The following is a 71,694-nucleotide window of genomic DNA, read 5'->3' on the forward strand; positions in this document are numbered from 1 at the left end:
TAGGAGCATAAGCTTTCGTGGGCAAAGACCCACTTCGTCAGATGCATGCATCTGACGAAGTGGGTCTTTGCCCACGAAAGCTTATGCTCCTACACTTCAGTTAGTCTATAAGGTGCCACAGGACTCCTCGTCGCAAAGTGCTACAGTCTTTTCCTGGCCCTAAAATTTCGGTAATTCTCTGTCCTGCTGTTTCCTCATCTGGGAACCAAGACTAATAATTGTAACTTGCCTTTATGAAGTGTGTTGAGATCTACAGATGAAAGGAACTATACACGAGCTAATTAGTGTCTCTCTAAGTCAAATTGGAAGGCAGCAAAGAGCTAGCAAGCAAATGAAGAGAATAGTTTGACATTGTATGGAAAATGGAAATACCTGAATGCCTTGCTGGACAAAACTGAAGTCCATCAGTACCCAGTAGGCCTCTCTTGAGTACTGTATTAACATGCAACCAGGGCAGACTTTAACACTTATGCAATTAGTAATATGGAGAGAAGGATCATCCCTAGTTATGTATATCCAGCTCCAGGGAGCACAGGTATGGATGCGGGGTGGAATTTGTATTTAATTAAAACATGTTGGAGGAAAGATGTTAGACAGAGCTAGCTAGAGCTCTTTCTGCACTCTATATCCAATGCATGTAGAGGAAGATACTTAACACACCGATCAACAGTGGTTTGAATGGCCGTGTGGCTTTCTATTAAACATTCACATCCTCGCTCTCCCCGGTGTGTGCGTGTGTGTTTTCTACCACAGCTATAAAAGTTGTGATTTGATAGGAGAACAAAAGACAAACAGCAATCATTGATGCAGAACCTACCCATCTAAACATGATCTCTGTGGTACAGGTAAGCTGCTGATTTGTATGATATTGCATTGCGGGTCCAATCATATCTGCTACAGTTATTATTAGCTCTAGTACAATCATTTACCCCCTCCCTCGCTCTGAGTGTACACGTGCCAGCTAGTTTCTCTGTTGGGGGGGGGGGGTGGAGGAAAAGAATAAAAGTTTAATAAACGTGTGCTGGGTTGTGGATGACTTTGTGGCGACCTTTGTTGCAAATGGCCTATGCATGCGGAATAATGGTCTCCTTGCAGAGAGGGAAATGGCTTAGTGCTATCATCGTTGCCTCGGTAACCATCAGAGTCTCCATCTAGCAGAGAGAAATGAGTTATGAAAAGGCTTGAGTGAAGAAGGGATTAACACATGATCCCAGGGACAGCATGTCAATCAAAAGCAGCGGAGAAATTACACTGCTCTATTTGAGAATTTCTACGGAAACACAACCTTAGTGGAGGCACACACAAATATATCTATGTAATATATATGTAGCTTTAGATGGATACACAGAAATGTGAACACACCACCTAGATGTGCGCGCACACACACATCAGTTAAATTCACACACACGTGCGCAATACACACATACCTCACAATTTTGCTCCTTGTACACTCATACCCAACACACATACCTCAGACCTTATTCTTACCCCCGACATATAAATGCAGACACTTTTGCATGCCTATATATATGCATAGGTGTAGATATAAGCACTCAAATATGCATACATACGCTGCTAGAGAGTACATTGTACAAGGTATGTTTCTTGTTAGAATAACATAGTGCAAAAGGAAAAGGATCAGAAATTATTATTAATTCCTCAAATATTTCTCTCTCCACTCTCTCTCTCTCTCTTCCTTGCTATTCTCTTTCCCACTTTCTGCTGCACCCAATGTGCAAGCTCCCCTTTATTGGGGAATTGTCAAGTGCTCATGGCATCACAAACACATTAATTCCCTTTTGTAAGTACAGTAGGAAACATGAATGGAAGTCATTTATGTGCAGGACCCACAGAAGCCCAATATAAGGAATGTAGCCTCTATAGCAACTTGCACTTGCAGAACCAGGAGCAAATTCTTACGAACGGCCATCGTGGGTCAGACCAAAGGTCCATCTAGCCCAGTATCCTGTCTGCCAGTGCAGTGATATTTATTTACTTATTTATTTTATTTAAAATATGTTTAACCCCGCCCCTCTATTTGAAATATTCGAAGCGGCTTACGAAAATTTTTTAAAACAATACAAATATGTATAAAAATCTCTTGGGCCTGGTCTACACTGAAGGAGAAGGTCGACTTAAGATACTCAACTCCAGCTATGTTAATTATATAGCTGGAGTCGACGTATCTTAAAGGGAGTTTTTCCCCTGTCCACGTGACGGGAGGTTGATGCAAACACGCCTGTTGACTCCCTTGACTTGCCACATGGGAAACCAGAAAGTTCCCATCTCCGAAGTACCAACTCAAAACAGAAATGCGAAGAGAGAGTTCACAGCCTGCACTCAACCCCTACGCACACATCACAAAACTCACACTGTGCTCACCCCCTGTGCACACCCAGCTTACAGACTGCATGCAGCCTAGCTACTCGCAGCCCAGCCTACACTCATCCCTGCGCATGGCCCAAATACAGACACATCCCCCTCCCACACCTCAGCAGTTGCCACATGTTCACACACACAGACACTCACTCCATCAGCAGACCCCCCGCACACCCAGGTTCACCTCTCTCCCACACACCCATACAGACAATAGACACTCCTCTCATATGCCTGTCCCCTACACACACACTCACAACCGTACACCCTTGTAAACTGTACCTAAGCATCTCTTCCCATCCCTCTCCTCCACCTGAAAGCCCCCCTCACACAGCACAACCTCCCTACACGCTCACATGTTATAAAGCTGTACATAATTCTCTGCCCCATACACATGTCCTACTGACACATGTTATACCTGTACAAACACCCCTGCCCCACAAAACCACTCCCTACACACACTTATCGCTTCAGTCGGCACATAGACCTCTTTCACACCCATTGTACACACTCCTATATAACACACACATGCCTTTATATCACCTGCACGCCCCATACAACACACACACACTCCTGTAGAGCACACCCACCTCTATAAAGTGCACAGCCCGTATAGCAACCACACCGCCCATAACACACACCATACACACCTCACATACGTAAACACACCTATATAATATATGCACCTTAGAACACACACTACACATATATACACACACCTACCACACTCCTATTACACACATGCCTCTATATCCCCCTCTCTCCCCGAACACACACCCACGGGGCCTATGCACTTCTATAGAACACAGCTGTGTCTTCATTACTCACACCTATAAAACACACCACAGCAGGCCTCTGCACACCTATCTCACCCCCACCATGTGTGTGCACATCTGTGTAACACATGGCCCACATCCTACACAGTCACCCAACGCTAGGGAACCGTGTGCACACAAATGACACCCCCCTGCAGCTCCACCCCACCCCAAGTCCAGCATTTGGCCAGCTGGGAGCAGGGTGCAGGGCCGGGGAGGGGGGTCACCCATGGGGAGGGGGGTTACCCATGCGCTCTCACAGCTCGCAGCCAAGAAGGGGGGCTTGTCTGAGCCAGGCCTGAGTTAAGCTCCCCCCCCTTGTCTGCCCCTTTTCCTGGGGTCTCTCCTTTCTCTTCCTCCCCCCCCCCCACCCGCCTGGCTGGGTCCCACCCAAGTTTAAAGCCACCAGCCCAGCGCCCGGCGAACCCAATCGCCTTGACCCCTCTGCTATCTGATCCCTGCCTCCTTGACACTCATTTAGGAGCGCGCAGCGGTAGAGCGGCCCCGGGACAAGGCCAGCCTGAAACCGAAGCCCGCGGCCAGGGGGAGCGAGATGAGGAGAACCTGATAGCTGGAAACTCGGCCTCTCCAAAGGCTCCCCGGACCTCTCCGCCCGGCTCAGGCGGCCGCGGAGCGCCAGCGCGTCGCCAGGCGGGGTGTAAACGCTAAATGTTCGCTATTTGTTCCCCCCGATTGGCAGGAAAAGCGAGTCTCGCTGCCTCCTCTCCCCAGCCGGGCTCCCGGCCCCTGCCAGCGGCCCACAGTCACTCATTCATTAGGCGCTTTAATAGCCCTGCCGGCTAATCGCAGCCCCAACCCCCGGCCCCCTCCCCGGCAGGCAGCTTTCCAAGCGTGCGCTCTCCCTGGCCCTCGTCTGGGCAGGTCACCCAGGGGGAGGAGGCTGCATTGTTGGGGGGCTGTCAGGTGTCACCCTGCAGCGTGAGCCCCTCCCCCCGTGTGGGGGCGATTCGGGGCGATTTGGCCCCCCACCTGCTCCCAAACTTTGCGCCGAGCTGCCTTGGGGAGCTTGGCCCCAGCCACCAAATCCGGAGGAGGGGCACAAATAAAGGGCGATTGGAGGTGTTTATTTGTGTCTCTCCCCCCCCTACACTGATGGTTCGGGGTGCTGCTTGCAGGCTCTCCCTGGGCTGCATCTGCAGGGGGAAAGGATCCTGTAGATCCAGGGGAGATTGTATCCCTCTCCAACGGCCCCGATTCCCTCCTCCTGCCAGCGGATGCACAAAGGCAGCTGGTTTCTAACCGGATCCAGTCCAATCGGCTCTGAAGCGGATCGGATTCCACAGTGGCTCCGGAACTAGAGTCATGCTGCCAAAGCCGCCTTTGGAAACGACGAGGAGTTAAAAGCTGCCTTCTATCCCCTCACCCCTCTCCCCCCCCCCCCCCGCCCGCCAGCATCCTCCCTCTCCCCCCTCGCCCCCCCTTTGTGAGACTTTCCTGCGCCGCCGATAAGATATAAAACCTTCTGTCGGGATGCTGTACTAGTAAAGATCAAATGTGGCACCAGTGGAAGACCAAATGCAAAGGAAAACAAAAGGGGGGAGGGGAGCTGGGAGATGTTCATCAGCTAATTACAGCTGCAAATATTATGCAAATTATTCTTGGCACAGCGACGGGGAAAGCGAGTTTAAGTGCGGAGATAACGCTGGGAAATTGAATGTGCATCTAGGGGTGGGACGGGGTCCAATAAACTCCACTAGTTATCTAGGGCAGAACCGGTTGATATTTCATCTCCAATCATCAGCAATTATTGATACGATTGATCCTGGAGAATAAATCGTTGCATGAAATGCACCAGGCAGAAATTCCCGTTGGGACGGAGCCGGGAAAAGCACCGGATAGAAAACAATGCGGGTGTGTTTAACAGCTGCATTTTCGCTGTGTCGAGAGAGCACCCTGTCCATATAAATCCAGCAAAGCAAGACGATCATTTCCCTTACGGGGTGGCATGGGAAGAGGGGGGCGAGTTATCATTCAACCTGGTTTAGAAGCGTTTCCCTGGATAAAGGACAATATTCTACCTGGTGAATGTTTAGACAAGGCTTCCAATGAGACACATGAATGGGTCGGAGCAACGCAGGTAAACTTAAGTTAAACTTAAGGTAAACTTCCCTTAAGTCAGTCTGTACCTTTGCAGATAGATAACACTTAAGAGTTTTAGTCTGAAGCTGCAAAAACAACGAGGACTCCTGAGGCACCTTATAGACTAACAGATGTATTTGGGTAAATCAATCGTCGATCAAACAAACAAACAAACAAAAACAACCCACTTAGATGCATGGAGTGGAAATCGCACAGCTTGTGCCCAAATAAATCGGTTACGTGCCGCTGGACTCCTCATTGTTTGTATGGATGTACTAGCATATCATAGCAAATTAGGACTGAATAAGGATTTAGACTGGTTACCTCACTACAAAGGCAATTTCCCCTCCCTTGGTATTCACACCTCCCCATCAACTTCTGGGGGTTGGTCTGACTGAATTGGTCCCGTTCACACTCGTCCTTCCCTTGATAAGTCACGACCTTCTTTTGATGGGCCAGTACATATATGTACTAACTAAGGTATAATGTTGAGCACCAAAGTAGCTGCGGTGTCTAAATAGGACAACTAATATACATGTAAATTTTCCACAGGTGCAAAAAGATTATCAGGGAAGATCGTCTAGAGAAACACACACCTCCTGTTAAAATGGCTATGCACGCGGGTACATTGTAGACACCCTATTCTCTGATCCGATCCATCCAATTAAGAACAAATGATCATCTAAACGTCAAGTCTAGCAGAGCAACGTTATATAGGTGCTCCATTGAGAATAGCTTGAACGGTGCTTTAGCTAGAACAAAGCCAAATTAAATCAAGACGGCAGAAAAGCCTCTCTGAAACCCATCGGATCAATATGGATGGGGAAGAGACAGATATTTGGCTATTTCTTTAAAGGATTAAAACGAACACATTCAGCTGTAGCGAAATATCATCAGATCCTGCCCTCTTCTGAAACACGCACCCACACAGAGAAATAATTTCAGGTGAACATTTCTCCCCCTCCCCCCAATTTCTGCGATAAGAAACAAACAATTGAATGTTCATTTGCATACAAAGCAACCGGAGGTGTTTCTCCACTTTATTATAAATGCTTTCCCCTTTTCTTTCTTTCTTTCTGCTTTTTTTTTTACAAGCAAGGCGATTGATAACAGAAATGTCTAATCGATTTTTTAATGTGTGTGTTTGTTTAGAAACGGGGCGGGAGAGAGAATTTAATATTATTGGAGGATCCCTCTTTTTTTTTTTAAAAAAAAGATGCAAATTCCGTGTTATCTTAACTTGGCTCCGTGCTTTATTCAATGTCTATGATTAATTATCTCCTTTTTTCATAAAAAATAAATCATGTAAAATTAGGATCTCGCTGCTTATGAGAAAATAAGCAAACCCTAGTTTGAGGTCGATTTTGTTAATTTCAGCCTGAAATTGACACACTAATTAAAGCGCAGCGTACACCCTTCTTCTTTATCAGATCTACCTTATATTTTGCCAATTAAAAACTGTTAAAAAAGGCAGTTGCACTGCCCCCAGGATAAAAAAGCCCCCTTTTCACAACATTGCCCATCGCTTTCTGCCATCAGATTCATTGTGATGTATTAGATGCAATAAATTATCCCATGTAACAAAACATTGGGAGCTGAAAGGCTGATAATCTGGAAAGCAGAGATAAGGATTCATTATTCCGAATCATTATGAATCCAACGTTGCCTCTGACTTCTTTCTTAATCAGCTCCTCTGATCCTGGATATGTGAGCAGCACAGATAAGGAAAGAGTCATTTATAATTCTGCACCTCGTCTAATATTTTAAAATAAAGTCAGAGGCAAGAAAACGCTATAAAACACAAGCAAGCGGCAAGCTCCGAATGAAAAATCACTTCCATGTTGTTACAGCCGCAGTGAGATTTAATTAAAACTCTGCACTTCCACGTGCTTTATATATTTTATATCATTTTTTTGCATCCTGTCTATAATTGATGGGAATTTGCAATCAGGGAATCTCTATCTCTGACTTTACCTCCCAACTCCTTGATTCGGGGTGCAGAGATGGGGGGGGGAGAAGAATTTAAAGGTTCAGTTCCAAGGTTTACCTCACTCCTACACCCTCCCTATCTTTTACACCTTGTCATTAGGCGGTCCATATGAATGTATAAAGGAAAAGCTAATGGAAATCGTTTTAATGGGAAATAAGGTCTGCGCACACAGAGCACAGAATCTCTGCCGCAGGAGCTGGCTTGGATACCCCAGCTTGGAAAGCAAAGATACTAATGATTATTTCTGTAAATATCCGATGAGGGTATTTCTTTCAGTGGGGTTGTTATTGATTGTGAGGGGGCAGGCGGGCGAGCGAGGAAGATCAATTTGAGAGAGAGAGAGAGAACGAGGTTGAATGATAGAGAATAAAACATTCCTGCGCTTTGCTAATCACCCCATTCCTTAGGGCGGAATGGCTATCAATAACAAAGCCATATAGCCTGTATTTATGGAGGAACCGGCTGCAGATCTGTGTTTAGCTGGATCCTAGAGAGATTCTGGTTATTTGGGTCCTTTATTTCGATGGATGGAAATTGAAAATGTGTGGGTTTTCCTCTATCGCACACAGACCAAGTTTTGAATCACTTGAACATTGGCATATTTTGGCAACACAATTCACATGCAAAAACAACAACAACAATAACAAAAAACCCCACCCTTTGCTATCTAAATATGCTCCCATGTATTTTTTGGACATAATCTGGAGCCACGGAGATGTCTATGATAAAACCTGGGTGCTATTTAAAGCCTCATTAGTGATGTTTAACCTTTGGACCGCCAGCCAGAATAGCTGGACATGAACTTCACGGTGTGGGGTTAAGACGAAGACACTTGTGTGTGTGTGTGTGTGTGTGTGTCCACCTACCACTCCTGGCTGCAGAAGATGCAGGGTGGCTATTGAAACAAAAGAGAAGGTGTGTAGCTTGTCAATTTCGCAAATTCTAGTTGGATCCAGCTAGATCCAATGAAGCTTAATCCCCCTCCCCTCCCTCGCAATATCCGCAGTCCTGGCTCGATCCACACTACAGCCTCCTGTTTATTCTGCCGACATATTTCCAAGCAGACTTTTTTGGGATTGAGTTTTTCAAGCCACCGGCTTTAATTGTCGAATTTACAACCATTTATCCCACAACAATATCACTTAACCACACTGCAGCACATCATTCTACGGGTGAACAATGGCGAACCCTCCAATCGTTCATTCTTTTCACAATGCGTTCCCGATTCCCTCTTTATTATTATTATTATTTATTTATTATTTATTCAAGAATTTAGTCTCGACTCTTCCTGTCGGCTTAATACAAGCCCTTAAAAAGCAAAACCTCTGCAAGTCTTGTGGTGTTGGATCAGGAGCAGCCAGCCCACTTTTTCGGCGTTAAATCTACCTGCTCTCCCTCCGGTTTCTAAAGGCTCCGAATTAAAACCGCCAAAGGTATCGCTGGCCTGTTTTTATTTGTATTTAATTGAGACGCGGCTCCCCCTCCGCCGTCCTAATTGTCTTCAATTTATTGCCTTCGCTGAATGGGCTCTCTGAAGATCGAGTTGGGGGAGCGATCGTGTTACTGTGTTTCTCCTTACAAAGAGTCACTTTAGAAAGCGAGATAGCAAACGACCAGCGTCAGCAGGAAAAAAAAATGCCCCCCCCCCCAGCAAGGAGTCTTTTTTTTATTAATGATCAATTGAAAGCTTGATTTACTAAGCGTCGTTTCAGCTGGGGGGGGGGGGATAAAACAAAACAAGTGAAGTATAAATCGGGGTGTATGTGTAAAATCGAACTGGTTTGTGTTTTTGTCAGCGGCCGCAAGGCTGGAAGATCGCGTATTTCACGCGTCTGCCCTGCATTCGGGTTGCGAAATGCCCCTGCACAACGATCCTCCCCCAAGTACACTTAACATCGCCTGGCGCGGAGGTTTAACTCTCTTCTGCACACATTTCTGGGTGAGAGAATAGCATCTCCCTCCCCTCCGCTCCTGCAAAGGGGAGAGATCGGGTGTATAGTTGTACAGAGAGCAGAAATCGGTGGCTTGATTGTATTTTGGGTGTCCCCCCCCCCCGGCTTGTGCGTGGGATGGGAGCGACCCAAAACCGACCCTTCTCGAGCCCAATTGGGACCTCACTTCGCTTCGGTCTCGATTTAAACGGCACCGAATCCGCGGCGGCGATCAAAGGCGTTACAGCCGGATCGCCCCAGCAGACTCGCCCTTTGTCTTTCTTTCACCCCCTCTGGGCACCGACTGCCCAGTGTAAATCCTCCTCCTCCCCCCACATCCTTCCCAGTTCGGAGAAATCGAAGCGATTCGAATCCTGATCTTTGGGGAAGCTCAGGGTGTAGACAGACACGTGACGGGCCCTGCATAGTCCGAAGGTTAAAATTAGTTTAGAAGTGGGGGTGTTTTCCTAGGCAGGATTCATGCAGAACGTGCTTTCCCCCCTTTCATAGCTGATTTAAGATCAAGAGGCTTTTTTTTTTCTTGTGCAAACTCACCGGCACAAGAACAGAGTCTATGCAGCAGCGCACACACGGTACTGAGAACCAGCGACGGTATTTTACTGTGATGCCTGCACACTGTACCGCTTTCCACGTTTCATCTGCTGGACTCAGGGCCCGATTCTAAAAGCTGAACAGGCTCCTGCCCGCCTCGGGAGCTTTTTAGGAAGTTCACCGTCGGATGGGGACAACGGCTTGTGCACCTCACGTCCCGGGAGAAAGCCCTTTGGCAAATCTGTTTCTCCCTTTGAGCCGTTTTCATGGGAAGGTGCCGATAGCCAGGGATCGGGTGTGCTCTGCAGAGCCGGGGGTTGGTGTGAAAGGGGGTGTTTTCTCTGGGTTTGTGTGAAAGGAGGTGTTTTCCCTTCGGGTCTTGGGGGGGAGGGAAGTTGACTCTATAGAGCTCGGTGTGGGTGTGTGTGTGTGTGTGTGTGTGTGTGTGTGTGTTCACTGCAGAGCTCCATGGAGGAGCAAGTGTGCCAGGATTTGTATTTTCTCTCTAGCCCTGCGTGTGACACCAGTTTTCACTGTCGATCTGGGCTTGTTTATTTTCTCTCCAGCTGTTTGACGCCTGGCTCTAAAGTGTCTCTCAAAAACAAACACCCCCCCTTCAAACAAACAAACAAACCCCCCAAATAAACCGGCCAAATCAACTCAGCTAGGTTGTTACCGCTTTTCCTCGAAAGCTTTTGATCGGAGCGGAGCGAACCCCGGTGGTATTTACACGGCTGCACCCTTCCACACATCCCCACGGGCGTTATAGGCGAATGGTGCCCGGCACGGGTTACATCACGTTCTAATCGAGGGCCAGCCCCAATACCTGCCTCCCCCCAGCCCATGTGATTTGAGGATGGGTGTGTAACGGCCTGCCCATCATATTTCTCCCTCGTTCTCTGCCCTGCGCCAACCCGGAAGAGCTCTGCTTGTCTATAGAGCCAGTCGGAGGAGGTCAGAGATTCGAGTGGGTGTTCAGAGGATGTTTTACTTCTCGCTGGAAGCTCCCGAGATGCCAGCCGCAGCAGCCGAGTCAGTCTGGCGCGTCTGCCTTTAAATCTTCAGCAGATCCAGGGGGGACAAATATAAAGAGCAGCTGCCCAGGTCAGTGAATAGACCCTCTCTTCTTCACTCTCGCTTTCCCCCTTCCCCACGTGGAGAGAACGAGAAGGAATCGCCGCTCCAAGGGGCAGCAGACTTTGGCTGAAATGTAACACGACCTCCCTTCCCCGCCTCTTATTTGTCGCTGGGGCTATTCGGATTTTCTGTCCAGTGACCTTGGGGAAAGACCCCCCGGCCCGGGAGCTGGGTCAGGCGGCGAGCTAAAGATGGGAGCCAAAAGCCCTGGGGGAGGTTGACAGCCTCTGGAGGCTAGAGGGTAGCCGGGGACAGGGGCTGCGTTCACAGCTGGCGTGGCCTGGCACATCTGCACGGGGCAATAGTGGGCTGCGGAAGGCGTGTGAGAGCAGACGTGTGTACCCCCCGTGCCGGCTGTGGTGCAGGCAATTCTATCAGGGAGGTACGTGCGAGCCATCAGGTGTACGCCGGTTGACCAGCAGAATGTCATTAATGGACCAGTGAATCGGTGTAGACACTTTCCCCTCAATGGTTGTTATTCTTTTTCTGCCGCCTCGCTTTCTCAGATTGGCATGGATTAGGTAGCAATTCATCTCACCCACATAGCTGTGTTCCAGGAGCAGAAATAGACATAACCTGTCCGGGTCCCACGTCTGTATGCGCGGATAAAAACCCCGCACTGTCTACTCGATCCAAATGCATCAGACCGCACACAGCTCCTGCTGTGTTTCTAAGGAATCGGGCATGGTCTGGCTGGAAGTGTCAGGGAGCTGCAGTCAGGTTTCTTCAGGATCTTGGTACGTGTCTGGGCTCCCTCTCCCCCGCCCCCCAAACTTGCCACCCGCCAGATCCGATAGGGTATTTAAACTAGTACTTGCGTGCCCTGGAAATGTATGTGAGTGTTAAGAAATGAGCATTAGCTGTAATTGAGACCGTTCAAAAATGTCAGCTCCTCTTACCTTCATTTGTTCATAAATAGGGCCGAGAGCATTAGGTGATGGGTTTTACTGTAACCGGATAATTAATAATCATTGGATGTACTTGTTTTCTTCATTATTTATGGACGGCAGTTGTAAAGCTAGGTAGCCCGGGTCTTTTATGTAAGGCTCCTGTCATTTGGGGCGTGTGTGTGTGTGTGTGTGTGTGTGTTTCAAATTGTACACCCGTATTTGTGTGTGGCCGAGAGAATGTGAAATGTGTGTACAGGATTTCGAGGTGTATGCCTCTGTACTTGTATTGTGAATTAGGGGTTGTATTAATGTGTATCTTGTTTCCATCCGTGTGTTATGAGCGCCTAGGCATTATTAGTGTACATGATGAGTTTCTCTCTCTGTGTTGTATGAGTTTGTGGTCAAGTGTGTGTTGTCATCTGTGTATGAGCTTGTGTGTCTTTCGGTTCCCATGGGGCTTTCGGTTCCCAGGATATGTTAGGTTGCGCATTAGTGTGTAGTTCCATAGGTAGATTGTGTTAACGTGGGTCAGCGGTGTGTTGTGTTAGTTTGTGCGTGATGCGGTGGGGGTGCTTGTGGTTCTTCTCTGTGTTAAGCTGTGTGGCCCGTAGGCAGGGGGGCGACAGTGAAATCAAATGTCCTAACACAGCGCTTAGGAGAGTGAAAATTAGCGCTCCTTAGACATCTCTTCACAGTAATGATCAGACGGGTTTATCTGGCAAACGCCGGGTCCTGGTTGGAAGATTTTAGCTGGGAAAAGACTCAGTGTGAGGGCAGCTAATGTGTTGTCACTTTGACAATCACGTTCAAAGCTCGCGTCCCACCGAACAGGAAAGGCGATGGAATATCGGGCATAACCCATGGTGTAAATATCTATTGTTGTTTTTTGTCAGATTCCCCTGAATCGACCTGCCTTGTGAGATCGGAGAAATGATCGCTGTTACCCAAACTAACTGGTCATCCAGGGTTACTTACATTTAGCAAAGGACAAACTAAACCAGATTTAGGGTTCTGTTTCCACAGGGGGGAGAGGGGCAGGGAATGAACACATTCGGGGTGTGTGTCTGCATCGATAGGTATATATTTGAATAAGTGTACCATAGCTATGTACTGTGCACAGCTGTGCCGTGCGGGATCTGCAGGTTTTTGTACGCCACACCAAAACACACACGCATGCCTCAGACTGTATATGCAAGAAGGAACAGAGAGATTGATTTGTAGTGTAAACATCATTTAGCGCAGGGGAATAGGGGAGCGAGAATTAGACGGTCATTAAAAGACTGGTCACTTCCATTTTTATTCAAAACATTCTTCTCGGCCGAGGAAAAAGATCACGTTTTCACCCCCAAAAGGCAATGGTGCTACTAATTCATTCGTATCTCCCCGTCCTGGTGTCTCACCTCTGTGCGTCTTTAATTGTGTTTTGCTTTGTGATGGGCCCCTGGCTGACAAGAGCATTTTTTCAAGTCGTAGCCATTTTGTGGGGCTCCGAGGGTAAATGAAGTATCGTTCGGAGCTAAAAACCCGTCACTTTACTAGCTGCCTTTAAGATTCGTTTCAATTCTTTAAATTCACCTTTGGATCTCCAGTTGTCCGAAGCGATGGATGATGGAGAAGCGATCGACCCGCACACTCGTAGAATTCATTTGGGGGTGGAGAGGAAGGGGGACTAAAAAGAAGAGAGGAATTTCTAACTAGGCATGAATGTTCACTCTTCTTTCAAGGCAAATGTAGCCTGACAATGACACGGGGTTTAAACAGGGATCGCTTATAAATTAACTTCTTCAACGCTCTGCATTAATATCAGTCGAAAGAGTTGGGATGGGTTTTTTTTTATAGTTTTTTTCTACAGCTAAGTGATGATGGGAAATAATAAGATAGCTTTATTTTCTATATACGGTCGCAGGCATATCTTCAGCGGCGGTGAATGATCTTGCCGTACAGTCGGATTTTATTTCCCCTCCAGAAATCTTTCCAAAATACTGATTTGTGTTAAATCTCTAACCAGCTGCATTAGACAGATGGGCTGGTGGGGGTGGCTATAACATTATTATATTAGTTTCATATTCCCGAGTAACTTCGATTACCCAAGACAGTCCCGATGCGTATGTGTACGTGTACGTGTACGTGTGTGTGTGTGTGTGTGTGTGTGTGTGTGTGTGTGTGTGTACACACCCCGGTCGTCCCACACTTGCACTCAGAATCCTATCTGGGAAGCCAGTGCAAAAACTCCAAAGCCTGGAATGATTCCACTGAGAGACTGAAGAAAAAACCCCCAAAACAACCGGAAGTGAAATTTACCAGAGCTTTGAAACTGACCTGCATGAACAACAAGCTTTAATTGAGGTGGGGTGTCATCGTCCATCCTGGAGCAGAGCTGGGGGTGCTCACAGACCTGACAGGGCTCCTCTCTGCGATGCAGCTCGGGAATGTGCAAAGGGGAGCGAGAGGGCGCCTTTGGGACTCGCAGAGCCGGTTTTGAGCTTTGCTTAGACTTCATGTCCTGGGGCAGTTGCTCTTCTTCTCAGCTTCAAAGGAGGGGGTTTCCCCCTGCAGGAATAAGCCCCCTTCCTCCCCCAATTTCATTCTTGGAATTCGTTTTCTTAAGGCAGACGAGGGATTTCCCCCTCTGCACCCACCCACCTACCCTAGAATTCATCGGGTTTTTTTTCTGGGGGGGTGGGATTAGGGTCAGAATGGGGAAGGGGAAAGATCATTGGAAACGGTGTCATCAGTCGCTGATCTTTTCTCTCTTTCACTCCGGTGCGTGCCTGCGCCTCTGTGTTTCCCCCCCTGATTTGCAAGAGAGCGAGAGGAGATGAAATTATTCGAAAAAACCCGGTGGCTAGTTTCAGAGCACAGAGGAAAGCGCCCTTGTCCATGTAGGGGCAGGCTCGCTTTCAAAAAGAAAAAAAAAGGGGGGGGGGGGAACCACCGACAAAAAAAATCCTAATCTAGCATCGTTTCCTTCTTGTGGTTCCTTTTCACAGATACAGTGGGTATGTGTGCGTGTGTGTGTGAAGGGGGTGGGGAACATAATTTCTGGCTGATTCACTGCTGGGCGGGGGGGGGGTTAGGGGGGAGAGAGAAGAAAGCTCTCCCCTCTCTCGTTCTTTGTTTAAACTCAGTTCATCTGCCCAGTCTCAACCCCCCACCCCCAGCCATCTTGTTCTCGGGGGGGAGAGGGACCTGACTTGTTTGGATCTAAGGGGTTGTGTCTTCTGTTGTCTTCATCCTGGGAGGGGACGGGGGGGGGGGAGAGGCTACGCAGAACTGACATCAGGCTGCTTTTAACATCGATCTTCCCCCATCCACAGCGGCGGCTGCAGTGTGGGGCTCCCCACCCCTCTTTCCCACCTCCCCCACTCCCTTGACACAGCACAAGTTGTTTTACACAGGGGGGGGGGGGGGAAGTCTTCCGAGCTCTGCCCTGGGCCGTGTCCTTTGCATAACCCTCCGATCTGTAGCCCCAGGCTGTTTAGACAGCTTTACCTGTACTATTCTCGTCCCCTGTAAAAAATCCCAACCCAGCAAACGTAATTTAATCCGCTTTCAGTCAATTGTCGTCTAAGGGGCTGGCGGGAGGAGAGGGGGGCTGCTGCTTTTTCCTTTCCCCGACCCAAGGAGACGTAGAAATTCGGACCAGGTGCTGGGAACGGAGTGATGGCACGGACCTTACCCACGACACAGACGCCGCGCGAAGGAGCGAGAGGTGTAGGGAAAATGGTTTCCCAGATGTGAGCACCCTCCCAAGCGGGTCACAGTGGGACAGGTCCTGGGTTCAATTCCCCCCTTCCGGGCCACTTTTTGTTTTGGGGTGGGTCCTACAGACCGATACCTTTCCCAGGAAAGTTATGGGGCTCGTGAGCACGCGGGGACCTTCTTGTTGGCCTGTGTTGTGTGTGAGGGACCTTTCCCAGCCAAGACCCCTCCCCATCTGCCTCTTTCCCCTCCTTTCCCACTCCCTGCCTCCTCCCGCAGCTGGGATTTCTGGCTCCTTCTCGTTCTCCCAGCTGGAAAAGATCTACCGCCCGCCTTGCATGATCTCCCTGCCACGTCCCTCACCTTCAAATCGAATTAAAGGCCTCCCCCCAACCCTTATGGTTTTTCTGCTAATTGCTCCCACAATGGGCCCCTGTTACAGCCGGCCTGTCAATTTAGGCCCCTGCTGGGGTGGGAGGAATTCTGTCAACCGCTTCCTACTCAGCTGGACAAGGATGGGTAAATCTAGGCTAGCCTGGGTGTAATCTGGAGCCTGTACAGTTAGGACGGGGTGGATTAAGGGGATGGAGAAATTCTAACTCTCCCTTGGCTCCCCGGCGTTATTTTGCTATTCCTGGAGCCCGGATCCATTCATATATTGTCCTTTCATTATCGTTGCTACTGTGGTATTATTTATGCTGGAATTAAGCTAGATCCCCAGTCTAGGAAGTTGTTGAGTATTTAGGCCGAATGAAAAAAAACTGATGATTTTCTGCATGACAAAAAGCAGCGCAGGCTTTCAGTACCCCTCGGGTATCAGAAGGGGTTGCTCCCAACCAGCCCCAATTCCTCACGGTTCTTTTGTCACATGCTCACCTCCCCCCCTCCCTCCCCCCCGCACACGCCCTCTCAAGAGTTGCACAGAAAATGCAAAGTTGAAGAGAAAGCTGCGACAGATTTGTAAGGGAGGAGTGGGGGGTGCAGGTGGAATTTGTGCTTGCCAAAGCAGAGTTTAGTGGTAGATCTAAAGTAGTTAAGACTTGTTAGGCCATTCTAGTCCATACCCTAATCCGTGTCAAATGGTTCCATAAAGTAGGTATTTCTAGTCCGATCCTCACGATCTATATTGGCCCTGATGCACATGTTAATGTTTTTGCATTAAATTGAAACATTCCCTCTCCGTTTCTCCTCCAAATCACTTATGTAAACAAGTTTAATGATTGCCCAAAGGCTGCCAGAAACACACGTTTATTTTGCTGAGATTAGCAATTTTGCGCTTTCTACGTGGATAGTCCTTTTTTACTATCTCGCTGCATGGACTGCAAGTTTATGTGTGCGTGGCTCTAACTCTTTCCAAAGACGGTTTTACCTCCCCTAACCTGTCAAGGCATCTTTCCATTGGCGCTCTGAAAACACTGATTTTATTATCACGAGTGTCATCCTATAATCCATAAAGAACCATTTTCCTCTTCATCTTCATTCACCTTTTTGGGGGGCGAGAGTGTTAATTTCCAATGCAATCTGCTCTAGAAATCTCGAGTTTTCCTCCGGGACTTTCGGTCTGTATAAAAGAGAGAGGGGGGCTTCATACAATGTTCATTGTCTGATCAAACAATGCACTTGCAACACTGTTGTTTTTTTAAAAGAAGGAGCTGCCTTTAAAATGATCCTCCACACACTCCTCAAAGAGAATTGGCTTTGAAATTGATGGGAACCGGGCTAGATCCTCCCTCTTGTGACCGAAGCAATAACTCATGACATGAAATAAACATGGATCGTCCAAGGAGAACCCCTGTTACCTACTGGAGACAGTGGCGTGTCTTGGGAGAGGGATCACACTTTGGGCAGCAGCCGCTGAAATTGACTTGAGGAGCAGTAGGCAGAAAACAGGCTCAGGTACAGAAAGGGAACCCGAGAAGCGAGCCAGTGTTACGGAAAGGGAGGGATTTTCCCCAGATCTCCTCTCTTCCCTTCCCCCAGTCCAGAGAGAGCGCACTAGGAAAAGGGCAAAGGATGGACACATGGGCACCGTCACTCTTCCTGCTAGGATGGATTTGAAAGGGGGGATCCAATCCGAATTCGCCTTAGATTGATTTATGCGCAGGGCTCCTTGAGCTCCTGGTTCGTCGCGTGTGTGTGCGAGCCCCCATCCCCGAGAAGCGCCTCTCTCTCTCTCGCCCCCTTGCCTGCCCGCCTCTTGCCCTGCTAATGCGCTCGCTGGCACACCGAGTGGCTTCCCCGCGGCAGCCTGGCTCTCCAACCTCGGCCCCTGACGTCAGTGCCCGGTGGCGCCGGCGCGGCTGGCCAGCGAAGGGCAATGCAGAGAGCATCAAACGCCCAGCCTCCCCTTTCCCCATCACACGCTGTCAATCCAGGAGTCCGAGGGAGGGGGGACAAGCCGGGAAGCAGACATTGGATCCCCCGCCTCCGTGCAGCCCTGGCTCCAGGACACGGAGCATCCATCTCGACTCAGTCCGTGCCCACCTGAGTGCAGCACCGGCAAACCGACCCGGCAGGGCAAACCACGGAGGCGGTGCTCGGAGATGTACGTATCGTTCCCTTTAGGCCCTTAGAAGGAGAGTCCAGGAGATGAGCTATTGCGTGGATCAGCCCGCGCGGGTTTATTGCGCGAGTGAAGAGCAGCTGGGCTTGTCTAGATAGTCCCCCCCCCCCCGCTCCCCGTGTCAATGTTGTGCATCGTCAGAGTCCACGCCACTCGGGATGGAGAAACCGGGATCTACCCGGTCACTCTGGCGAGCCCAGAGTGGCATGTTTCCTCGGTCCCTGGGCAAAAGCTCAACCTCCGAACTGCTGACCTCAGAATAAGTAACTGCATTTTGGCAGCAATGGATCCGCTGCGACGAGATAGACAAATTCTTTTTGGTGATAAAAAATGGCATCATGCAAATATGTGCCTAATCCAGATACTTACTGGGGACTATGCAATTCCAAACTCTCTCTCGGTTGTGTGAAGAGCAATTTCCAGTGCGCATTATTAAACCTTACACTGACTTAATTAAAGCGCTGGAGGACTGACAAGTGCGGAACGGGTTTTACCTCTTTCGGCGCTGCTGGGAGCCAAGCCGCTGAAATTAAGCCGGGAGAATGTGCTAGGGGAGCTGAATAAAGACACGATGCGTTTTAAAGCACCCGGATTTCCAGTTCTCCCGCATCAAGGAGGGGACGGATGGTGTGTCCCCTTATGCGTGAACTTAAACGCTCATTGAAATGTTGGCGCTTCTATTCGCGCAAAAGGGACCCAATTGCGCGATCAGTCCGCTGCCCGCGTAGGTAGAGATGGTTGTTACCTAGTCGTTTATTTCGTTCTCGCCTTCGACGTCCCCCCCCCCCTTCCTCCCAGCTCCGTGCACATGTTGATTTATTTATTTACTGCCCCCTTGGCTCTTTTGCAATCGCCTGTCACTTGTTGCACATTTTTAAAAAAGAGCCAGCGCCTTGCCTCTGAGCCGCTAGGGGATGCAATGGCTCAAAAGACTGAACGGCCAAGAGTCGGTTCAACAGCCCAGCCAATCAGGAAAGGCTTTTACAACTTCCTGCTCCTTCCTGATTGGTGCACCCCTTTCGGAGCCTGTCCCTGCCTGGCTGGTTCAAAGCTGCCTTTTCCCCACTGAGCTGGGACCCGGCACTTGATGAGCCAAATGGGTCATCCTCATGGGGCAGGCATGTTTTAATTAGGCCGTTCGCCTGCTGTGAGGAGGAAAGTGGTCAGAGGAGAGCTGAGCAAACGCGGAACTTTCTCTTTCTCGCCCGTGTGCAGCTGCAACTTTTTGTAGCTGGGCTTCCTCGACCAGAAAACAAACAAACAAACAAAGGAAAGAAGCAAACCAAATATCCCTCTTCCCTCCGCCCCCAAAACACCTGTAGGTTAAACGTCGGTCCCCTCGCGCTTTGTTTCCTGGGTCTCTTTTGATTCCCGGCTGAATCGGAGGTAATAAAAGAACAACAATGGGTATTTCTGAAACAACGTTTCTTCGCGTTGTTCCAGCAGGTTGATACATTTAAGGAACGCTCACACGTTCTTCAAGTGCCCTGGAGCCCCCAGACAAGTTCTACGTGGAACTTAGCTCTGTGACCTGAAAGGGGGTTATTTGTGAAACGATATATTAGGAGTGTAGCAAAGAATTCGGAGTGGCACGTACGTCTTTCACCTGCTCCCTGGAGCTCTTCCGAGAAGTGGCCTGAAGGCGACTAAAAGTCACCCTAGATTCCTAGAACATCATTTCTGGACGGCAGGGTCGTCTCTTCAGACGCCAGGGCCGGTGTATCCTGTGACCAAAGTAAGCCGGTGTGTGTAGGGATGGGACAGTGCGCAGGAAATACAGAAAATAATAGTATTTCATAACACAGCATAATAAGACACGTACAACACGGGGGTGCCCTTAATGACATTTCTGTTCCAAGTGCTTCAGTGTGTTTTTCTCCCCCTTAAAAAGGCTTGTGAACTCCGTCTCAGCCTTCCCCGCCTGACAAGGGTCTGCTTTCAAGTCTTTTCCGGGCCCGGGGGTAAGGCAGTATTTGGGGAGGGGGTAAAGCAGAGAGCGGTTCGTTGTGGGCTGCCGTTTGCGTGTGTGTAGTGTGCCCTGTCCCCTCCTTATCCCATGGCAGGCTCCTCCCACTCGGTGCTGATGACAGTGGAACCTCCTTAAGTTGCGTCTCGCCACAGCTGTCTGTGAGCACTGAGCCGGCTGGCGCCATCCTGCTCCTTTCAGAAAGAATGCCTGCCCTGTAAAAAAAAAAAAAAAAAAAAAAAAAAGGGGGGGGGGACAGAGAGAGCGAGAGAGCACAATCTGATCAGATCAAGCAGTTTCAACTTCATCTCTCCTGGGTCACATACTCCTTCTCCACCAAGGTTTGTGCTGAATTTCTTTAACAACTTTTTTTTGCAGAGGATTTTTCTTTCTTTCTTTCTTTCTTTCTTTCTTTCTTTCTTTCTTTCTTTCTTTCTTTCTTTCTTTCTTTCTTTCTTTCTTTCTTTCTTTCTTTCTTTCTTTCTTTCTTTCTTTCTTTCTTAGAAGGAAATTGCGCGGAAGAGCCTTTGGGGGCTCTTCGGCAGCAATTTGCACTGGCTTCTAAGCAGGCGCATCGCTGGTGAAGCTGACCAAACTTAAACAAAAAAACAAAAACAACAACCAGCAAAAGAGCAGCCGCAGCAACTCCTGCGTTTGTAACTCTGGTCTATTTCATTCCACTGCTGCACAGAGAGAGATCGAAAGAGAAAGAGAGTGTATTCAACTAGTAGAATAGGTGGGACTAGTGCTTAGGACAATAAGTGGACTTTCAAAATCGCTGTTTATGGAGGGGCTTGTTTTCTCTTGCCTAACAGTCAGGTGATAAAGCACAAAAGTACTCAACCACGTTTTCCCCCCTCCCTCTCTCTCTCTTTTGCTCTTTCCCTTTCCTCTCTCTGACTGCAGGTGATCAAAGAAGAGAAACATCTGCAAAGAGCGGAAGATATTGCGAGGATCTCGCTTCTTATTTCTATCTAGCTATTTCAAAATAGTTTGTTTTCCCTACTATTTTTTCCCCATCTTTTTGGAATCGATTATTCGCGTTTTATTTTTGTAAAAAACCAACCCACCACCTTCTCTCTGTAAACTCACCGCCACCTTCCAGCTGAAAGCCTGCCGAGCCGCAGCGAGGAGGAAGAGAGACAGCCCTGAGCGGAGAGCCGGCGATGGAGGTGACGACAGATCAGCCGCGGTGGGTTAGCCACCACCACCCGGCGGTGCTGAACGGGCAGCACCCGGATTCCCACCACCCCGGGCTCGGACATTCCTATATGGACCCAACTCAGTACCCGCTGGCCGAAGAGGTGGATGTACTTTTTAACATCGACGGACAAGGGAACCACGTCCCTTCCTACTACGGCAACTCGGTGCGAGCCACGGTGCAGAGGTACCCACCGGCTCATCACGGTAAGTTCTCCCCTCGCTGGCCCGGGCAGCGCGTTGGGTGGCAGCGGATAAGGCAGGCTGGCTTTTGGGATCCTGTTGCGGACTTCCTCCCCCGAAACAGGGCTGCGTTTCTGCCTATGATCTTATAAACGGCTTCTTTAAAGCAACAGGGGCAGGCAAGCAGTATCTATCAGCAACCAAAAAAGGCGCCTTTAGTGAAACACGCAATCTGCAAAATGCCCTTTTAGGCATGGGCCTATGACTCACTATATAGTATATAAAAATCCTGCGAGATGCAGCGATATCTAATTTATTTCTCAATCCCAACTCTGTCATAAAATTCCCAACAACCTTCTTCCCAGCGGCACGACCATGTCTCCGCCGCATTTGTGGCGAGCTTGTCCCAAATTCGTGCTAAAGAAAAAGCAGTCGAGGCAAGTCTTCCTCCCACAGCAGCGGATTTACTCTTCAATTTGCTTTTGACTGTACGCTAGACATCTTTGTAGCACGATCAATTCATATTAGGGGAGGCAGGAAAAGAGATGGAATAACACACCTGGGTGTTTCAGGGCTGGGATGTTAAATTCACCTTGATGGGAAAATAATAGACTTTTTGAAGATTAACTCGCTCGCCTTTTGCCACATTATGAATGTAACAGGGGTTGCATTATGAAACATCACATGCATGTAATTATGTATGTAGTTACATATCGTGTGAATTTAATGGGAATTTACTATCTGGGTCATAATTCAAACACAGAGCCTCCTACCCAGGTATACCGAGGAGACATAGGTACTGATTTAACAGGGCCTAAATACATTTCGAGACGAATCTTCTCGTGTCCCGTTTCAAAAGAATAATTAAAGCGATTCAATTTGTAGCGCTGGAGTTTTAAGCAGCCCGGAGAAGCCCTATGGTTTGAAATCAATTAGAGAAAAAAATAAATAAAACAAAATCGAATGGAAGGGGATGATTGTTTGTGGGCATCGCAGCTGGTCCGCGTTCACTAACCTGCTTAGAGGACCTCACCTACTTGTTGAGTGTGCGTCCCAGCAGGAGGCTTAAATGCATTGTTCTGCTTTGGGACTCTTTAAAATAATTATTGCGAAGGATCAGAAGCCTTTATCCTCCCCCCCCCCCCCATTTATCAGCAGAAAGTGGAAATGCGGTCTCTCTGATGTAGCCTGAATGTTATTTACTATGCTACTTCCGGGAGAAGATAATGATTTTTGACCCTTTCTGTTCATCTAACCCACCTCTCCTTCCTTTAGAACTGACTTTCAGTACTATGCACGAAGGGCTACTATGATAAGAATCCTAGGACACATGCACAGAGACTCAGAGAGACCTAAGTACCTACCGTTCTATCAGTGTCTTTATCTGTGTCTATTTCGATCTCGCTAGCGTTCTATAGGTAGGCACATCACAATAGATTGGAACGCTCCGTGGAGATCGCTCTATCTTTAGAACTATCATAATGAACATAATTTGGCTGCGGCCCCCGGGCTCAATTTATTTCCTATCATAAAACATTGTAACAGATGATCATGCAAAGGTTTTTTTTTTTTTAAATAATCACATGGAAGGATAAAAAGGCCCGAGTAGACTGCAAAAATCCAGGGCAAAATTAGGAAGCAGAACTGTGTATTTTTAAGATTCGGTTTGAACACATCCAATGTAAAGACCTTTTGGGATCACTGCCTTTTTGGATGTGTGCGATATTGCCCTTAGAAAGCTGTCTGAGTCAAACGCATACAAGTCCATGTGAGAAAACAGACTAAAAGTGAAAAAAAAAAGTGTTATGAACGTATCTGTGTCTTCTCCTGGCTATTTTATTATGGACAGAGTATCTCCGTGCTTTTTAGTCCCTGGTTACTTAACAGGCCCCGATGCAGGAATTACTGGAGAGTGTGCGCCCGCTTTTTTGGTAAATGTGGACCGCATTCATTTTGGTGAATGCACCCTCCATGGTCCCTCAAGTAATCAGGGAAATCAGCCCCAGACTTTCTCGGCTGGTCAGAGCACGGGGAGAGCCGCTCTTGTCTTCCCCTGGCCGGCGGGAGCATGCTTACCTGGGGGATCATGGGGGTGGTGCTTTCACACTCTTCGTACCCCCCCTGCCTATGGGCCTGCTTAAGCCCGGGGCATGAAAAACTCAACAATAGCTCATTGGGCTGATCGGAGAGGAAAATGGAATAAGGGGCTGACGCATTTAATAAGCAATATCTGAAGACTTGACTCCCTTCTGCCAACCACACCTGAGCGCCTCGATACGGCCACAGATTTGCACCCCTGCTTACGGCCAGGTCTGGGGCTGATGCTCAAGGGACTAGGCCTGGGGGTAGAGTTAAGTAAATGTTGGCAGGATCCGAGCCTTGAGCTCAGCTTTGCGCAGGCCCCAGGTTGGACACCCGAGAGCAGTGCCTGGAGGTGATCCCCAGGAGGTCTTAGCCTGGGGAGGAGGAGACCTCCGGCGCGTGCTGCCCCATCCTCGAGGGAGTGTAACCTGGCCTGCTTCTGTTCTCTCCCCGCAGGGAGCCAGGTGTGTCGCCCTCCCCTCCTGCACGGATCTCTCCCTTGGCTGGACGGGAGCAAAGCCCTGGGAAGCCACCACAGTGCCTCTCCTTGGAACCTGAGCCCCTTCTCCAAGACCTCCATCCACCACAGCTCCCCGGGACCCCTCTCCGTCTACCCTCCGGCCTCCTCCTCCACGCTGTCCGCCGGCCACTCCAGTCCGCACCTTTTCACCTTCCCGCCGACCCCTCCCAAAGATGTCTCCCCGGATCCCTCCATCTCTACCCCGGGCTCCACCGGCTCCGCCCGGCCGGACGAGAAGGAATGCATCAAGTACCAGGTGTCCCTGGCAGACTCCATGAAGCTGGAGTCGTCCCACTCCCGCAGCAGCATGGCCTCGCTGGGAGGAGCCGCCAATTCGGCGCACCACCCCATCACCACCTACCCGCCCTACGTCCCCGAATATGGCTCGGGACTCTTCCCCTCCAGCAGCCTGCTCGGGGCCTCGCCGACCGGCTTTGGCTGCAAATCAAGACCGAAAGCGCGTTCGAGTACAGGTAGGGTGCTTGGATTCTCAACCCCCGTGGTAGGGAAGGGAAACCAGGGCAGGCCCTGGGTGCAGGCGCTGGAGAAGGTATAGGATGCTCCCCCCCCCCCCCCGGTATATTATACTCTGGGCCTGATCAGCCCCCTCCCCCAAGCAACACTCTGTGAGGAGAGGGGGGTGGTAATGAAGCAGAGGTGTGTGTGAAGGGGGGGAGGGGACATTACAGCTGCTACTCAGGGTAAAGGCTGGACAAGTCTTAGCTGCAGTTTACATCTTCCTCGGTGGCAGCTAGACCAGCGCTTCCAGCAAGGAGAGGAACCGCTGGGCCACGAGGGAGCTAGGCCCGCAGGGACTTACCTCCCGGCCCCGTTCCAGAAGCTGAGTTTGGGGGAGCGCTGGGAATGCCTTTTGGGAAAAGGAGTTTGGTCGGTGGCAGCCTGTGCGGCGGGGTCTCCCTCCCACCAGTTCACGCTCTGGGCGTTTCAAGCCAATCCCTGAAGGGTCCCTCCCTGTGTGGATAGCAGGGCACCATTAGTCAAAACTCCCTGTGTTTTCCTTTGCGCGGAGCCTTCTGCCTGGCACGGACGCGGTCCGTGCGCCGGGTTTTTCCAGGGTGACATTGACTCTGACTGTCTGGGCAGGGACTGTCTCTAGTTAGCTGATATGTTTGAGCTAATCCAATTATTTTCAGGCTGCTGCACGCGACAGTTGCATTGTTTATCCAGCGCCAGGAACTTTAATAGGGTCCGGATGCGGTTAGAGTGACAAAAAAACCCCAGACCTTCGTGTTCTGTACATGAAAGCAGACGGGTGTGTGTGTGAGAGAGAGAGAGATGGAGAGAAACAAAAGAGAGGGAAAGAGACCAGAGCAGTCATGGTGATGCCCAGTGAAATGAGGGGAACAAACAGATCCGCGTGTGTAGTGGGAAGGGACACATGAGTTGCTAGGAGAACTAAGTCCGGTGCAGTCTTGTCTTGAGTTTAGACAGGCAGCGGATCACGCGCCTCCTCCCTTTTCGGAACAGCGATTCCTCTCCCCAGCCCTAAGATCCGTGCCGTCAGCTCAGGAAGGAGGAGTGGCGTTCGCAGCAGCAGCCGTGCCCCCAAAGCCTGCCCGGTGCGCGCGCCCAGCCAGTCATTTCCAAAGCGCTGGTGTTGGTTTTTGTTTTCCGTCTGCTCCTGCTAGAAAGCCAGAGGCCGCTTTGTGGTGGGGCTGCCATTTCCCTCCTCCCCCCTCCCCCCCCCCCGAGGCCTGCCCTAGCCGGGAAGGTGGGTGGGCAAAGGGCCGGGAGGTGCAGCAGGTGAAGGGAGGCGAAACGGCTGCTACCTTTGTGGGGTTTTGCAGCTCGCGGCGGCGCGACAAGGAGGCAGGGGCCGGGCGGCCGCGTTTTGGAAAAAACGGTTGAAGTTTGTGGTTAGGGCGCGGATGCCTTTTTTGGTGTGTGTTTTACTCCTGCCGTGCACGGATTGCCAGAGGCCCAGCAGGCCCGGGGTGAATCCAATCCACCAGCAGGCGCTGCGCCCGGCTGGGGCCGGGAGCCAGTGTCCGCGGAGCAGCGCGCTGGAGCCGGGGGGTGGGCTGGGGGGCTGCCCGGAGACGGGCTCTCACGCTGTGGTTCACACACACGCTGAGAGGCCGGGCTGAGCGCGGGCGAACCTGGTGCGCAGCGGGGAAGCCGAAGCCAACACAAGCTCCCAGGCTGCGGCTGGGAGAGCGAGCCAGCCCCCGGGTTCCCCGGGGACGGTCCCGCGGGCACAGCGCGGCGGGCAGGCCACGGGAGCGCGATCGCACCTCGGGCGAGCTGACTCCGAATTGTTTGGAACGTTGAGCTGGGCCCCTTGGAACGCGGTGTAGCCAGGCAGGAGCGCGAGTTCATTACCCCGCGGGAGTTCGAACTGGATCCTAGCAACTTCTTGTCGGGGGAGGGAAACTCCTTGTGCCCCCTCCCCCCCAGCTGCCTCCCTCTGGCAGCGCCCCCTTCCCACACACGAAAAGTGGTTCTGCTCCAGTTGGCAGGATCAGGCCCCTGCGCTTTAGTTTTACAAGCAAGGATTTGAAAGCAGAGCCTGCGAGGTGCACTTAGGAGCGTTTCGGGCCTTTCTGGAAAGAGATTGGCTCAGTGCGGGAGGATGGCCAGGTTGGTTCAACCAAGCACTTGGCCACAGGGGTGAGGGCAGCATGTATTTCCTGGTCACAGCTGCCTAAAAGAAAGGGTTGGGCGAGAACTGTTGTATGTGGGTGATCACACTTTCATCGGCCTAGTTTTTACTCCCCAACACCTGTCAGAGTTTATAGGCCATCCTCTTTCACCACACTGAAGAGCAGACTCCCCAGTGGATTTGTATTATTGCAACCAGCTCTCTGGGGGTGAAATGTAAAAATGGTTTGGCTTAACCAAGTTAGGAACAATTCTGAAACGGTGTGGTCACCCTTCCTGCCTGAGCTTAGCAAGGAAGAGATCATGGAGAATATAGGCCAAGCAAGGCTGAGGGTACTTGCTCATTTAGAAACAATAAGGAGTCCGGTGGCACCTTAGGTACCTCTACACATCAGGGCAAAAGTCGAATTAAGCTATGCAACTTCAGTGATGTTAATTGTGTAGCTGAAGTCACAATAGCTTAATTCAGCTTTTGGCGTTGTCTTCACAGCAGGAAGTTGAAGGAAGAGTACACTTCCCTTACTCCTTGTGAAATGAGGGTTGCAGGAATCGGAGTAAGAAGTTCTCCAGCTTGACATTATTTCGAAATAATGGCTTGCTGTGTAGAGGCACACGATGTTATTTCACAATAACATCAGTTCATCTGAAAAAATGCAGCTGTGTAGATAAACCCTTAGAGACTAACAAAAATATATAGAGAGAATCATGAACTTAGCTCATGATTCTCTGTCTGTCTCTCTCTCTTTTTGTTAGTCTTTAAGGGCACATCTACACAGCAGGGCTAAAGCCAAAATAAGGGACGCAACTTGAGCTACGTCAATTACATAGCTGAAGTCAAAATAGCTTAGTTCGGCCTTTGGCACTGTCTACACAGCACTTATTTCGAAATAGAGCACTTTCTTCCCCCGACATCCCTTACTCCTCATGAAATGAGGTTTACAGAAGTCGGAGTAAGAAGTTCATTATTTCGAATTTATTTTGAAATAATGGGCTTTCTGCGTAGACGTGCACTATGTTATTTTGGAATAACTCACGTTATTCCGAAATAATGCTACTATGTGGATATAGCTTAAGGTGCCACAGAACTACTCGTTTATAAAGTTACAGACTAGCCCGGCTACCCCTCTGACACTTGCTCATTTAGGTTAAACAAACTGTAGTAACAGAGGAGCAAACTTCAAATAGTCATCAGCCCACAAGGTCTTTTTTGCCTCACGTGAGAAAGAAAGGAATTGGGATGTAGGTCGATAAGAAGGAGAAGAAAACAAAATATTTTCAATCTGATCACTAGCCCCATATATGCCTGGATTGCTCCCTTATATATCTCTTGATTAAAAGCCTCATCCAGAGTGGAGGCTGACAAATCACCTGTAGGGGTGATGCAAAGTTTGTTTTTGGTTTGTTTTCCATCAGTGGAGTGAAATGCCACCCCTGTGAATTGAATACTCCAGAAATCGACCAAATTTATCTCCTCACTGACCCGGTTGCTGATGCTTTGCTTTCCTGACTGACTTAAAAAGAAAACACAGCCCTCTAGGAACGACTCGCAGGCAGCACAGGGCTGGGCTAGACGTTAAAGATCGATTGGGGTTGTCAAGTCAAATTGGCGCGTGTGATTTAGCTGACGCCCTAACTCATTGGCATATTCATAGAGGGGGTTAGGAACTCGATGGAGCCTTTATTCAAAGGAGTTTGCTGGTGGGACAGCTTTATTGGAGCCACTCCCTAAGTAAGGGCTACAGACGTGGGTCAGGATTACAGGCTGGGACTACCTGTGGACAGTGTGTGTCTCTCTGAAGAGCCCCATCCTATCAGCTGCTAGTCCTTACTGGTGGGAGAAGCCCCCCCTCCCATGTGGTTGCTGCTAGCCAGCCCTGTCGGATCAGGCCCTTCTTTATGTTTGTTGCTAACTATCATGGCCTCTGCGCAGACTAGCAATTTCCACCAGCGCAGAGGAAACTAGCAAGGGTTTGATCCTGCCCCCACTGTTGGGGAAGGATCGGGCCCCTTACACTTGGGGCTTGTGGTTTGCGTGTCCAGCAGAACAGCAGAGTGTGTGTGAGATCATGATCACACAGCCCTTCCACTGGGTGATGGCCAGGGCTTTGCAGAGGAGCTGGGGGAAGGTGTGGCTGAGGGGAGTGGGGGAAGGCTAGGAGGAAGAGGGGCTGAGCTAGATCTGACCGTTCACACTTATCCCCCCCACCTGCCCTTTGCTTTCCATAAGTGAACTATGTGCCCTCTTGTTTCCAGAAGGCAGGGAGTGTGTAAACTGTGGCGCTACCTCAACCCCCCTGTGGAGGAGAGATGGCACCGGGCATTATCTGTGTAACGCCTGTGGACTCTATCACAAAATGAACGGGCAGAACCGGCCCCTGATTAAGCCCAAGAGAAGGCTGGTAAGTCCCTTTTCCGGAACTTGGAGCCCAACCGCACTAACTTTCTGTCGTTGCTGTGTTTGATTTCTTCAGCCCAGGATGGCGAGCGTCCCGCAGGGAAAGGGCAGGAGAGCCCCCAGACATGTCAGTCTGTACTGAAGAGGGGTTTTAAAGTACGAGCTATAGAGAGACTCTCAGCCCATCCCCCACATTACACTGTGCCTGCCAAGTTACGTACCATTTTTTTTTTATATTTGTGCCTTGAAAAAACATCTCTTATCTGTAGGAGTTCACTTGAAGGGAGGCTGATTTTCATCCCCGGGTCTGGGGTGGGGAATCGGGGCTGGAGGAGGAGTGTGGCAGAGCACAAGGTCTGAGAGGCCTCACTTTGAAAGATGGAGATTTTGAACCCCCCCCCCCCTTTTTTTTAATTTGAAACCCTTCTTAGGGAAAATTTGCATGACTTTCCCCTCCACTTAAGAGGGACTATGGGGATTGTGGGTTTTAAAGGAACGCAGAGACTTATTCTTTCCTTCCCTCCCCTTGTGAACTCAAAAAAGTTTCCAAGTTTAGGTATTGCGGTATTTAGGATGGAGCATGTCACCCACCAAGGTCAGCTTCTACTGATGGGACGACTGATTGCCTGGGTCACTGGCACTGATAGATCATAGGCTCATAGAGTCTCAGGCCAGAAGGGACCATAACAATCATCTAGTCTGACCTCCAGGATAACACAAACCAGGAAATTTCCCCCAAACAATTCCCAGAGCAGATCTTTTAGGAAAACAGCCGCTCTTGATTTAAAAAGTGTCAGTGACGGAGAATCCACCACAGCCCTGGGTAAATTAAATCCAATCCTGCAAAGAATTACACCCTTGCGTACATTTGGGCCCCATCCACTATTGCTCTTGAATAGTCATTTGCATCAGGGCAGCGTGGGTGTAAAATGCTACTGTTCCAGTCTGGTAAGAGTTTTACACCCACTGGTGTAAACGAGAACGCAGGGTACAGGACGCCGTAGCCTGTGAGTAATCCCACTGAAGTGAACAGTGTGTGTAAAGTTGAGCATGTCTCAGACCCCGCCGGAGGGGCACCTCAGTAAATGCCTCATTACATTAAATAATGGTTCAGGGCTTTTGCTGTAATACACATCATATGTCGAGCATCCCCAGTGATCTATTTGTGAATTTCCCGGGAAGCCACGAAAAGGTCTGGAAGGCATGGCTAATGTACTTAGCAAATAATCATGCAAGCAACGAGGGGGGAAAAAATGGAGGCTGAAATTATGTTCCCTGTCTAGGAAGTGGCTGCATACTTAGAATCAAGGAATGTTTAGCCTCATTATTAAAAATGCGGGCAGTAGGCTGGCTGCTGTTCAGAAGACAGAGGAAAATGTGATTCCTGCCCCTTGGGACTTAGCAGCATAATTAACAGACAGATAATACAACTCCCCTTAAAGTCCAGGTCCTGCTAACACTGAGGCCTCAGTCCTGCAGCTCACGCTTCACTTTATGAACAGTGAGTAAGCCAGTGGGTCTTAGTAGGAGATATGCACAGTATTGTCAAGTGAATAGTCCCATTGACTCCAGTGGGGTTATTCACATGAGTAAAGTTACGCATGTACCTGAACACCGGAGGCCCATCTTTTACTTTGTGCCTGTGACTCATTCCCTTGCAGGGACCATTCATGTACTCAAAGGTTACGTGTTTTGGGGGTCGAGTTCCAAATGACCAAAGGGACGAGAACGTGTCTTTGGGCATGTAGGTTTGAAGATGGAGGAGTAAGCGCCTGTGTATCCCCCCTCTTTCAAACACCGCATGGTACAGGCAATACTGCTCTATTACGTACAATGAACTTTTCCCTTAAAAGAAAACGCTGGGCATACTTAATCGAGTCTCATTTTTCTCATCTTTATTAGAAAAAGCAAAAAGCTTTCGAGGGAGGGAAGTGCTTGTATAATTTTGATTTTGGGAATCTCCCTCCCTCATATCCCTTCCCCTTTCATTGCCCTGTCTTAAACCCACACACATTTTTCTGTCTTTATTATTATTTTTTTCTTTCTGTCTTCATGTGTAAAGCTAACTTCCTAGGAAAAAGCTGCCGGATATCTGAGCCCTGGAGATAACTCATAAACAACAGCTCTGCTTCCCCAACCCAAACACTAAGGAGTCTGAATGTATTAGAAGGAGAAAGGGAGTTGAAAAAAAATCCAAAGAACAAAACTCTGGGCAGCAGCAAGGTGTTCTCTCAAAACAAGTGTGATTGCACCAACAAAAGAATGCTCGGAATCACCCCAAACCTGCACTTACTATGTATATATAGTATATATCATGGTGTGCCCTTAATGTGAAGTACCCCCCACAGAAGTTCCTACAGTCTGAACAGTCTGCACTTACTGGTGACATATAAATGCTAGATTTCTAGATTTTTTTGCCTTTCCCTTTTCTATGTAAACTGAAAAAAGTAAGCAGCCTGCCTCCATTTGATACCACGCGCTTTTGCCAAACTTCCCCACGAAGGCAGCTGTCAATAGAGCTGCGACTTATATTTGCATTTCATTATGTGTTTTTAAAAAAAAGATGTCTGTGGCTCAACTTGGTCTGTTCTAACTTTCAAAAGGAGAGCGAGAGAGACAGGCTGGGCGTGTGGTTAAGGCACAGGATCTAGGATGTATTTCTCTCTCTCCCACAAGCTTCCTGTATGACCTTGGGCTAGTTTCAGAGGATCCGATTGACAGCCCACTGAAGCCAATGAAAGGACATTGCTAACCTTTGATAAGGCCCTTACATTTCACTAAAATCAAGGCAGACATCATCTAGGAGAGTTGGACCAGACTCAGAACCCTTGTGGGCCATAGTGCCTAAAAACAGATCTGCTTAGTTTCACAGGTTAGCTGTGAAACTTGATTCACTAGTGAATGGAAAAGTGCTTTGAGATCCTCCCCCAGAAGATGTGCTGTAAATGCAAAATACTGGTGGTGTGCATTCTGCCAGGAAGGATTTGTATTGACAGGACATTCCACGCTAATCTCACACTCCGGTTGTAATGTATACAACTAACTGGGGGCTTTCTTGTGTCCATAGACATCAGTGGGAGTTTTCTCATTGACACCAAAGGGCGTAGGGTAAGGCCATTAGGTTTTAAGTGTTCCTTTTCGGAAAATGATGATTGTGCAAGAATATTACTTTTTTGGCCTTTAAATTACATTGATCATAAGGATTTTTTGTGTTGTGGAATTACTGAGTGTGAACACCGTGGCATAGGGCAGAAAACCGCAAAATGTCTCCAAGGGAGACATTTCCTCTTGTGTGGGCTGTCTCAAATATCACTGGTTTTAGAAATCCCCGGGGGCCTGATCCTTCAGGTCTGACAAGGGCAAAACTCCCACGGAAAGCCTTGAACCTGCGGCTGCTGCTCCACTCATGGAATGACCAGTGGCGCTAACGGGAATGAGCGCATGCAGAAACTGAAGAATCAGGCCCCAAGTCAGCATGAGATGCTGATCCTACAAATGCTTACACACACATTTCACACATTTCAGTGGGATTAGTCAGTTGCTTGAAGTTAAGCATATGCCTAAGTATCTGTGGGACTCGGGCCTTAGATTTGCCTGAGAAAGACTGCGGGATCAGAAATCGATCACACACACACACGCACGAGCACTTTTCCCTTTGCCAAGCAAGTATGTGCCTGCAGTTCATAGTTTTGCAAATCTGAACATACTAACTTCAGAGCATGCAGATATCTGTCATAATTTTGGAAAGACTTTGGAGCATTGACATTTAACTTCTTTGCAATTTGTTTGCACGGTTACAAAGAATTGCCAAATTAAGAAATCTTAAAGGGGTAGCTGTGTTAGTCTGTAATTGAAAACAAATAAAAAAACAACAAATAGTCCTGCTGCACCTTAAAGACCTAACAAAAAAGATAGATGGTATCATGAGCTTTTGTGGGCACAACCCACAATCTGAAGAAGTGGGTTGTGCCCATCAAAGCTCATGATACCATCTACATGTTTTGTTAGCCTCTAAGGTGCTGCAGGACTATTAGTTGTTTTTTACTTTTTTTTCAAATTTAGAAAATAATCTTAGGCTGCAATTTATTGTTTACACATAGCGTAACATGCTACTGCTCTGCAGGGGCTCCCTCCACTAACGGAGAACAGTCAGAAATCTTAATTAACCTTAGTTTCCCATAGCAAAATTACCCTTTTCTTTAGCATGTTTAGCTGGTTTTGCATCCCACCTTGGCTTCGCTCTCTTTTTCGGGTGTCCTGGACTAAAAGAAAATGCCATGCTTGCATGTTAGATTTAGAGCCTAATCCACAGCCCATTTAAGTCAATTGGAAACTTTTGGGTGCTTGGGATCAGGTCTTTACAGCTTGGTTCTCTAATCTGTGGGAGTCTCCATTGATGAAAGTTTAGGTTTAATACCTCAAAACCCCTTGAAGTCAATGGGACTAGGATTTCACACTGTTTTTTCAGTGATAGCACGCCACATGCTAAATAGTTAAAATCAAATTCTGTGGCTTGAACTACAGACAAATTGCTGCATATCTTGCTTACTTTGCACACACAACTAGGACCTGATCCTTACAGCCTTTATGTACAGGCTGAACCTCTCTAGTCCAGCATTCTCTGATCCAGCAACATCTGTGGTCCTGCATGATTTGAGTTAGCCAGGCGTCCACTTACCATGGGTGGGGCCAAGTTTCCCGCAGTCCCATAATGTTTGTTTACAGCCCCCAGTCCTGGCACTTAGTGTTCTGTGCTGTAATTTAGCTCTAATTTTACCTCTAAATGTCTTCTAAGAGCCCAGTAAGCAGTGGAAGGGTTGGTAATGCTGCTAGACAGTGTCGAACTTTTGGCAAATTCTCTGGTTCGGCACCAAGTGAGGTCCCAAGGGTGCTGGACTAGAGAGATTCAACCTGTATCCTAAACTCCCATTGACTCAGATGATGGCAACTTCTTTGTATTAGTAGATTATTGTGAGTGTTCTAAGCAGGCTATTGTATGTGTATATATTTACTTTATATTTCACGCTTCTTTTTTTCTAGATAATGAAAATGCTAACCAGTCAATAAACAAAGGATGTGTAATACCCAATAAAACAGCCCTTACCGCCAGGTCAACTTCCCTATGCTATATTTAATTATTATTTAAGTTGTAACATGACCTACCAAAAACCAGGCAATTCAAAATTAAAGTGAACCTTACCCCACTGTCCATATATGTGTTTAAACTTTGTAGTACAATGTCTAAAGACTCAGTGGTTTTTGAAGGTTGTACATGTTGCAATATGCAGCTGGAGCAGGTAGTGGGGTAAATGGTTAGATTAGTGGCACAAAGATGAGAATTAAAACTCAGTTCCCGAAGGTGCTCAGCGGTGCCTACATCCCACAAAGCACTTAAACACACATGTAACTTTCAGTTCATGAGTAGTCCCATTAAAGCAAATGAATGGGTGTGGAATCAGAGTTCAATAACTAGTTAATGTTCATGAGGGATAGACAGGACTTTGGCTTTAAAGGTCTCATTTGAAAGCCTGACACATGACAAAGTGTAAGGAGCTTTGTTTATCTAGCTCGGAAGGACAGAATGGAGTGAAATTGTAAAAGTTGTGATTGTTTATTTATAATGATGTATAAAAGGGAGCATGTTCTGAAACATGCCATAGATTCTTGTGTTACAGGTCATGAAAATTTTCTTTTCTTTTCTTTTCTTTTCTTTTCTTTTCTTTTCTTTTCTTTTCTTTTCTTTTCTTTTCTTTTCTTTTCTTTTCTTTTCTTTATAAAACTGTCAAGTCTTCTTTCACATCTACAAATACTCAGAAACACTGACAGTTAAAATTATGGCTTAAAATTATGTGATTCATAAGTCAGCTGCTCCCACCCTTATCTTGAAATAAGTTGTTGTGTTCACTTTAGTGTGAGTAAAAGCTACAGGACTGAGCCTTATTCGGGGTCTGATCTTGCATTCTTGGCACATCCAACCCCCCAATACCTGCAAGTTAGAGTTTTTTATGTGCTTTGATGCTGGATCCGATACTCACTGAGGCCAATGTGAGGCTTTCTGTTGACTTCTGTGGTGGTTAATTTGGGCCCTAAATGCAGAATCAGACCCAGAGGTGCTTGGAAGTTTTAAAATGGAGAGCATGGTGGCCATTAAGTCATGTTTTCCTCTCTGAAATGTGACTTGCCAGAGCAGCGATTTTCGATGATTTCTTCTGGAGGTTTGACACTTACTATAGCACCTCCTCCCCCCACCCCCCGTGCCATTCCTGTATAATTTGGGATGAATGTGCTGTGGGGAGTTTCAGAATTACCATGTGTTCTCACGAGTCATTTAGCAATATGCGTTAGTTTCATCCAGTTGCTGCTTGCTGGCTCAGTGGTTTTGCTGATTGAATCTTTTTAATACCGGGTGCTTTTTTCCCCTCCCTCTCCCTCAGTCGGCAGCAAGACGGGCGGGCACATCCTGTGCAAATTGTCAGACCACCACCACCACGCTGTGGAGGAGAAATGCCAATGGCGATCCCGTCTGTAACGCCTGCGGGCTCTATTACAAGCTGCACAATGTAAGTGTAACTGGAACTCTCGGACGAAAGCTTCTGTTTCAGCCATGTACATTAAACATTCTCCCGGGAGTAGAGGGCCCCAATTCGGAGAGATTCTGCACACCCACTTATCCCTTTGGGACCTGTCAGGATCTGACCACTAGTTGGGCTGAAGAAATGCTCCCCGTCCCCTCCTTAATAATTGTGATTCAAATAGGACAGATGTAATGAGACCCGGTTTGAAGAATTATAAGACAGGGCCGCATGTCAGTAATGATATACCTTTACCATGCACAAGCCAAGAAAGGAGGAGTTTAACAACAGAGAGGGATATTATCCACTTTGTGTTGGACTCCGCACGCTGGAACAGACAGCAGGCCATGTTGCAAACTGATACACTGTGGATGCTAGCTCCAGTTCCTTGAGAAAATATGAATTCTAGACAAGAAAAACAATACACCAGTCATAATTTAGATCTTTCCAGTGCTCTTCTTGCTTCATTCTCCCCAACCCCCGCCTCTCCTTTCAAAAAGGTAGCTATAATTGTCCGGGATGATACAAGCCATTCCTAAAATGAAGAGGATTTGATTTAGTTAGTGGGATGAAGAGTCTGCCAAACCTGTGTTGTGAATTTTAAAGCGCTGCTTGTGGAAGAGAAAGGGAAACAAAATGAAATGTCTGGTAGATTTAATCTAATATCTCCATGCAAAGCCAGCTCACCTAAACAAGGGACATATGTCCTAAGGAAAGAGCGAAAGGAATCTGAGTGGAATTATACCACAGACTAATATTAATACTATTAATAAATGACTTATGAGTAATTAGTAACAATTAATAAAAAGGAGCCTTGAGGATCACACTGTTATGTTCATGTCATACATAGCATTAGAATAATAACAACAACATAGGAGGAAGGCAAACACTTCCAATTGCTTTGTTTTGATGTCACTTTTTTGGAGTGGTTGTTATGTTTCATTTAGAAATACCGAACAGACATGAATGTAGTCGAGGGCCAACATTTCCATTTAATGTTCAAGCTGTTTTGTCTCTAGGGATGAGAGAAAGAGTTTGGGTTAAAAAAATGATGTAAATCATTGTTCAAGTCTGGCCACATGCCCCTTATGAAGTATGGAACAAAGTTTGGTTAACTTTCCCCACTAGTTTTCATTCCCACATATCTTTGCACTCCTTACTCTCAGGAGTGACTTCCTATTGAAGTCACTGGAAAAGTGCCTATTGCCCCTGATGGCAGCTGGTTCCAGACATCTGGAATGAAAGCACTGAACTGTCCCGTGGTATTTCCAGTCCAACGGGGACCAGAAAGGAGCAGGGATCTCGTTCAGTCTGGTGTATGCAAACACTCGGATTCCTATCAAAAACCTGTCTGGCTTTTGCAGGTTCATCCACCCATTCATCTTTTATGACTGTGTGTCTCATGTGTTGTGAACAGCGGTGGACCCGATTCAACAACACCCTCCCGATCCATATTTTGGGGAATCACAGAACTGGAAGCAACCTCAGGGTCATCAAGTCCAGTTCCCTGCACTAACAGCAGGACCAAACACCATCTAGAGACCATCCCTAACAGGTGTTTGTCTAACCTACTCTTAAATATCTCCAATGATGGAGCTTCCACAACCTTCGGGGGCAATTTATTCCAGTGCTTAACCCTCCTTGACTGTTAGGAATTTTTTCCTAATGTCCAACCTAAATCTTCCTTGCTGCAATTTAAGCCCACTGCTTCTTCCCCTATCATCAGAGGTCAAAGAGAACAATTTTTCTCCCTCCTCCTTGTAACAACTTTTAGGTACTTGAAAGTTGTTATCATGTGCCCTCAGTCTTCTTTTTGCCTGATCAAACAAACCCAGTTCTTTCAGTCTTCCCTCATAGGTCATGTGTTTAGACCTTTCATTATTTTTGTTGCTGGGCCTTTCCAAATTTGTCCACATTTCTTCCTGAAATGTGGCTCCCAGAACTGGACACAATACTGTAGTTGAGGCCTAATCCGTGTGGAATAGAGTAGAAGAATGACTTCTCGTGTCCCGGTTACAAAACTGCTGCTAACGCTTCCAGATTGATGTCTGATTTTTGTTTTGCAATAATATTATGCTGTTGACTCATATTTAGTTTGTGATCCACTATGACCCTGAGATCCCTTTCTGCCATACTCCCTCCTAGGCAGTCATTTTGTATGCCTACAACCGATTGTTCTTTCCTAAGTGGAATACTTTGCATTTATCCTTATTGAATTTCATCCTGTTTAGCTCAGACCATTTCTCCAGTTTGTCCAGATTATTTTGAATTATAATCCTGTCCTCCAAAGCACTTCCAACTCGCCCCCCCCCAAGTGGTATCATCTCCATACTTTATAAGTGTCCTCTCTATGCCATTATCTAAATCATCGATGAAGACATTGAACAGAACTGGATGTGGAATTGATCTCCTCAGAACCCCATTTATTATGTCCTTCCAGCATGGATATTTAGATCCAGCTGTGAAATTTGCGACACGGAGCACATCACTTACGCTGAGCCACTTTCACATTCTTTAAAAACATCTTCAGCTGGTGACAACAGCAACATGGGCAGTGACAGCAATCCACGGGCCAGATTCTGATATCAAGACAAGTGGCACTGTGCTCTAAGTGAATCCAGTGGCCTAAATGGGAAAATACTACCTCCAGATCGAAATATTTCTGACTGTGGGATAGAAGATCGAGGTTTATTTATTGACACCTTTCTCCTGCCCAGATAACGTAAGAGCCTCTGACTGCAAAAGTCATAGCGTGATGTAGAGGATAGGGAGATAAGAGAATACCAGCAAAGAAAGCAAACCAGAAGGAATGTACATGGGAGAAGGCAGATTCTGCAAGCAATAACCGGAGAGTGTGGTGAAGAAGAGGCCAGGAAGGCAGCATCCTAAGTGGCGACTGATTTCTATGATGTACTGTAAAGCACTGGGAGTTTTGTTGTATCACCTTCAAGCTGAGACCACCTCTTTGCGCTCTTTCTGGGAGGCAGGATCGATAAGATTGTGTTAGCTGTCTTGTGAGCAGCACCAGACTAATCCTTCCGTCAATGCTTGCTATGGAGGGGGCATCTGGCCGAGGTTCCTCTAGAGGCTAAATGTATTTACAGGGAAGTGCAGAGTTTCCCCAGTGCACTAAATGGACATCAGTGAAGTTGATGGAGGAATACCAGCTTACCCAGACTAAGGATCTGGCCATGTGGCGTTTCAAACCAGCACTAGTGTCTTGTGAGCAGGGGGACAGATGTACGTACTTCTCAGGGTCTCACAGATAAGTCCATTTGTAACCGGTGGCAGGCGTGTCTCATAAGCCGCGGTGATCAATACGAATTTGAGGCTTCCAGTCCTTCCCAAGAAGCATTCAACAGCGTTTCGCCTGAGGACTGTAAGGAATAGTCTCTGAAGACAATGGCCCTAATAGATGGAACACATTTTTTTTGTTGTTCGTGCATGTTTGTGTTTTTATGAATGAGTTTTACTCCAACCTTAAAACAGTTATGCTTGTTTTCGGCCCTGCTCCTGCAACTGATCTGTAGCTGCCTCCTGGCTAATGCAGCAAGGCAATAATATTGATGCTGTTCCCTGACTCTCCTGCTTATGCTAATTTATTTTTAATGTTCTGTAGATTCCTGCCGGTAAAGCAAACCCAATTGCTTGGAGGATTCCTGCTTTTATTGAAGACACTTGCAAATGTCCAATTGATTTGAATAGGCCCCTTTATCAATCATATTAATAATGACTAATATTTCACATGTATTGGGTGCCTTCTAGGATCCTCAAGTGCTTTCTCAGAGACAGGGACTCCTGGAGATTAATTGAGCATTATGGCTAAATTTGCTGCAGACTCAGGGCAACACGGAGGTCCATGGCAAAACTCTCTCTTTCTTCAGTCTGAGCAAGATCAGACCTTTAATATGTGATACTATCCAGAGGTGATGCTTGGGGGAGCATGTGGCGGTCATGTGCACCCCCATGCCGCAGATTTTCTCCTTGGCTTGTACTGAGCATGCTCACATGGACTGAGCATGGTCAGGAACAATACTGAAACTAGCGGCCCTCACTTTGCGACTCTCACTAGAGGCAGGCATGGGGCATCTCTGTCTATTCCATCTATTTAATATGTTGAATGTGGGGATTTGGGGGCTGATCTTGCTACAGTATATTGAATTCACATGCAATATTCCCCAGAAGTAGGATCAGGCCTGATTGAGTTCAAAGGGAGTAGTAGATGATACTCAGGACATCGGGGGAAGCCCTTTGCTTCTCATAGGGCTGGGTCCACAGCCTTCAAGAGTGCACTCTTTTAAGTGTGTGAGCTGCCGCTGACTTCAAGTTCTGACCCTAATTTCACAATAGCCAGAAGCTACAGAAAAGCAGATCTTAAAACCCTGTCCACACAGCGGGAGGTTCACAGGAGCAAACGCTGCCGTCGGCTTCCCTTACTCCTCGTGAGGAGTTGGAGTCCTGTGCCAATGGGGGCGCCCGTTGGGTTGGATTTAGCGGGTCTTTGCTAGACCTGCTAAATTGAACCCTGAAAATCGACCGTGGCAGCATCCATCTTCTGTGTATTGTAGATGTGCCCTCTGTGCCTCAAATCCCCCTCTATAGAATGGAGATAATACTTGCCCAAGTTGACTGGGACATTGCATTAATTAATAACTCATATACAATTAGGTACGTTTTCTTATAGCCATAAATAATGGTCACAATGGTGCAGGAATAATATTTTTACATCATCATTTACTAGAGGCGAGAGAATAATTTGCAGTGGATAATGTATCAGATGTATTTAGCCTCTTTTCCTGGTTGCACAATGTACACCAACTGTTTGTGCTTTTCTTAAAAAAAAAAATCCAGTTAATTTTGGGGATTTAGTTGAATTCTCTGGATGGAGCCTAGTTTGCTCTGGGTGAAATTCATCCCTGTGAAGAGAAGTCAGCAGAAGGCCTTCGCATCACTTAAGTCCAAACTAAGCCCTTAAGCCATAAGAGGGACTTAAGTGGAGCATGTGTCAGACGTTGGCCCTCTGAATAGAGATGAATTGCATCCCATGAGAATTAGATATTCAGCATGTCCCATTGGAGCTTACTTATGATTGGTTAGATCAGTCACACAGTATTGTTTCTCTTCTTTGATTCTAGTGAAATTGATCATACGTGAGAATTTAATGTTTGGGTTTTCTGCAAATATTTGTGTGTGTGAATTTGAAATTTGCTTCCTGCCAGTAAAACTGAGATGAAGCAAATGTCTGCAGGAAAGGAACACGAAAAAAGCAGCAAGCATGTCCAAAGAAAATATATTTAAAAAAAATAGCAGTCATACTTTTTGCTCATGTTTTACAGTATTTCCCTAGTACTATGACGGTGACAAGGGTATTTTAGATCCTTTGTAGATGATATTGAGATTTAACAATTTCACAGGGTATTAGCTTTATAATGATTTTAAATTTGCCTTAACAAGAGGCCTTGAGGGTTGAGATAGTGCCCTTAAGGAACATATGAGCTGATACTCACTAGCTTGCTTTGCAAGTGCACTCCGGTTACCTATTGTCCTGGAACATGGTAACCTAAACCTTTTGGTCACTGGAAGTTACATAAATTAGTCTTGGAGACCATGAAACCCTACCAGCTTTTTTTTTTTTTTCACATGCCCCCAAAAGACTCATTCGGGTCTGGAGTTTTTTTGGTGGTTTCCAAAATCTTGCTAAAGTGTTCGGTGATGAGTTCCAAAGTGCTCTGGGGGAGGAGGGACGGCAGTAAAAAAAGAAATAAAAAATAATTGATTTTTGTTTAGATTAACAGACCCCTGACTATGAAGAAAGAAGGAATTCAGACCAGAAACCGAAAAATGTCTAGCAAATCCAAAAAGTGCAAAAAGGTCCACGACAGCTTGGAAGATTTCCCCAAGAGCAGCTCTTTTAACCCCGCCGCCCTCTCCAGACACATGTCCTCCATCAGCCACATTTCACCTTTTAGCCACTCTAGCCACATGCTGACTACCCCGACACCGATGCATCCACCCTCCAGCCTCTCTTTCGGACCTCATCATCCTTCCAGCATGGTCACTGCCATGGGTTAGAGACAGACTCCCCCTGCTAAATGCTTTACGGTCTCAAAATGAGATTTACTTTATATACTTGCATTTTTGCAGGCGTGCGGTTCTCAAGTGGAAGCCGAAAACAAATGGATAAAAATAAAAAAAAATATTATTTGAAGGCATAAAAGAAAAAAAAAAGGAAAATAAAAGTGTTGTTTGCCACTTTTTAAAGGAGCTCACTATGGTGTCTGTATTCTCAACCTCTGAATCTGGACTCCATCTGTGAATAAGCCATTCGGACTCATATTCCCTATTTAACAGGGTCTTTAGTGCTGTGAACAAAAAAGATGAACATTGCATATAACTTATATTGTAAGGAATACTGTACATTTGAGGAAGACTTTATTGCATCTGGGTAAGCTGTAAAGACAAGCATGAAGGACTCCGAGGGAAAAAAATATTAAAGGCGGATGGGGAGGAGAAAAAAAGATGCCGACCGAGAAGAACCAGGTCTAATGAACGAACGGACAAACTGCCAGTTGTGTCTTCTCTCTCTCTGGCTGGCTCAAGATGTTTGATGCATTAACTAACTAACTAACTAACTAAAGCTGTAGGCAGATCATTCATTCCAGGCATCAGGCCTTTTACAGAGGAAGTAATAATGATTTGGGGGCAATCAGTGTTAACATACGGCTGTTGCCAGTGAGGGTTTTTAGATCGCCATCCTTCAGGCCTATATGCATTGTGAACAAGTTCCTGTAATTGTTGTTTGTATGTATATTTCAAAGCACCAAATTAAGAGAGATGTAGATTTATTTCATCCTATTATACAGACTGAATGGTTGTACAAATTTATTTACTGCTAGTGTTAAGACCTATTTTATTTTGGTTTTGTTTTGTTTTCATATTTTTTCCCTTTTTTTTTTTGAGAATAAACTAGATTAAATTCTGTTGACTTACAGGTGTTTTGTGCTTGGCGGGGTGTGGACGGGGAATCTTTTTGTTTTTGTTTTGAGGATATTTATTAAATAGCTTTCATGGGCATAGGCGACCTGTATCTTTTTCAGCTCCTTTTTGACGGCCAGTGCAATGTTTGCGGTGGTTTATAAATAAAATAAAATAAAATTAAAATAAATGAAGTGCATGTTAGCGTGACCCACTGTTCAGTGTCTGTTACAGATCCCTGGATTTGCAAAGCATATGTAGCTGCTGTCGCTCCCGGCTAGGAGAATCATTCCTTTCAGTGGCACTCTAGAAGTGTATGCTGCTGAGATTGGACGTTCAACCCCCCTGTGCGAACCCTGATAACCAATGGACTGTTAGGAATTGAGTGGGGAGGTGCAGAAAGGTACCTCACTCTGCTTTAGGAGGCCTCAAGGAAAGAATCGTGTTTGGCGATAAGCTTCCCTCATGTTCTGTGCTTGTGGCTGCAGCCCTGAACCACTTCCTTATGCAGTGAAACATTTTTTTCAGTCTCAAGTCCCAATCCACGAATGAGCTCTAAGTGGGTGTAGAGTTGCCAGGTGTCCGGTATTTTTTACTCAACAACTTTTGCAACCCCCTTTATTTTTGCTCCACAGAATTTTTCCCCTGCGTTTTTTTTGGGGGGGGGGAGGGGTTCGGTATTTTTTGCGAAACCATCTGGCAACCCTAAGTGGGTGGAGCCTGTTTTCCTGCTGAGCCTCAAAGAAAGGGATGGAACTCATTTTAACAGCATACAAAGGATGGTGATGATCTCTATTGCCATCCCCTCACCATCAACAGTCATGAGCCTGCTCCCCCTCTACTCCAAATTCAGGAGATGAACTTTAAACTATTGAGATTTAAAATATACCAACAAATAAATAAACCTGGGGGCCTTTTAATTTGCTTTAGGGTTAACTTTTTTTTTAGTGTTTCCCCACAAAGCACGAGGACTGGGAACATAAAAAATGCTGACATTCCGATAGTCACATGACTCCAGGAGGTGGGGCTTTAAGAAAAGCACCCTATATTGAGGGTTGTGATACAATTGCAAGGGTTGGAAATGCTGCAACAAGCGTGTAGACCTCGTAGTTATAATGAAAGGAAAATAATATTCGCTCTCAACAAGGATGACCTTCAAATGAATGATTACCCCCTGAGGGTGGCAACATCTGAGGACTCTGTGCAGTAGCTGAATTCTTTTTTGTCTACCAAGTGGAGGCCCTATTTCACAACTACATATATGAATAATGTTTACACATTCAAGTAGTCCCATTGGGTCAAACTGTGCTCTCAGTGATACTGGTCTAAACTCAGAGTAAGTTTTAGACCAATTTATATGAGATCAGAATTAAACCCCTTGGGCTTGCTTCACATTTGCTCTGAATTGTGTGTAACCATTTACTCCAAATCCAAGTGGATATAAAATACCATTCTGAGCTGGTAACATTTCACGCACTCCTTGCATTAGGTACATGACTATATAAGGCTCAGTTCATTGACTTCCATGGGCTTACTCACATGAATAGCAAGTTCCTATATAAGCAAAGGGGTACAGGATAAGGCCCATGGTTCCTGCTGGTAACTTTCAAGATCAAAATAAATTGGGCCAAAGAAGACTTTAATTTGCTCTTTTGTCTTTGTTTTAGTTTCTCCCTTTTCCCCGCTTCCAAACAAACATAGCCGAGATAAGTCTACATCACAACTGAGGAATTAATGAGAGGTATATGGCAAACACAGTAATCATTTTGTAATACTGTTTAGTTCCCTTTTATGCTGTTGATAAAGATGTGTAAACATAAACGCAAACCAAATCTATGTTAATCACCTGTTTTCTCAATATTTTAAGCATAAAGGCTAAATGTTGAAATAAAATGGAGTGGAGGATGCAAATAGAGATCTCCTTGGCTTCTAGTTAATCATCTGCTAATGATAAAGCTAGTCTTAATGAGTCTGATTAATCAAAGGAAGTTATCTTTGGTGATATTAAGTCTGAGATTTTGTTGCTTTTTAACATTTTTTTTAACATAACACTTCAACATTTCCCTCCTTTGACTCAAGGGAGGCAAGGACTAAGAAATGGATTCTGATCTGGCTGATGCTGATGTAAATGATTTGGATTTAAGACTCTCTCAGTAATGCCTACTCAATTGGGGTATGTCTACACTACAGCGCTAATTCGAACTAACTTAGTTCGAATTAGTTAATTTGAACTAAGCTAATTCGAACTAACGGATCCAGACTAAAAAACTAGTTTGAATTAGCATTTTGCTAATTCGAACTAGCTTGTTCACACAGAGTGGACCCTGAACCGGGGTTAAGGATGGCCGGAAGCAGTGCCGGCAGGGCATCAAAGGAGGACTTAGAGCGTGGAGCTGCTGTCTCAGGCTAGCCGAGGGTTGTGCTTAAAGGGACCCGACCCCCACCCTGGACAGACAGTTCTCAGGGGTGCCCCGCTTGCAAAGCAGTCCTGGCTTGGAGTGCCCGGACTACCCACACTGGGCACATCACACCACTCGGCCATCAGCCCGGCTGCACTTGCCGCAGGCTGCCATCTGGGGAGAGGGGGCAATCGGGGGGCTGCAGGAGAGCTTCTACCCCCAGAAGCCCGCAGAGCCAGCCCAGTCCTCCCCATCGGGGGCTCGTACCCCATTCCTCCCTCACTTCCTTCCACTTACCCTTCCCTAGCCCCCATTCCTGATGTACAAAATAAAGGACACGTGTGTTCAGAAATAGAATCTCTCTTTATTGAACAAAACTGGGGGAGACTGGGAAAAGGAGGTGGGAGAGGGGAGGGCAACTACAATGATGAGGGGTTTGGGACAGGTCCCATATGAAGAGAGGCTAAAGAGACTAGAACTTTTCAGCTTAGAAAAGAGGAGATGGAGGGGGGATATGATAGAGGTCTATAAAAGCATGAGTGGGGTGGAGAGGGTGCATCCAGAAAAGTTCTTCATTAGTGCCCATAATAGAAGGACTAGAGGACACCAAAGGAAAGGAATGGGTAGCAGGCTTCAAACTAGTAACAGAAAGTTGTTCTTCACAAAGCAGAGAGTCAACCTGTGGAACTCCTTGCTGCAGGAGGCTGTGAAGGCTAGAACTAGAACAGAGTTGAAAGGGAAGTAAGATCAAGTCAGGGAGGTTGGGTCCATGGAGTGATATTAGCCTGCGGGTAGGAGTGGTGTCCCTGCCCAAAGTTTGTGGAAGGCTGGAGAGGGATGGCACGAGACAAATGGCTTGGTCACTGTCTTTGGTCCATCCCCTCCAGGGTTCCTAGGGTTGGCCACTGTCGGCAGACAGGCTACTGGGCTAGATGGACCTTTGGTCTGACCCAGTACGGCCATTCTAAGCTCAGGGCTCAGGGTTGGGGGTCTCAGTGGACCACCTTGATTTTCATGCACACATGCTCCTGGGTGGCCAGGCTGGCAGCTCTCCTGCCCTAGACGGCCACTTTCCTGTGCCTAGTGCGGAGGTCTAGTGCGGTGCGCTTGTGTAGCACCTATCAAAGTTAATTCGAACTAACGTCCGTTAGTTCGAATTAACTTTGTAGTGTAGACATACCCTTGGTGTCTTTCCAATGTATTTAATGGGAGCTGGATCAAGTCTTACCCTGTAAAATCTTTCACGAGGAACGGGGAAAAATGTACAATGGTACTAAAACACTGGATGCAATTCTTTCTTGAACCTGTTGTCGTCTGAGGTCTGATTCCAAAAGCACTTTTTGCTTGGAACTCCAGCTGCATCAAGGCTTGAAAGGTCAGATGTTTCAGCATTACACATATCAATCTAAATACGTTGGGTAAAGATTGTGGGTAAAATCCTGAGCTAATTGAAATCAATCGGAGTTTTGCCATTGACTCCATTGGGGACAGGAGCTCACCTGTTTTCTTTATTCTGCATGGTGATGAGACAGTCTGTTCTCTAGAGTATATGAATTGTAGAGTTTATCCATCTTAGGTTTCCTTCTCTAGAACATAGGTAAGACGGCAACACCAAAGCTGGTGTGATATGTGAAAGATAGGCCAAGAGTTGCCAACCTATCTATGGCTCCAATATTTCTAAGTAAAATGGATCCCTTCTGAATTTTGAATGTGCTTTGCTTCATTTTTGAAATAACACGCCAGCTCTACCAAGTACGTGATATATCATTTGTGTGCATCAGACAGAAAGATCCTCTTTGTTCATCTTCCTATTCTATTTGTAAGTAGAAACATGTTGCATCAGAAGGTATTACGGAAGCTCAAATCTCTCAGTCCGTACTGAGGCAAAACTCACTACCTTTGCGTGAACTTCTGGGTTTGATCCTACGTTAACAGTTTGGCTTTACATAAGTCCTGGCCCAAAGCCCATTGCTGCTTTGACTAATGGTAAATGGTGAGAGTATCATCTTTGACAGCACATGCTTTATTGACATATCTTTACTCATGTACAAATCAATGGCAAAACTCTTGCTGACTTCAATGGTGCTGAATCAGTCCATAGAGATGTGTGTGTGATAAAGATATTCTAAAAGAACCATTTTAAAATTGCAAAGCCACGTTTGGAAATGCCAAAATCAAAGTTGCAACCTATTGTGCTCCCTTTTGGTGTATGCTTGTGATACAGTCTTTAATTACATGACGAGACGGTATTCCCCCTGCCCCCCCCCTAAACCCCCATATGCCTGCACGGCACAGGAAAGCCCTGTTCTGGGAGTGAGTCAGAGTGAGGCTATCACTGATTTTTGGGGACAAGTGAACTGGAAGAAGGACACAACTGAAATCTTGCTTGTGGGAGATTAATAGGCCAACTTTGGTGTTGGGAAAAGTCGCTGGGCTTGTATCTTATATAAGCTGAATCCCAGAACTCTCTTAGGGTCAGCCATCCCTCTAATATGTACCCTTCATCTTATAATTCAACTGCTTGCTTAGCTGTTTCTACATTAGAAGTGTTACTATCTTTTCATGCTAGTTGAACCCACAATGTGTGCTTTTGTTAAGTGCCAAATCATCAGCAGCTGGAAATCACAATAGATCCATTGACTTTATAGTTCACTGAAGCCAACGGACTGATGCCAATTTGCATCAGCTGAGGCTCACACCTTCCAATTCAAATTCTGCTCTCAGTTATACCTTGCTACAAGTGCAGTCAGTCAAGTAGGGGCTTAGTTTAAGAGCTAAGCTTTGCTTACAAATAGTTAAGATGCCAGGAGAAATAAATATGAACAACTGTAAATGCTGTGGTATCTCAGCTGTTTTTAGTTCCTCCTTGAGAATACTTCCCCCCCCTTAGTACAAGGACTGACCACCACCTGCTGGCCCTAACAACTCAGTTTAAGAAGAAATGGTGTCAGTGTCTTTCAAAAGTGCAAACACATGCATGTAGAAATTATCAAGAGCCAAGAATGCATTCACTCTGGGGTAGATAAGTTTCTCAATAATTTGTAAAATTATATATTTAGCTGCTCGGAGGAAACAACCGTGTTCGGGTCTGGGTCTGAACCATGACATTAGATCTAAACAGCCATTGAATTTTGGGTATGTGGGGACAAAAGTTTGGACCTGAACTTCATGGTTTGGGCCTAGAGAAATCACACATTCAATCACTGGTGGATTTTGGTGGTTGGGATCCTTGTCTGGGCGCTGAAGCATGGAGTTCTTGCTAATAAAACCTTGCAATTTGGTCTGAAGATCTCAAAACATTTTGCAAACACGAATTAAGCTTCAGAACACCATATAGATCCCGTGATAGATCACTTCGCCCACCATGATGGTAGAATGTATCATCTGTAGAGTAATAATTTTATATAACAGTTTGGGACAAGAAGTGAGGAAGAATATTGTATCCTGTTGAAACTGCAGAAGTGGTTGATTTAGATAGGTAGGATCATAAATGGGAATTTGTTCTTGACTCTAGTTAAGTGGTTTTCAACCTTTTTTCATTTGTGAACCCTTAAATGTTTTCAAATGGAGGTACAGTCCCCCTTTGGAAATCTTGAACATAGTCTGTGGGTTGAAATAACTGGCATGATTTTCCGCAAATGCTTTTAATGGAAAAGTTTTCAGTTAAAAGCATTTGCGGAAAAGAGCGTCTAGATTGGCACAGACGCTTTTCTGCAAAGCACTTTTTCACGCCATTTTCACGATCGGGGCTTTTTTGCGCAAAACAAATCTGAACTGTCTACACTGGCCCTTTTGTGCAAAAGTTTTTGTGCAAAAGGATTTTTGCCTGAATGGGAGCAGCATAGTATTTCCACAAGAAGCACTGATTTCTTACATGAGATCGTCAGTGTTCTTGAGGAAATTCAAGCGGCCAGTCTAGACAGCTGGCAAGTTTTTCCGCAAAAGCAGCTGACAGTCTGTGCACCCCCAGAGGTCTGCAGACCGACCACAGGTTGAAAACTACAGCTCTAGGTAGAACCCAAATTGAGGAGAGAAGGTCTTACAAACAATGGACTTTGGAAATGAGCCCAGGTCAGAGGTAGCTAAGATATCTTTGTGGAAAATCCTGTAAAACTTACTAGAAAATGGTAACTTTTCTATATATAGAATTTAAAATTATTTTATAGACATGATTGATTATTGATTAATGTTTTTATAGAAATTAAAATGATTTATTTTGAAGCTATTCTTAACATCTGCAGAATGCTTTATATAAACTCTCTGCAGATGGAAAGAATAGCTTCAAAATAAATCATTTTAATTCCTATAAAAACTTCTAGATTCTATACTTATTTAGAGACTTTTTCAGATAGGTCATCAGAACAGGTGAAAGTTTTGTGTTCCTGTAAGTTTTGAATAGCTATATTTATTTGGGAGAACTGGATCTGCTCTGCATACGTAGGCCTTTCACTTGAGGGCACAGTGGGAATTCCTGTTATCTTTGCAAGGCAAACCAGCCCTGTTCCACTGGACCAGGTAGAGTCCACTGAGAACACCTGTCTTTGCTGTCACGTCTTAAAATACAAATTTGGCTTGAATTTTTGTTATTCTAACCTCAGGTCTCAAGTTCAGGCTCTCTGCCTTGAGTCACTGTTTCCAGAATTTCTAACTCCCACCCTTTGAACTGAAAACACATCGTGCTTACTTGTCTTGCTGACGTTTGCAGCCAGTTTCATATGTCAGTCCTCCATTGTGTAGAGAAATGCAGCTTGAATGGCTTACTGACTGTTCTAGGAGATATAGCGAATGTCTAGAGGTTTGGGGGGGAGGAGGGGAGGGAGGCTTTGGCTGGAGGGGAGAGCAGCCGAGAGAGGGCAATAGGTCTTTAAAGTTCTCCCTTGGGATTTTCCTGTGGCTGAGTATTGCTAAAAGAGAGCTGATTACTAAAACACTTAAGCCACTGGTCTCCATCCTTTTTAAGCACGAGATCACTTTTTGGAATTTAAGTGCAATCCAAGATCTACCTCAGAGCCAAATACTCTTCCCCCGCCTCCTTTGTGCCCCTTCTCCGAGGCCCCGCCCCTGCTCACGTCTTCGTTTCCTCCCTCCCTTCCTCCTTCCCTTTCACCAGGCTGGGGCAGAGGGTTGGGGTGCAGGCTCTGGCCTTGGATTAAGGGATTTGGAATATGAGAGGGGCTCTGAGTTGCGCTTGAGGCAGGCCGTTGGGATGCTGGAGGGGGTTCTAGGTGCAGGCTTCTGTGAGGGCGTTTGGATGTAGGGGTGCTTGGGACTAGGGCAGGGGCTTGGGAGGCAAGAGGGGGTTCATGACTGGGGTAGGGTTGTGGGCTCCAGCTGGGCACTGTTTACCTCAGGTGGCTCCTGGGTGGTGGTGCAGTGAGGCTAAGGCAGGTTCAACCATCCTGGCCTTGCACCACTCCCAAAAGCAGCCACCAAACTCCCCTCCCCCCACAAGCCTTGTTGTGCCCCCTCTCTGCTCTGTGGAGATAGGATACAAAGTGGGAGAAGGGGGCACCTTCCTCTCCCTCTCCTGCCCTGCACAGAAAGCAGGAGGCTCCTGAGGGATCAGCTCCAAGGTAGAAGGCAGGAGATACACAACAGTGGGGGAGGGGCAGCTGAAGTGCTGGCACTTGACAGCCTCTTGGCCAAAGCAGTCAGGATCACCTGTCAGAGGCTCCAAGATCTACCACTGACTTAAGCACATGCTTTACTTTAAGCACACGAGTAGTTCCGGAGTCTTTGGAAGTGCTCTTCTGGATCAGGACCACAGCATGCACCCACCTCAGACTGGAAGAGGTGAGTTCCCTTCATTTTGGGGGCTCTTTTGGCATGAGGAGGAAAAGCTAAATGGGATTTTCTCACATCATGGACTTTTCTCCACATACCTAGGCTGCTAGCCATGATTTTCCTCTTCCGCTTTAAGTTCTACTTAAGTTTACTTCCAGCCCCATCCTTACAAAGGGAGACTCTGTCAGGAGTCGGATCCAGATTTTGCATCTCAGGCCTATGTCTTCTTGTTCTTGAAATATGTTGCTTTGTCTCATTTTACCTTTCCTTCCCAGAGCTAACATGCCAATTCCTTTGCCTCTGGTCTGATTTCTTGCTGTTAGATAAACCTATGGGCTGTGTCTGGACTGGCAAGTTTTTCTGCAAAATCAGATGATTTTGCGGAAAAACTTGCCAGCTGTCTACACTGGCCGCTTGAATTTCCGCAAGAACACTGACGATCTCATGTAAGATCGTCAGTGTTCTTGCGGAAATACTGTGCTTCTCCCATTCGAGCAAAAGCCCTCTTGTGCAAATCATTTGCGCAAAAGGGCCAGTGTAAACATCACAGTACTGTTTTCCGCAAAAAAGCCCTGATCGCGAAAATGGCGATCGGGGCTTTTTTGCCGAAAACTGCGTCTAGATTGGCCACGGACACTTTTCAGCAAAAAGTGCTTTTGTGGAAAAGCGTCCTGCCAATCTAGACGCAATTTTTCTGAAAATGCTTTAACGGAAAACTTTTCCGTTAAAAGCATTTCCGGAAAATCTTGCCAGTGTAGACGTAGCCATGTGCTAACCCTCCTATGCCTTCCAGAGCTGGGGGTGCATGGTAGAACATATGTCCCTCTGCAGGACAAGTAGTACATTCAAAATTTGAGCCAATGTCTCTGTAAAGTAAATGGAAAGACTCCATTGGATCACACCCCGGCTGCATTGAATTGGTAACATCTACATCTGGCAGAGTTTGGCCAACCCTGTATCTGGATATGGATTAGGAATAGGAGCATGTTTGCTTAGCTCAGAGAGAATCAAGCCCAGCACTCCGTGTGCGTGGGCAGCTACCAATAGAAGTTGTTGCCAGTAGAAATTGCACCGATCAATCAAGAACAATTTGTATTTCTAGGGCAATGGTACTGGCCACAGAATCCTGGGAGTGGCTTTTGCCATTGGAAACATGAGCCTGACTCTTTGTCATATTGCAACCCATGGTGGAATTAAACCCAAAACAATGGCCCCGACCCACGAGGTAATTTATTCCCATTCTCACCATGGCAGCTCAGTGTAGGATCTTTTTCCCTTCTGTGCAATTGACAGCGCTTTGTCCCTCCCGGTTTTAAATGTCCCCCAAATGGGGCCTCCACCACTTATCTCTGGAGCCTGTTAAGTCTTTCGTCGTGATCTCCCTTTGCTCAGAGGCTGATTTGCTGACACTGCTCTGTGCATTCAATTCAACTGTGGCAGCTTCTCTCCGCACCTTCAGCAGCAGGAATGAAGCTGTTTTCAGGAAAGCGGAATCAATTTGGCCGGGTCTGCTCATGCTGATTCTCCCAAAAGCTGGGGCTTGTAAAAAAAATTCCCTATCTCCTTGGCCTCTGTGGTTAGGGCCAGATCCAAAGCCCATTGTAGCTGGTGCGAAGAGGCCCATTCAAGTCAAGGGACTTGAGCTCTGACCCTAAGCGAGGGACAGACTTTGCATTTCCCATGCTGACAGCCCTTCTCAGTCCTCAGCGGTAGGCCAGGGTGCCATAGCCAGAGGGTGAGGGGCAACAGGGCATGGGTGTTGCTGGGCAAAGAGGGTACAGTACTGGACAGGGGGGCAGCGTGGCAGAACATGCTGGAAAGCACAGTGGGAGGAAAATGCAGGGGTTGGGACAAAGGAGGCACTGTGCAAAGGGTGGGGCAAAGTGGGCACAATGCAGGGGTTAGTGGTAAAGAGAGCACAGGATGGGGAAGACAGGGGTTGGGGAGCCCATGGGTGCCAAAGGAAATGGGTGGTTCTATGCCCACAAGGATCAGGGACACCAAAACACAAGTTTGCCCAGTGCACCATTTTCCCTAAAGCCGGCCCTTTCAGTATGGACGCCTTGTCCTAGGTGATCAAAGTCAACCCCTGCCTTACAGCGCTAGACTTTTCTAAAGAGAATCTCACAAAGGGTATGTCTACACTACCCCGCTAGTTCGAACTAGCGGGGTAATGTATGCATACTGCACTTGCTAATGAAGCCCGGGGTTTGAATTTCCCGGGCTTCATTAGCATAAGCGGGGAGCCGCCATTTTTAAATCCCCGCTGCTTCGAACCCCGTGCAGAGCGGCTACACGGGGCTCGAACTAGGTAGTTCGGACTAGGTTCCTATTCCGAACTACCGTTACTCCTCGTGAAATGAGGTGTACCGGTAGTTCGGAATAGGCACCCTAGTCCGAACTACCTAGTTCGAGCCCCGTGTAGCCGCGCTGCACGGGGTTCGAAGCAGCGGGGATTTAAAAATGGCGGCTCCCCGCTTATGCTAATGAAGCCCGGGAAATTCAAATCCCGGGCTTCATTAGCAAGTGCGGTATGCATACATTACCCCGCTAGTTCGAACTAGCGGGGTAGTGTAGACATACCCAAAATGATTAGGGGGCTGGAGCATATGACCTACGAGGAGAGGCTGAGGGACTTGGGGTCTGTTTAGTCTGCAGAAGCGAACAGTGAGGGGGGATTTGATAGCAGCCTTCAACTTCCTGAAGGGAGGTTCCAAAGAGGATGGAGAGAGGCTGTTCTCAGTAGTGACAGATGGCAGAACAAGGAGCAATGGGCTCAAGTTGTGGTGGGAGAGGTCCAGGTTGGATATTAGGAAAAACTATTTCACTAGGAGGGTGGTGAAGCACTGGAATGGGTTACCTAGGGAAGTAGTGGAGTCTCCATCCCTAGAGGTGTTTAAGTCTCGGCTTGACAAAGCCCTGGCCGGGTTGATTTAGATGGGATTGGTCCTGCCTAGAGTGGGGGGCTGGACTTGACGACCTTCTGGGGTCTCTTAGGGTATGTCTACACTACCCTCCTAATTTGAACTAGGAGGGTAATGTAGGCATACCGCACTTGCAAATGAAGCCCGGGATTTGAATTTCCCGGGCTTCATTTGCATAAGCCGGGCGCCGCCATTTTTAAATCCCGGCTAGTTCGAACCCCGTGACGCGCGGCTACACGCGGCACGGAGTAGCTAGTTCGGATTAGGCTTCTAATCCGAACAAGCTGTACTCCTCTTCAAAGTAGGAATAAGATCCTCCGGAAAAGGGCGCTTTTTCCGGAGGATCGGGGCCAGTGTAGACGCTCTTTTCCGGCTTTTCTAAAAGCCAGAAAAAAGCGATGGACATTTTTATTTAAATGCCGCGGGGGATATTTAAATCCCCCGTGGATTTCCCTATTACGATCTCTGAAATTAACATGCCCCTTTCGGAAAAGGGGCCAATGTAGACGAGCCCTTACAGTTCTATGATTCTATGATAAGGGGATGGTTTGATGAAATAACATGATCTTGGTAACTAATTGACCATTCATTATCAGTGGGAAATAGGTCAATGGAGGGATGATAGGAGTTACTATAGAGAACTTTCTGGGTGTCTGGCTAGTGAGTCTTGCCCACATGCTCAGGGTTTAGCTGAACACCATATTTGGGGTCGGGAAGGAATTTTCCTCCAGGGTAGATTGGCAGAGGCCCTGGAGATTTTTGCCTTCCTCTGTAGCATGGGGCACAGATCACATCTGGAGGACTCTCTGCATCTTGGGGCCTTCAAAGTATTTGAAGGATTCAATATCGGAGATATAGGTGAGAGGATTATTCTAAGAGGGGTGGGTGAGATTCTGTGGCCTGCACTGTGCAGGGGGTCAGACTAGATGATCATAATGGTCCCTTCTGACCTTAAAGTCTATGAGTCTATGAAAAGGAGACTGACGCCTGGGACGTGGTCTTGTCCTGACTCTGTCAACGCTCAGGGGATTTGGCGCTGGTGGAGGATTGGGTCCCTGCCCTGCTGATAGGAAAACATGGGCTGCGATAAATAAAGAGGTGAGGAGAGAAGGGGCCGGTCCGGCCTCTGATATCATCATTGCGCTGATGTAATTTCTCTGACTTCAGTGGCATCAGAGATGTGATTCCTGACGTGAGATGAGAATCTGGACCAAATCTTTTATGTTTTGAATAGATCCAAGAGGCCTAATTCTGCCCACTTGTTACTGATTTTCAGGAGTGAGACATGCATCAGGCTGAGCTTGGAACTGAGGCCAAAGAACCAAGTTCTGTCCTGATTTGCAGCTGCCAACGTCAAACTCTGCTCGCGTCTTGTTTAAGGACGAGGCGCGTTTCTGAAACACATTGTTATTAGAGGGTCATAGGAGCACCCCAAACTGGTTCCAGGGTTGGATTCCTGAATCTCCTCACGACCTCATATGTAAATTCATGCTAGAGATCAGCCTTGAATCCAGGGTGTTGCCAATGATAATGGCAAATCCCACAATGCCATGGGCACTTAGCTACCGAGACTGATTATCCATCTCCATCAGCTTTCCAAAAGTGTGTCCCTTGCTGGCTGGCATCCTCTGGATATTGCCCCCTCTCCCATCATGTACTAGGCCTGTATCCCTAGGCTAAGCTAAACACCCAGCTGATTGGCTGCCCACTGCACACAGATCTCACCTGAACATCATATTCCACTAGGGGCTGATCTGAGTGATGCTACAATCACCTGTGTGTGGGCTGTGGCTGGTCCCTATGTAAGTTTTGACTCCTTGACTATAAGTCTGGGAGTTTCAAATGCTGGGTTGCGGCTTGTGAGGGCAAGTCACTGGTTGGCCAGGAGATGCTTTGTTTGCCTGCACCTCCTCAGGAACAGGCAGTCGCAGCTCCCATTGGCTGCAAATCAACATTCCCAGCCAATGGGAGCTGTGGGGAGTGGTGCAAACTGGAGTAGTTAGAGCAAATGACTGGAAGTCAGGATGCTTTGGTTTTGTTTGCTCCCCTGCCACTGAGTCACTGTGCAATCAATCTTTTAGGCTCAGATTCTCAGTAGTGGCCTCTCCTTCCAGATATCACCTTTTTTTGGTTGGCCATTTTGCTCTTAGATACCTGATTTGGGGTTGGCTGAAAATAGACTTTGGGATTTAACTTCAGGCAGCCCGTTTCTTATCATTATTGGGCTTAATCTTTTTGCACATCAATTTCCCCATTAGAAAAACAAGGGTAATACAAGATGAACCTCTGTAATTTGCCAATAAGCAATGCAGTGCAATGCACAAAAGAGTAACAATAGGCAGTGCAATGCACAAAAGAGTAACAAGCACTTGGAAATGCTTACTCCCCTTCAGTCTGCGGGGAGTCCTGTTCCGGTCACCTCGCACCAGGCCGCAGCAGACATGGCTCCAGATGGGGGGATCCAGGGCACTCTTTGAGGTCTAGGTCCCTGGTGAGACTCAGTGGGCATAGGGCTCCCTACACTAGTTATACTACAGTTGTTTACTAGGTGTGTGCATACCCGACTCAACGCCATTCTTATCACTCTTATGAGCTGAGACTGAGGTCAAACTTGTTTACCACTTAGTAGTTTCCCAGCTCAAGGCCCTTAGCTGCTGTTTGGGCTTGCAGGGTCCCAGGCTATGCTAAGCTGGGTACAGCAGGGATGGAAACATCCATTCCATGCCTGCTAAGATGCAGGACCCACATATGATTTTTATGTGACACCAGGGCAGCCTGGGAGGATTAGCAGGGGGCCTGGTGTTGGCAGTTGCAAGTGTCAAGTTCTTAGCATCACTTGGATGAGGGGGTGGAACCCAGAAGCCATGCCCCACCCCTGCACCACTTCTTTCCAGCTTCCACCCTCTCACTCAAACGATGTCCCCTGAAGCTGCTCTAGACCCCATGTTCCCCTGAAGCGTGGGCTCAGGCAGTTGCCCCAGTCCACTGTGTGGGTGAGACGTCCCTGTTTGGACTTGTGCTGAGCACCATCCAAAACTATACAAACCTGGCGCCCATGAACACTGCACTGTGGTGGTGGTGGGGGAAATATGTGTCAATTCAGCTGGGTCTTAGTTTATGGAGAGTGGTTTTTGCAGCTGAAGGACGGGTGACCCTTCTAACTCTTGTAAGCGTGATGCTTGCCTATAAATGCAGCTCCGGCCAACGCAGTGAGTCACTTCATGTGCTGATATTGTGAAGATGGAAATGAACAATGTGCAAGATAACATGGGGTATGAAAGATGGTGCCGTGATTAAGGGCCAGGGTTGGGTGTCAACTGACACCAGTTTTATTCTTGGCATGGGAGTGGGTTTCTTCCATGCAAGAGGGGAAGATTTTCAAAATCGTTGAGCTGTGGCCTACTGTTGCTTGCCTTGACTAGCACAGCTCTCCTTCAGGGAGCCAGCACGGCGCGCCTTTGAAAATCCCGCCTTTAAACATTTCACGCCTCAGTTGAGTTCAGCTATACAACAAGGATGAAGACAGAGGTGTCAGGAGGTTAAATTAATATAGAGCTATACAGAGAGAGGCCCTAGAAACACACCGAATACCAAGAAAACAATCATCTTATGAATGGAATGGTTCCCCCCCACACCCAGGAAAGAGACTTCGCATTCATGAGCAAGCAGTGATGAACAATAACAATAACACAGGGTAAAAGAGCATGCATGCCCTGAGGAAAGAGGTGGGCTTCTTAGCTGGTCACATAAATCTAAAGGTCTCCAGCTGCATAGTTATGGGTATGTCTACACTACCACCCTAGTTCGAACTAGGGTGGTAATGTAGGCAACCGGAGTTGCAAATGAAGCCCGGGATTTGAATTTCCCGGGCTTCATTTGCATAAAGCCGGGCGCCGCCATTTTTAAATGTCCGCTAGTGCGGACTCCGTGCCGCGCGGCTACACGTGGCACGGACTAGGTAGTTCGGACTAGGCTTCCTATTCCGAACTACCTAGTCCGTGCTGTGTGTAGCCGCGCGGCACGGAGTCCGCACTAGCGGACATTTAAAAATGGCGGCGCCCGGCTTTATGCAAATGAAGCCCGGGAAATTCAAATCCCGGGCTTCATTTGCAACTCCGGTTGCCTACATTACCACCCTGGTTCGAACTAGGGTGGTAGTGTAGACATACCCTATATGTGTTGCTGTGGTCTAGGTGCTGCTGCATGGGACAGTGAACCACACTCGGTGTGGGGGTCACACTTGCAGGAAGTTAAACTAGTTGTCAACTTGCTAGGGCCAGTAGAAGATGTATCCAATGGGTTTCCTGTTCTATATGGCTCACTCAGCTGTATAGTAGCTGAGTGTATGCCCTGGAGCCATGAGGAATATGCAAAATGAAGACAAAGCTACAAATTACTCAGACCTCACATTTCAGGGCTTTAGGAAGCAACACTTAATATTAAATCGATACTGGACATCTTTCTAAGAGAGATGCTCTAATTAAACTATAAGTTATTGAGTTCAATGGAGGAATCACTGGCTAAAAAAGTTATGCCCTGTAGTAAGAGTTCAGACAAGATGATCAAAATGTCTCTTTTTGGCTTTATGATCTACCGGTATGATGTTTGTTGTGTGTTTGTAAACTATGCAATTTGTTTGTTATTTCTGAGGGTTTTTTTGGTTTGGGGGAGGAGGGTTGTTATAATGATATATGAACTTATTGGGAAGCATCAGCTACTGGTCATAGCTGGAAACATGATGCCCAATTCGATGGACCACAGGTATGTTCCACCATGACAAGTAGTTCTGTGGTTCCTATGGGATCTAGGTATGAGGCTGTGTCTAAATGTAAAACCCTTATTCCAGTACAATATTTGCCTCTAATCCACTTCTAAGAATAGCATCACCAAGCTGTTGTGAGGTTGACCTCATTGTTTGTAGAAATCCAAGGTGCCATATAATGGAATTAAGTAAATGGGGGTATGTCTACACTACCACCCTAGTTCGAACTAGGGTGGTAGTGTAGACATACCCTAACAGCATTATTATTCCTACTAATTCTCACAGTGCTACTGATTCAAAGATTCCAAGGCCAGATGGGACCACTGTAATCATCTCACCTGCCCTTGTGTAGGACACAGCTCAGAGAACATCCCTAAAATATTTTCTACTTTTACAAAATACATTATCGGATTTTCCACCATGATACTAGAGAAATTGTTCTGATGCTAATAGAGGCTGTGAGGTCTTATGGGTAGGGTCGCAGTGGTAGAGTCAGGAGACCAGATTTCTAGTCCTGGCTAAGCCAGTGAGCTCTAGCTATTCACTTGACTTTTGGCTTTATTAAGCCGGTGAACTCTTCACAAATGAGAGTGTCTCTGAGGCCAGGTCTACACTGTGTGATAAATTCAATTTAAGATACGCAGCTCCAGCGACGAGAATTGTGGGAGGCCAATGGGAGAGATTCTCCCATCGACTTTCCTTACTCCTCGCGACCCGGTGGAGTACGATTGAGTATGTCCTTACTTGACCCGCTAAATCAAACCCTGGAAGATCAATCTCCAGAGCATCAATCTTCCCATAAGTGAAGACAAGGCCTCAGTATGTGTTTGTGCTATGCTTAACATGAGGGCTTTTTCTGATCTTTTTGGGATCCTCTAATTATTAACGATAGTCTTAGTAATTAATTAACTCCTTTAAAACTGTACGGTGACTTCCACACAAAGAGAATGAAAAATACTCACTCCTCCCTTCCTCTCCACTTCCCCCCCGAATCATTTCACTGCTGGTGCGGTCTCCAAAAACCTGCTGACGGTTGAAAGTACTCCCTCCTTCCACATCTGTGACTGGTTCTGCAGAAGTACTTGGTTACCTCTGTGTGACCTTTCTTTCAAACCTGGATGGGAGTCACTCGGCACTAGAGCAGATCTAGGGTGAGTCTGCTAGAGCTGTTGAAAGCCAGGGGTGATAAACAGTGTTAGAACAGCCTTTCTCCTCACCTTCAGGCAGAATTTGAGCCTCTCAGGTACATTGCTCTGGAGAGTGATTCAGAGGGCCTACCACAGCCCACAAACACATGGCAGTCAGCTGACACTTCCAGCACACTGACTGTAAATGTTTAAAATGTTTCGCACACACGGAGGAAAAAAACTCTCAGTTAGAATTTACAGAGGACTGGAGGGGGAGGGAAATCAGTGATTCTACCCAGTCAAATTCTGGCCATGCAGAAAAAAACCATAATCCCCTGTCTCCGCACTATATGAGACACTGGTACACTTCAGAAGCAGGATTGTTTTATAAATATCTCTGAGATCAACCCTCTGTTCCTTGGGCGTTCTCTTCCTGCTCAGTGTATGAGGCCAGTCTTGGTGATGCAATCATACCAGTTAAACCTCCTAGTGGAGCGTTTACCTGCAAACGAGTTATTTTGTTGGTACAGCTTATGCTGGTTCCAATGAACAACACAAACTCTCCCGGCAAAAGGAATGTTTTGTTGGTGTAACAGCATGTATACTAGGGCTTTTGTTGGTATAGCGATGTTGGTTAGCAGTGTGGGTTTTTTTCATATCTCTCATTAACATAGCTATGCTGGCAAAATGTTTGTGTAGACCCGGCCTTATAGACACAGGAAACTGAGCAATGACAGGAGCTTAGCTATCTTGCTGATATCAACAAACAGATAAATAGGATATAAATATAAAATACCTAGGTCAGTTGATACATAGATAGATGCACTGCTAAGGTAGTCAGGGGTTGTGTATGTGTACATGCTGCAAAATGTGGGCCACATCTCGTGGCCTGTTGACCATGCTCCATTACGTCCCTCCCATATGAAAGATACTGTAGGTATTCTACCAAAATAGCCTCCAGCTCTCTGATAACAGTACATAGCCCTTTTCAGCTATAGAGCGCAATACACATTACGATTATGAAGAAGGGTGGTGTCAATATGTCCATTTTACAGATGAGGAAGACTGAAGTACAGAGAAGTGATGTGACTTGCCAGGGCAAAGTAGTGGCAGAGCTGGGAATAAAACGCAGGTCTTACCAGGGCCGCATTATAACTTTCGTGGGCCTTAGGCACTTTTGCCTTCGTGGGCCCCTTCCTCCATTAAAAAAATATTAAAAATTATTTTTGATATAACTTTAAATACTTCAACATTTTATTTTTTTTCTGTTTTAGGCAAAATTTAATAGACTTTCATGGGCCCTAAAAGTTTCATTTTTTTCTGATGTGAGAAAAAAATTAAAACATTTTCTTCAACCGTAAAAGTTCATTTTTTCTTCTGATTTAAAAAAAAATTAAAACATTTTCGTGGGCCCCTAAAAGCATCGTGGGTCCTAGGCACTGTGCCTACTGTGTCTAATGGCTCTCACATCTCTGGCCAGTGCTTTATTCACGGTTGTAAGATGCTGTGCTTGGAAAATGCTTATGAACTTTCTGTAGCGCTTTGTTCGGCAAGTGGTGTGTGAGGGACATCATGGTGGCATCGTCTGTGGCTGGTCCTGCTCTTACTGGTAGGTGGCCATCGGCAGCAATGGTAGAATTTGATCCCAAGGCTCCAAAGGGAAGCTTAAAATCAATATATTCTTTTCTTTCCTAATGGACAAAATCAAAACATTACGTTCAGTGATGTCCCACCTGGTGGAACATCCAAATAACCCTTGTGGGGCAAAGGCTCTAGATGGTTTTGATAACTGGTCAAAGGCTATAAAGATTCTTACCCATTGGTTCCCAAACTTTTTCATGCTATGACCTCTCTCCCCCTTTTGGCTCACTTTTGTTGACACGATTCTTCTGGTACTTAGTATGCAGGTTGGCACTGTACAAATGAACACTCCATCTCAACAGTCTACTGGGAAAATGGTAGGTGAGTAGCTAGGCAAACCAATGTACATGCAGTACACTTGCCCAGGACAACCACTGGACTAAAAGAAAGGCGGGACTATGTTTTATCTACACCAGGGCTACTCAACTTTAGAAGCCCCACAGTACATGCCAGGGGCTGTTTCCACCCGTACATGCCTTGCCTGTTTCCACCCTTGTCTGTTTCCACCCGTGCCTCCTCCTCCTAGCACATCCCTGTCCCCTTTCCACTCCCTCCCTGCTGGAGCCTGAACGCTGTGAATCAGCTGTTCGTGGTGCTTCGGAAGCACTGGGAGGATGGAGTAGGAGTTGGTAAGTGCAGGGCCATTGGTGTATAGACGGAGGAGAGAGCGTGGCATGGGTGGGTATTCTGCACCCACTAATTTTTCCCCATCGGTTCTCTACCCATGGAGTGGGTGCCCATGGTGGAAGCTGTATCAGCTTGGAGTTCGGTGGAAGAATTACTTCTTGTATCTTCTTTACAATATTCCTGCTAATACAACCCACAATACAACCCACAATAATGCTTGCCTTTTTTGCAACAGTGTTGTGCTATTGACTAACATTTGGCTTGTGGTCCACTCTGACCCTCCAGATCCCATCCCTCAGTACTCCTGCCTAAGCAGTCATTTCCCATTGAGTGTGCGTGCAATTGCTAAGTGTAGCATTTTGCACTTGTCTTTATTGAATTCTCTCCTAGCTGGGTCCAAGCTCCAAGATTGTCCAGCTAGGCTATTTCATAAGGGGGTAGGAGTCCGCAAAGAGAAAGCTCACTGCCAAGAGGGAAGAATGCTCATGAGGATGCAACAAGAACCTAACAAAAGTTTTGCACCTCCCCTCCCTTCCTTGAGCCAAAACTACTTTGTGGTTTGGCAAAATATATTCACATTTTCATTTTTACTCCTCCCACACATGCATTTCTTCCTTCCAGCTAGGACAGGAAGCAGGAAGTACAGAAATACCCCAAGGACAGCCAAACCCAATAAGGTTGCCCACACGCTTTGGAAGACTCTAGAATAATTTATGCTGGAGATAAGGTCTGGAAAAGTGTCTGATCTAGAGATGAGCTAGCCTTGACCGATGGTGCTTGATTCAAACATCCCAGAACTTTAAGGGCATTTGGAATCTGACCCTAGGTTTGGAAATGACCTTTATTTTCATGAGGTACCAAACTGAACTCTTTGCTCCTAAACCACACACAATGACATTCTGCAGCTTCATAAGCAGCTGAATTTTGAAGAGTGAGCCCTCTCTACCTTGACTGTTCAGGTACTCTTCTGAACCTAAATGAGCAGGCAAACACTCTATTTTCTTTGACACATGATTTTCATTAGAGCAGAGTTAGATCCATGAACTGGGTCTGGAGGAGGAGGAAAAGAGAATCTCACAGGACATTGACAGACACTTATTTGTGCTTTTTTCTCCTCCATAATGTCATGCTTCCTACAAACCTGTTAACAGTGTATGGTGTTGGAGTTATAAAAAGGCACTTTGGCTTGGATTTAGTGTGGCACAGAAGCAAGGGATAGTTGCTTGAAATAAAAATCAAGGGGAGGGAAACCTCCCAAGGTTCAAACAATTTGCGATAAGTTTTTCTTAGGTTAAATTGGAGTAGGTGTTCTTGGCTCCGGAAGAGTGACCAGCAGTTAGCTGTGTTCACACTCTCTGGAGTATTGTAAGAGGGTTTCTTGTGAAGCTGTTTGCCAAAACTGAAGCCATAAGTTGACACTTGTTGACAGAAGGAATCTTCCTGCTTATTTATTATTTAAATACATCGTGAACCATGGTACGATATGACTGGGTGAGTCATAATTCACTCACCTTCCTTCTTCTATGGATACTGGCACTGATTCCCAGCCAGACTTCCAGATGTAGTTCTAGGAACGGATCCTGAACGCTCCCTGCTCCTACTGGCTTGAACTGAGGGTGCTCAACTTCTTGCTGGATCGAGCCTTATCACACGTATTCCTGTTACCATGAGGGAGTCCACACGTTTTTCAGCCATGCAGTCATGTGACTTCACTGCATTTAAAGCCAGGCAGTTTTAAGTTGTAGGTTTAAAATGGAGCCTGATAAGTTCATAAATGGGGTTGCCTGAAACGGCTGGGCTGGATGACCCCGGAGGTCCTTTGCCGTCTTCTGTCCTACGTTCCATCTTGAATGCGGGATGCGTCCAATCTGGCACACACTTGGCCAAGTGTCCATTGGTGGAAATCAGTGGTGGGCAACCAGGGACCTGCAGGTCACATGCAGCCATCAGGGTTCTGTATGCGGCTCACGAGATGTTTTAATTAACGGTGACCGGGGGCCAGTGTAGCCAGATTCTGCTGGTTGTCCTACCGGAATGACTGAAGTGACATGTATGTAGAACGAGGACACGTGAAGTGGCGTGCGGGCTGATTGCACACAACATAGACTATGAGAACTGTGCGCTCCCTCTGCATCCAATCAAAGCGCTGCTACAGTTCAATCCACACATCTTGCCAATTCTAGGTACACAAGCACGGTTAGCAAAATGACTTTTTTCAGGGAGACTATCTTGGTTATAACAATCTTGTTGCCCACTGAGATGAAGGAGGGTCTCTTCCATGGACGACTCCCAAGCCAAGGTTGCCCATGACTAACGTAAATCCTTCATTCCAGTATGTGTCTATCTATTTTTAGTCCCTCCCATTCACTAGCCCACAAGGCCCAGTGTGCTTCAGGAGAAACTTTTCTATCTATCTATCTATCTATCTATCTATCTATCTATCTATCTATCTATCTATCTATCTATCTATCTATCTATCTATCTATCTATCTATCTATCTATCTATCTGTCTGTCTATCGTCGTGTTTGATACCATGTTCAGCTCTCCTGGTGGGGCACATTAAAAATCCTTAGACAGATATTTGCAAATAAGTCAGCCCTAACATAACAATGTGGAAATAAATGGAATACAAAATTGTTATCTGTAAGTTGATCTCCTGATAACATCCAGGGGACATCCCCTCTCTATTCCTTACCAGGATTTTGAAGCCAACATAAGCAGCTGCCTCAGACAATCCGCTCCAGGTTTTACATTGAACTCAGGGCATATTGAGACTTCAGTCAGGGTTGTCTGAATATTGAAGCTGGGAAGAGATGATCAATAGGGGTCCTAATTCTGTATATTACTACCCAGTCTCACTGCCTTGATTTCAGGAGTTCTCAGCAACACTGTCCACAACTACAATAGCCCTCTTCCTCCTTCTACACTGCTCTTGCTTCCTTGCTGCCTTGAGTCATCTTTTTGTCCCCTCATCTCCTTGAGTCATCTTCTCCTCTCTTCATCCTTAGGAGGTTTTCCTCCTGCCCTATCAGCACTGGACAATCAGCACTTCTGCTTGCGCAGTAAATGAGTTACTATCGTTGGTATATGAGGCCGGCCCACAAAGAAGCTGGCATTGTGGCATATGCCTCTGTAACTGAAAAATGTTGTTCTGTATTCTGCAGACTGCACCTTTAAACTTTAGAGGTCTCTTGTCTCTCTTTAGAGCAGTGGTCCTCCAAGTGATCTTGCAGGTGGGCCATGGGCTCAGGACTTGACCCCCCCCCCCGCTGCAGGGAGCCCTTGCTGATGCTCCAGCCTTGCTCCCTCCCACATCCTGTGAGGATGGAGCACCAGCGCTGGCTTCCTGTGGCAGGATGGGGGAGGGGGTGGAACTTGTAGAGTGGATTTGGCTTGCGGGGTAAGAAAGTGGCTCCTCACACTGCCGCTGTCCTCCCCCTCAACTGGGGGAATGGCAGCACAGGAAACTTCTTACCTGGAGGAGGCTTTCCCTGCTGCTCCCATTGGCTGGAATCGCAGCCAATGGGAGCAGTCAGTGGGGGGAGGGGACGGGTGGTGCCTGGCAGCGGTGGACCATCTGAAGCCAGGTAAGCAAGGCCGTGGGAAGCAAGGCACATGCTGCCCGAGCGGTTGGGGCTGGCACAGTCCAGGACTCCCCCTCCCCCTGCACAGGAAGGCGTCAGGCGTGCAACGGACCAGCATGTCAGGTACCGCACCACTGTTTGGAGGATGGGGGAGCACTTTCTGGGCCTTGGCAGCTACAGGATCCCCAGGTATCAGTTCCTGTCCCTCCCCCCGCAGACCTCCATAAGTACCCTGCCCCAGCACCCACAAGCATCCTGTCCCCTGCCCCAGCACTCATTAGTACCCTTCCCCAGAACTCTGTCCCAGCACTCGCAAACACAGCTGGGGCCACATTAGTGAGGTTTGAGGCATTTGTATCTCACTTGTGTGGCCCCGACTGACTTTTCTGTGGGCTAACATTGGCACTGGGGGCTTTGGGAGGACCGGAAACAATTTATTTGCATATTCCTCATTTTCATAACGAATATTCAAACATGCAAATAAATGTTACCAGTCCTCGAAAAGCTTGTGAATGGATTTACGGGTCCCCAGTATCAAAAAGTTTGAGAACCACTGCTTTAGAGGAAACTCTGAGGCAGATGCCATTTTGTGTTTCAGATCAGATGCAGATTGTTAAGGACTGAGTCACTGTGTGCTCTCTCTCCTCTGTCAACAGAACTTTATATAAGTTCTTTCTGTCTCTGTTGTTTTCTTTTCCTGAAAGAAACACCATGCTTTGATCTGCATATATAGACACACATGCACATATTTGGCATACATGTTTTTGGTTTACTGGCCCGTATATACATTTAGTAACTTCAGAAGCTTGCAACAAAGAAAACCCAGAAAGAGGATTGCACATAAGCTAGTGAAGACCGAGGAAAAGTTTTAATGTACACAAGGAAATTGGATCTCTTATTGATGTAAAACTGCCCAAGACGAATTTGCTAAATGAATAGAAATAGGAGAAACAAAACTACCCCATAATGCGTGCAACTGAGTGCAGTTTTCTGCCTTGGACTGATACTGGAGAAAGCAGTAATCAGCAAGGGTCCAATCCAGAAGTCTTGTCCATTCAGACCTTGCTCAGGCAACATACCCACCATCTTTAGGTGTTGATTGTCTTGATGTAGTGAGGGCTCAGCTATGCCATGAAGGCATGGCTTTGCATTCGAGAGGTTATGTGGCACCATCTTGTTCCAGAGGATGCTCCAGAAGCCGTGGTGCATCAGGGAAGCACCACGGAGTCCAAGGAATACCATCTGCACTGTCTATTGGGATTACTCAGCATCCTTCCCAGCCCGTGTCTTGCTGGCTCTGATGTTGGGTGCACAGGGCAGACTGGGTGAGCTCTTGGTCCCTTCTCTTCCCCTTTCTCTTTGTGGTAGCTAGTTTCTTTGGGAAAAGGCAAGGGAAAAAAGTTTGAGAGTGGGCAGGGTAAGCACAGCTCCTCGTCCTCTCCTTGGTGTCTCACCACAGCTCTGCCTCCTGCTTTGGTAGTTGCTCCTACATTGATCGGGGGTGGGAGTAGGTGACCTGAGGTCTCTTCTAACCCTCATCTTCTGTGATTCTATGGATCAGTCCATTTTAACCACGGCTTTGGCAGAACTTTACTTGCCCTTGGGACAGGGGGTTAAGGAGTGAAGGATGCCCGGAAGGGGGAACTTTGCAAAAGAGCTAGTCACACTTTAGGTTTGCAGGTGGGCTGCATGGCCACCCTCAGCAGCAAACAGGGACCTGGGTTTGGCCATTACTTTACAGATGTGTAGTGACAGCGTGATCGTCACACGGGGAGAGAAAGAAACAAAACGATCAACCCCTCCAGCAGCTGACTTATTAACTACTCCTCTCAGAGGCATGCTGGGAGCGGCAGAGGCCCAAGGTCAGATCCTGCTCTTTCCAGAGAGAGAGGAGTTGAGGCAAACCCCAAGAATATTGAGAGGGTGAAGGAATGCCAAGGAGAGAGCCAGCCTCAGTGAGGGGGAGGAGGAGGCAAGCAATCACCGCTGAGTTTGTGGTGAACTGGGCATAGGCTGAGCTTGCCTTGCCTGCCTAACAAACTTTGGACTTGCCTGAAATGTAAGAGAACTTGTGGGGAAACAGGACTAAAAACTTTGGAAGTGGATGAGTAAATACCTCTGCACTTCTTTTATAAGAAATCCTACATTCTCTTTAGCCTTCCTTCCCTCTCCTCCGCCTGCACCCAACTTGTTCTGTGGTGCTCAGGTTTTCCTGGTCCATCAGGCAATGGCTTGGTGACATGTGAAGCTGTGGGATTTGGGCCATAGTTCAAAGACCAAGCCAACTGAGTGTCAATCTTCTTGGGCCAGGTGAGAACCCACCAATGTGCACAGCCATCTAGCTAGCTAGCTAATCAGCGGAGTGGATTTTCTAGGTGGAGTATAGAGCTGGAATACCCATGATCAGATGCTGGATAAAATTTGCTTTTTGCAGAGCCTTTGCTTTTTTTTTTCTCCCATGAAGAACAAACCCACAAACGTGATTTATTTAACTAATAATATGGAGGGATCGCCGAGCAAGAACAAAAATAATGATTTCTCCCCATGAAAAAGCTCTACAATAATAAATGCCAAGTGCATGCCGTGAGTGAAAGAAAGGAAACTCCTTGCTGGAGAATCTCAGTAATATCTGGGTGTGATATTAAATCTTTGATGGCCCACAGCTGCATTAGCAGCCATGAGATGGGTTGTGGCCGTGGAATGTTCACGTGCTTTCCTTAAACTTGGTCATGTTTAAACAGCCATGTGAGATGACTTTGATGCTGACCACAACAGACTGGTCAATGTAAGCAAGGGACAAGACAAAGTTACAATGGGAGGGGCAAGTGGTGGGGACAGGCCTTCTCACTGTCTGCATGCAAACTAACCAAAAATGGAGATGTCATGAACAGCATACATCACCATTTCCTCTTTTCCATGGCTTCTGATCTCTGGCTAAGTGATGCTGCCACCCCATGATAGCTATTACTCATGAGACAGCCAGGGTGGGTAAGGTCAGATCTTTTTCTGGACCATCTTCTGTTGATGGAAGGTGCGAGCTCTTAAACTCCAAGGAGTGCTTCAGGTCTTATGTGGCTTAAGGCTCACCCAGAAGGTCCTTTCATGCATTGGTGATCAGTGCCGTGTACAAACTTATATAGGGTGGAGTAGAAGTGATTGGGATATGTTGTCTGGCATCTTGTAGCAAAGGCAATGGAGGCCGATGGTAATCTCTTATGCACTAACTACCTGTGAGTTACATGTGTAACAAAGCTCCTATGAAAACTCAATGGGTCCCGCGCTTCCTGGCGGATTGACTTGCCTCAGCAGCCCACATTTTTAGACACCACACCCAGGGCTTTAATTTGCTGTTTGTTGAGCTCTCTTCATCAGTGGCTAGTGTTGGGTAAAATGGAGAGTAAACTCCACAGTCCTTTTCCCTGAGTGGAAATGGGGAGGTGAGTGTTAGGGAAAACTCAGGCCCACCGTCTACTCCGGGTTCCAGCCCAGGGCCCTGGAATAGTAGCTGCTCATGTGAATCCCCGACACCTGCTAAATACAGCTCCAAGACCCCATGGCTACTTCTCCACACCTTCCTTCTCTCCGATTCGTCCTCCTAGTTGTGACCACCTTTCCACCTACTCCCAGCAGCACCTTCCTCTGTCCTCTCAGCTGCACATACCCTACCACTGCAGGCCAGCTTCTTTTATAGTCAGTCCGAACTGGTTTTCTTAATTCCCCCCAGGTGTCCTAATTGACTTAGGCTGGCCCAACTCTGCAGGCCTGGTCAACACTCATTGCCCACTGCACCTCTCAAAATGCACCCTCTCAAACAAATCTTTCTTTGCATAAAATATCTAATAGTGTTTGTTGAATTCTTATAATTTCTCTCACTTTTTTAGCTGGTTATACAATCTATCCTGGATATTTTCAGAAATCTTCTCTAACACCATCATTCTAAGGACTATAGTTGTTTCAGTGTCCATATTTCCAGAGCTAATTTAGTACAGAGCAAATGTAGGTTTTTTCAATCAAATTTAATCTTCAGATTTATGCCCTTTTCTCATCAGATGTTTATTCTTCCAAAATGTGTCACTCTTGCTATTCTGGTGCTGACTGCAGTAACCTATGCTCCTTCTTCTGTAATGATGTTTCCCAAGTTGCAGTAATTTTTTACTTGTTGTATGGCTGCGGTATTCATTTGAATCGTGCATATTTTCCCAGAATTCTTGCATGCTACCATAGTTTTGTCTTGTCCACATTCAACTCTGCACCTTATTCTTCATCCTGTTCATATATAATCTCCACTAACTTCATCAGACCTTCTTTCTGAATTAGCCAAAAGCACTACATTATCTGTCCAGTGAAATTTATTCACTTACTTTCCATTATTCGTAATACTTTCTTTTGTTTCTTTGATTCATTTAATCAAACCCTATAAAATGTTGAATACAATGGGTGACATTATGAAACTTTGTCTCAGTCCTCTTTTGATGTCTAATAGATTTTCTTGTACTTTCTGGCTGCGTCTAGATTGGCATGATTTTCCAGAAATGCTTTTAATGGAAAAGTTTTCCGTTAAAAGCATTTTTGGAACAGAGCGTCTAGATTGGCACGGACGTTTTTCCGCAAAATCACTTTTTGCGTAAAAGCGTCCATGCCAATCTAGATGCGCTTTTCCGCAAAAAAGCCCCGATCACCATTTTCGCGATCAGGGCTTTTTTTGTGCAAAACAAATCTCAGCTGTCTACACTGGCCCTTTTGTGCAAAAGCTTTGAGCAAAAGGGACTTTTGCCTGAATGGGAGCAGAATAGTATTTCCACAAGAAGCACTGATTTCTTACAGTAGGAAGTCAGTGCTTTTGCGGAAATTCAAGTGGCCAGTGTAGACAGCTGGCAAGTTTTTCCAGAAAAGCGGCTGATTTTCTGGAAAAATTGGCGAGTCTAGACACAGCCTCTGAATATAAACCTCTCATAAACACATGTAAATAGTTTTTTCTTCACATAGCAAACAGTTAACCTATGGAACTCCTTGCCAGAGGATGCTGTGAAGACCAGGACAACAGGGTTAAAAAAATCTAGATAAATTCTTGGAAGTTAGGTCCATCAATACTTACTAGCCAGTGGTGACCCTAGCCTCTGTTTGTCAGAGGCTAGAAATGGAAGACAGGAGAGGGATCACTTAATGATTATCTGTTCTGTTCACTCCCTCTGGGCATCTGGCATTGGCCACTATTGGAAGACAGGATACTGGGCTAGATGTTCTTATGTTCATTAGCATATGCAGATGTTCTTATGCTCATTAGCATATGCAGATTAATTCATAATCAGTTTATGGTCTCTAACAAAGACATGTTCCTAGAACATGCATGTCTTCCATTTCTATGGGCAATTTTCTCCACCTGAGGATTATATGTGTCCCATATGCCATGTCTACCCCTAAGGGAAAATGACCTATCCATTGGTTGTTCCACTGCAATGCTCTCATTGCCTTGATGTTGAGGTAAGCCTTGCAGCATTGAGAAAAAGCAGCCTGATTGATGCCAGTGTGTCACATCTTTTGAAAAGACTAGCAGTGGTGAATTACCCCCAGGGTGAAAGAGAACTGCGGGGTCGGGGGTGAGTGAGACTTTTGAATGTTATCTCCTACAGCTTCCCATTTCTCCATTTGTCTTGCAGTGTCCCCCTGAATTGCAATATTCTAGCTGCACCCCCTCAGATATTGTCTGTCTACCTCTGTCCTCCTCTTTGAAATGCTCTTGCTCTCTGCTTTGCCCTCCTCCCCCAAGCCCTTTAGCCACAGCTTGCCACCTGAATTTCTGTCCCCCCTATGCTTTCTTATGCGTTTATGTGTTTAGACCAGGGTTTCTGAGTGTGTGTGGCCAGCACAACCGATGCATGGCCACCTCAGTCGCTTCCTTGGTTTGTTGCACGTCTGACACAGCTAAAGCAGAAGCACCTACCTGAGCATGCAGGGGCCAGTCAGCAGTCTTGAAGATGCTCCCCATAACCATGCCCTCAGCCCCCACACTGCACAGAAAACTCAGCCATGATGACCCAGCCTGCTCTGAAAATTCCATGGAAACCAAGACCTGCATGGAGACCATGTGGGTGCCCTCAAGAAAAGAACTTCCACCATGGCAGCAGGCCACAAGCCATTTCATAGAGCTAATTACGGCATAGATCAAATTTTGAAGACTTGATTGATGTGAAGTGTTTGCACCAGGCATGGCAATAACAGAGGGTGCCCCCACCCACTGATTTGTAGGGATTTTTGAACTCCTGATTTTGCAGAG

General features: G+C 46.8%; 1 protein-coding gene across 6 annotated transcripts; it reads left to right on the forward strand.

Annotated features, from left to right (window-relative positions):
- Nucleotides 1-10,688: 10,688 nt before the first annotated feature.
- On the forward strand, nt 10,689-42,581 carry GATA3 (GATA binding protein 3). 6 transcript variants are annotated; one of them, XM_075926000.2, is made up of 6 exons: nt 10,689-10,868; nt 20,929-21,429; nt 23,944-24,480; nt 28,883-29,028; nt 35,459-35,584; nt 41,384-42,581. In XM_075926000.2, the coding sequence occupies exons 2-6, from the start codon at nt 21,189-21,191 to the stop codon at nt 41,666-41,668; spliced, it is 1,335 nt and encodes a 444-aa protein (XP_075782115.2). In that variant the 5' UTR covers nt 10,689-10,868; nt 20,929-21,188; the 3' UTR covers nt 41,669-42,581. The 6 variants fall into 6 exon arrangements, with proteins under 6 accessions (XP_075782115.2, XP_075782117.2, XP_075782119.2 ...); XM_075926002.2 differs by having other exon boundaries at nt 21,128-21,429; XM_075926004.2 differs by lacking the exons at nt 10,689-10,868; nt 28,883-29,028 and adding exons at nt 20,040-20,363; nt 29,101-29,180.
- Nucleotides 42,582-71,694: the final 29,113 nt, after the last annotated feature.

The sequence above is a fragment of the Pelodiscus sinensis genome, chromosome 1 (genome assembly GCF_052426305.1).
Source record: "Pelodiscus sinensis isolate ZL-2025 chromosome 1, ASM5242630v1, whole genome shotgun sequence".
Classification (NCBI taxonomy): Eukaryota; Metazoa; Chordata; order Testudines; family Trionychidae; genus Pelodiscus; species Pelodiscus sinensis.

Excerpts from the sequence above, each read along its gene's own strand:
- GATA3 (XM_075926000.2), top strand. The coding sequence starts at position 21,189 with ATGGAGGTGACGACAGATCAGCCGCGGTGGGTTAGCCACCACCACCCG. Across the intron at positions 21,430-23,943 it reads GTACCCACCGGCTCATCACG|GGAGCCAGGTGTGTCGCCCT; the intron begins GTAAGTTCTCCC and ends CTCTCCCCGCAG. Across the intron at positions 29,029-35,458 it reads TTAAGCCCAAGAGAAGGCTG|TCGGCAGCAAGACGGGCGGG; the intron begins GTAAGTCCCTTT and ends CCTCTCCCTCAG.